The following is a 72,089-nucleotide window of genomic DNA, read 5'->3' on the forward strand; positions in this document are numbered from 1 at the left end:
ACATTCTTCAACTTAAAAATAAAAGTGTGGTTGATTTACCTCTTCCTTCTTTTATTAATGAAAAGCCCCATAGGAAGGTCAAGATATGCCATAAAGATGAGAACAGATGAGAACATATTGACAATTTAGGAGGAAGATTTTCATCAATATATTAAAATAAAAGGTCTGGTCCCTTTTCTTTGAAATTCTCAGTGGCATTTCCGTACCCTGTCTTTCTGCTCTTATTTCCCATTGTGTCATGGTCAAAAACATTAAGGTGCTTTGAACCCTACCCTCCCTCACAGTGGAGGCTGGTGGCTCCAGTTTCAGAGGGGCGGTGATTTGGGGATGGAGTTCAGCACCTTGGATAGCACCTTTAGAGTCCTGGCTGGTTCTAACAAAGAATGGAATCGCCACTCATCTGAAACTGGAGCCACCAGCCTCCACTGATCCCTCAGTTTCTCTCCAAAGTCTCTACTGATCCTCCCTTACTGCCCCCATGCCTTGATTTTATTTACTTATTTCAGGCAAAATCCTATGCATGTTTAGACAAAAGAAGTCCTATAACTCCCAGTATCCCCCAGCCAGAATGGCTGGCTTGGGAATGCTAGGGGTTGTACGACTTTTTTTTCTGTCTAATCATACATACGATTGTGCCCTTAATACATTTCTTAGCTGCATTCCAAGACTGCAGTCTTCCTAAGGCCTCCCAAGATATCTCCAATGATGCTGCCTCCCTGTTGTCTTTCAAACCCCTCTTTAAAAATCATCTTTTCCATGAAGCCCTTGGCTTAACCCCATACTCATCCTAAGCTGTAACTGCATTTGCTCAGATTCATCCCTTGTTACTCTTGTGTCTAGTCTCCCCCCACCCCCACTCCTACCACTGCCCATTTTTTGCATCAATAAAGCTCTATTTGCACCAGTGGTGGTAAGAACAAGAAGGATAACCCAATGCACTTAAATATGCAGCTGGGGAGTTTGGGGTATAGAAGGAATGGATGGGGAAGCAATTTGTTTAACAATCTGAAAAGAAACCTGAACCAAGTTCAGTTACTACAATGTGCTCTACATGGGGCTCCCCTTGAAAACAGTTTGGAAGCTACAATAATAGAAGCTCAGCTAAAATGTATCCCACAGGTTAGGAAAGGCAGCACCAAGTCCATGAGGTCACTGGCATGGTTAATGAGCAGCGTCAAGGAAGCTATTAGGGAAAAGAAGGCTTCTTTCAGAAAATGGAAGTCTTGCCCAAGTGAGGAAAAAAAAATGGAGCACAAGCTTGCACAAAGGCAATGCAAGCAGACTATGAGATGCAAAAAAGCATTTTGAGGAGCATATTGCTAACAACATCAAGCCCCACCATGAAGAATTCGTTAAATATATCAGAAGCAGGAAACAAGCTAGGGAGGCTGTTGGACCATTGGATGACAATGGAGTTAACGGAGTACTAAAGGAGGATAAGGAAGCTGAGAAGCTGAATGAATTCATTGCAGAAGATATAGGACAGACACCTGTGCCTGAACTGATGTTTTCAGGAAGGGAGTCTGAACAACTGAGGCAAATAGTGGTGACAAAAATGAAGTTCTCAACCTTATTGACAAATTGAAACCTTATTGACAAATTGAAAGTTAATAAATCGCCAGGCCTAAGTGGTATCCATCCTAGAGTTCTTAAAGAACTCAAATATGAAGTTACCGATCCTAACACTTCCAAGTTCCTCCTCCAAGGGAAGTTTGGAGGATGACAACAAGGGGGAGGGCCTTCTTGGTGGTGGCTCCCAATTGTGGAACGGTCTCCCCATTGAGGTCCACCTGGCACCAACATTGTCATCCTTTTGGCACCACGTTAAGACTTTCCTCTATTCCCAGGCATTTGAAAGCATATGAAAAGGTTTCAACTGGTCCTGGGATTTTTATTGTTGAGTGTTTTGTACATGGTTTTTATATTGTGCTTTATATTGTATTTTTAAGGTTCTAATCTTTTGTAATTTTGGCTTAAATTGAAGAACGTAGGGAAAACCACTAAACCATTCAGGTATGACCTAAATCATATCCCTTATGAATATACAGTGGAGGTGACGAATAGATTTAAGGGATCAGACCTGATAGACAGAGTGCCTGAGGAACTATGGACGGAGGTCCGTAACATTGTTCAGGAGGCAGCAACTCAATCCATGCCAAAGAAAAAGAAATGCAAGAAAGCAAAGTGGCTGTCTGATGAGGCTTTACAAGTAGCTGAGAAAAGAACGGAAGTGAAAAGCAAGGGAAAAAGGGGAGGATATATCCAATTGAATGCAGAGTTCCAGAGAATAGCAAGGAGAGACAAGAAGGCCTTCTTAAATGAACAATGCAAAGAAATCGAGGAAAACAACAGAATGGGAAAGACTAGAGATCTCTTCAAGAAAATCGGAGATCTCAAGGGAACATTTTGTGCAAAGACGTTCATGATAAAGGACAAAGAAGGCAGGGACCTAACAGAAGCAGATGAGATTAAGAAGAGGTGGAAAGAATACACAGAAGAACTATACAGGAAAGATCTTAATGTCCCTGATAGCCATGATAGTGCGGTTACTGAACTTGAGCTGGACATCATCGAGAGTGAAGGCAAATGGGCCTTAGGAAGCATTACTAACAACAAAGCTAGCAGAGATGACAGTCTTCCAGCTGAGCTATTTAAAATCCTAAAAGATGATGCTGTTAAAGTGCTGCACTCAATATGCCAACAAATTTGGAACACTCAACAGTGGCCACAAGACTGGAAAAGTTCAGTTTACATTCCAATTCCAAAGAAGGGCAATGCCAAAGAGTGTTCAAACTATCGTACAATTGCGCTCATTTCATATGCCAGCAAGGTGATGCTCAAAATCCTACAAGCTAGGCTTCAGCAGTATGTGAACCAAGAAATACCGGAAGTACAAGCTGGGTTTCGAAGAGGCAGAGGAACTAAAGATCAAATCGCCAACATTCACTGGATCATGGAGAAAGCAAGAGAATTCCAGAAAAACATCTATTTCTGCTTCATTGACTACACTAAAGCCTTTGATTGTGTGGATCACAACAAACTGTGGCAAATTCTTAAAGAGATGGGAGTACGAGACCACCTTACTATCTCCTAGGGATGTCAGAGAATTCTGCCATGGATCTCAGTGAGGCCGAATGTCAGTGCATTCGGGCCCCCGAAATCTGTGGCGGAACGGCCTGCCACCCCCCCGCCCCCCTGCAGATCCCCCCTGGGACAAGACTCACCTGGGGCAGATCTTCCGGGCGGTGGTGGCTCCGGCGGCGGCAGCGGCTGGTCTTCCGACCGGCTGCCACCGCCGCCATTTCCAGGCTTGCCTTGTGTAAAAAAAAAAGACATGATAGGCTACGTAAAGATTTACGTAGCCTATCATGGCTAGGTTTAAAAAAAAAAAAAAACGTGATAGGCTACGTAAATCTTTACGTAGCCTATCACGGCTGGGTGGGTAAAAAAACCTCAAAACAACTGCGTACACAAATGGCGGCGGCTACGGCCGCTGCCATTTGCGTTCCTTCTTTTTACCGTCTAAATCTACGTAAATATTTACGTAGACTATGACGGCGAAAATAAAGGGGAACGCAATTAGCGTAGCAGGTGCTATTTGCATCACCTTTTGATTCACCGTTTTAGCCTACGTAAAGATTTATGTAGGCTAAAACGGGGAATCAAAAAGGGATGCAAATAGTGCCCGCTATGCTATTTGCGTTCCCCTTTATTTTCGCCGTCATAGTCTATGTAAATATTTACGTAGATTAAGACGGCCAAAACGAAGGAACGCAAATGGCTGCGGCCATAGCCGCCGCCATTTGCGTATGCGGTTTTGTTTTTGTTTTTTTACCCAGAGCCCTCCACGGCCGGAAATCCAGCTGCGGACGGCTCTGGCCTGGCCGGGCCTGGCCGGCTGCTTCGCGGAACTGCCACGGAGCACAGCTGGCCGTTTGAGGATTCCGGGGGGAGGAATGGAGCGCTTCCCCCCCGGCCAGGATTCTGGGGGGAGGGACAGAATGCCTCCCCCCCACCATCAACATAATCCGCGAAAGGTAAGTCACTTTCGTACATCCCTACTATCTCCTGAGAAACCTGTACGAGGGTCAAGAAGCAACAGTAAGAACCGGACACGGAACAACCAATTGGTTCAAAATTGGGAAAGGAGTACGACAAGGCTGCATATTGTCACCCTGCTTATTTAACTTATATGCAGAGTACATCATGAGAAATGCTGGGTTGGATGAATCAGAGGTCGGAATTAAGATTGCTGGGAGAATTATCAACAACCTCCAATATGCAGACGATACCACCCTAATGGCAGAAAGCGAAGAGGATCTCAAGAGCCTCTTGTTGAGGGTGAAAGTGGAGAGTGCAAAAGCTGGTTTGAAACTCAACATTAAAAAAACGAAGATCATGGCATCTGGCCCCATCACTTCCAGGCATATAGATGGGGACGAAACGGAAGCAATGACAGATTTTATTTTCTTGGGCTCCAAGATCACCGCAGATGGTGACTGTAGCCATGAAATTAAAAGACGCTTGCTCCTTGGGAGGAAAGCTATGGCCAACCTAGACAGCATAGTAAGAAGCAGAGACATCACCTTGCCGACAAAGTTCCGTCTAATCAAAGCTATGGTTTTCCTAGTAGCAACATACGGCTGTGAGAGCTGGACTATAAGGAAGGCTGAGCACCGAAGAATTGATGCTTTCGAACTGTGGTGCTGGAGAAGACTCTTATGAGTCCCCTGGACTGCAAGGACGTCAAATCAGGCAATCCTAAAGGAAATCAACCCTGACTGCTCATTGGAAGGACAGATACTGAAGCTGAAGCTCAACTATTTTGGCCACCTAATGCGAAGAGAAAACCCACTGGAAAAGACCCTGATGCTGGGAAAGATTGAAGGCAAAAGGAGAAGGGGACGGCAGAGGATGAGATGGCTAGATAGCATCACCGATGCAATAAATATGGACTTGAGCACACTCGGGGAGACAGCGCAGGACAGGAAGGCCTGGCGTGCTATGGTCCATGGGGTCACAAAGAGTCGGACATGACTTAATGACTGAACAACAACAACAATATTTTGTAAACTGCCCAGAGAGTCTTGTCTACTGGTTGGTGTAGAAATGTAATCAACAACAACAACAACAGCTTAGTTCTTGTGCTTCTATTACTCCGTTATTTTCTCAAAGCCATATACTGATTTTTAGAAATCTGGAATCAATTTCTCATCCAATTAAAATTGGCCTGGAGTATGATCATCCATTTGTATAGTTTTATAGCAGAATATGCATTGTGCTTTGTGGAACTGATGAGAATTTATTGTATTTTGTAGATCTGACTAGTTCTGTGTGTGTGTGTGTGTGTGTGTGTGTGTGTGTGGTGAGATAATTGTGGGTATTGTAATGTATTCCTGGAAATGAAGGAAGGCTGCACAAGTGGGTCGGTCAGGTACTGGAAGCAGCCAGCTGCTTAGTTTAGTAGGGGTACCTTCATCTAGGTGTTACTGGTGTCAATGGCAGACCTCCTGGTTACATTGAGAACAATGGGAATGGTGGTGTGACCAGGTTTGAAACCAAAGATGAGGTCATCGAAACTATGGGAATTATAAAATACCATTTGATTTGATTTGATTTGTTTGGGAGAGAGATCCTGGGAGAATGAGAAAGCTACCATACATGCTTAGGCTGGCTTTGCCCACCATGTCTTCCAATTAGGTAAATATGAAACTTTGATATTGACGGTTAGATTGAGAGGAACCTAGAGTGCAGGACAGGAAGGTCTGGCGTGCTATGGTCCATGGGGTCACGAAGAGTCGGACACGACTGAACGACTGAACAACAACAACAAGACCATACTATGTTAACAATATGCTTGCTAGTATTTTCATTATACTTTTTGTGATGATAAGTTTTGTGTATTTAGAGATGTTTCTAATCTGCCTCATTTTAGCTAAAGCTTGTTATTCTCTTAGACTGAGCAAAAAAAGAAAATTATTTAATACCATATTTGTCTGGCTTGAGAGACGTTTCAGGGACCACTACCCATACATTAATTCTTGAAGCCCTAAACCAAATATTTGGTTAAAAAGATTTGCAAATCTATCACTGATTGGGGTCTGTCCTTAAAGCCGTTGCATTCTCTCTTGATCTGGTGAATCTCAGATGCACCCATTCAAGTTTGGGAAACAAGCTAGTCGGGCAGAGAGAGGTTACTCGTCTCAGTTTAATTTTCCATTTAAGTAAAATTCAGCTCTATGGTGTTTGATGTATCTCAAAAACTTCACCATGTGTAGAATTAAGAAGTGCTAAGGACAAAACAACATCTGGAGGTAAAGTATTTTATTTGCAAGGGCTATTGGGAAGCTTATATGGGTGACTGATTGATTTGAGCAAGTGTTGTGTCCTGTTTGATGGTTCCAAACAGGACACAACACATACTTTCTAATTTGGATCCTTTTGTGGAATGAGAAAGAAAGTGCTATTTATAATAAGACTCAGAGCAGAGATAGTGCAAGGGATAGTGCATCTGAAATGAGTTTGCTCTGCAAACTTCAAAGTAAACAAAAGGGTTATTACAACAGACACACACACACACACACCCCAGCTCACTGTATGTCTTCAGTAAATTCAGGATGCAGTAAAGTGCTATGGGGTGAAGGGGAAATACATACACACAAAGGATCTTGTTTCTAAGTGCAAAACCTTGACCAAATCATCTGGAATAGGGGTCTAGATTTATACTGACATGAATGTATTTTTGCCCATACTTTTTTTTTTAGTCTATGCCTCTGAATATGGATGATGCAGTATAGGGATGGGTAAATGAGCAATGTTCGACTCACAAAGATTCTCCCAACAACAGCTTGCAATTTCACTCTCCCTGATTTGTGCTTGTTTGCCTAATGGGAAAATTGCACAAAAAGAACAGCTATCGAATGTGAAAGTTCTGCAAACAATTCCCAAATCTGAGCCATTTTCCAAAATGGCACAAATTTCCCCCATAGACTAAAGTGTGGGTGATTTAAAATGTGCACATTTCAAGAAAGTCATGCATTTTAAGAAAGTCGCGCATTTTGAGAAACTTGTGCATTTTTCAAGTACCCACTTTGTGAATGTGAAGACAACCTAGGGAATTTGTGAACATTTTAAGAGAAAATGCCCTCCGTTCATGTTTGAGGTTGCAAATGAGGCATTTTTGAGTGATTTGCAAACTGAAACAAAGTTCTCATACATCCCTAGTGCAATATATAGCAGGAATTTGAAAGGCAGTTCCTTGACATGTGTGACAAGTTGCCTTCACTGTTCCTGTGAACAGACGTGATCCTGAAGATGTGTGCTGTAAGTTGCCATTTTCCCAAGTCTAGAAAATCGTGGAAGTGGTATTGTCTGGCTCCTGTTTCTGAGATTAGTTTGTCTGCATGTAGACAAGCGAAGTTAGAAATGGCACACTCAGTTGACTGCAGCCCCTGAAGTAATCATTGGGCATTTGTTTGGGCCTTAAAGGAAAGAGCACATCATTGCATGCTTCTCAGAGCTTGTGCCAAAGATCCAGGAAGCAAGGAGAAGTAACCTTGGGCATCAGATCCCAAACACTAAAAAGGATTGAGGAAAAACCAGACAATTGGGAAGGCTGTGTTGGTAGCCAATCAAGCCTTGAGGAATCGTCAAAGGAGCAGGGAATGGTGGAGATGTTGTACTGCTTAGGCCTTTGATGATGCCTGTGTAGTGGAGGCTTCAGCCCCTTAATCCAAATGAACTAGAGTTTGATCATGCAGTTATGTTGGGACCTGAACTTGCTATTGGCTATTCTGTGGACAGCTGATGAAACATCTGCTGTCCTGCATCCAGTTTAACAAAATAAACTACACTGGATGCTTGTTTGTATTCACATGTTTATTTTTGGCATAGATTTATTCATATATTTGGTGGGAACAGTCAAACTCCAACTGTGCATGGCCTGTTAGCCATTTGCAGACTCTATTGGCTGTGTTCTGAAGCAAAGAAGAAACCTATTCCTTGGGTCTTTCTCTCTAGAGATTCTCTAATTACCCTACTGATTGCTGAAGCAAGAAAAAAATGTCGTTTGGCAAAATGGCCTTTCTGGGCTTCCTCAGTCCTATTTCATTTTTATGACTTCCAGTTCCAAGTCCTGTTTGCTGAGTTTTCAAGGCAAACACATTGTTTACTCGCTATCAAGGCAGCTGTTTGTTTATCATGGCACCTTCTGCTTCCATCCCTCAGTTCAGGAAAGACGTGAACTAATAAGAGTTTGCTGCACTTTCATTTCTGTTTACGTTGCTTATTTGCTACCAGCCAGGGCTAGGGTTGGGGGAGAAAATGGTTTGCTTCACATTTTAATATGAATTGACCCAATTTGCACTTCCCAAATTAATACACAAACCGGAACACAATTGTGCTACAGTTTTTACACTTCCCCAGATTTTGTGACGCAGTTATCAGATAAAAAAATGCAGACAAACATACCTACACTAGGGGAAATAGCATACAAATTGAATATATTAGGATAAAGTGTTTGTGAAAAATGTGTATATTAAGGGAAATTGTGTATACAAATGAGTACACATCTTCATATAGACAAGAATGCATACACATTTTTATGTGGACTTAAAAAAAAGTTCACAAACTAATGGAGAAACAAGATGGAAGAAGCTTGCTCTTGAACAAATGCAAACATTACAGAAAGTGGAAGAGACAAATTTGTGCATCCCTACCCAAGGCAAGAATGCTATTTAGAGAGAGTAGTGGCATCCCTCCCCTCTTCCCCAGCTTTGAAACATGTGTTGATTCCTCAGGAGGAACCATCAACCATGTGTTGATTCCATGTGTTGATTCAACCATGTGTTGATTCCTCAGGAGCACATGTATGTCTGGTGAATGCACCATATCTACATCAACTGCCCCAACCTGGTGCCCTCCAGATGTTTTGGAGTACAGGTCCCAGCTTTCCTGATCATTGACCATGCTGGCTGGGGCTCATAGAAATTCATGTCCAAAACATTTGGAAGGCACCAGTTTGGAGAAGGTTGTTCTACATTCATGACTTCTGTTCTAAACAATTAAAATAGCCAATTAATGCCTGTCACTTTGCTTATGGGTGACATCTTCTTTTTACCTCTGTTGATAGCATTGATATAGTTGCTGATAGGGATGTTGGGTTTCTGCCAATGTGATGAGTATGAAATTCGGCAGCATCACTACTTCTAAGGGCCATTGAGGTTGACCACTGCGGGGAAATCTGGACCTTTGGGGGCCCAACGGATCCACACAGCACCCCTGACTCAGCTTGCATTTATGAGCTACGAGTTGTCCAAAATTTCAACCTTAAGCAGCACAATTTGCACAAAATTGCAGGTGTAAATGGTCTAATTTGAGCAAATTAGACCATTTACGACCATAATTTTGTGCAAACTATACTATTTAGGGCCACATTTTGCGCAAATCACAATTTGCACAAATAAAAAAAAAGCACCCTGAAATCTGTAAGCTGCCTGACTTGTCTTGCACCAACTCAGGCCAGCTAAAAGATGAGCAAGTTGGAGTCTGGAGAGCAAGCCAGCAAAAACTCACCGAGCTCCACTCCACTCCCCCAAATGGATTTCTCTGACATCTCTAATTGAAACCAATGGAAGAAGTTTACGTGACTGACATAAATTCCATTGCTTTTAATCTTGACTTTTGCAGTTTAATCTTGACTTTTTATCCATGAAAGGGTCTTTGATCCTTGCTGAGAATCACCCCCACTCCTACTGAAATCTTCCACTCCCCCATACAATCTGAAATGGCATCCCTGAGGTTCAGAAAATCCAAATGGTGACTTCTATAATTATCTTTTCAAGAAGTAAGAGAACATGGCTTCAATGGGAAAAGTTCATTGGGCTTTGGCATTGTGCCCTTAGACTTAATAAATAGTACATAAGAAAAAAACAGCATGAACACTACAGTGACTAAATGCCTTCAGCAAACACAGCTTTCAGTCCCTGGACAGTTTGTGCTTGCAGCATGGGGTGGGAGAGAGCAGGAGAGAAAGAACCAAGGACAAGCTGACTGGGGTGAACCACTTTGATTTGGCATGGCATGATGGGGCAGCGACAAAGGCTTCCTGAAAGTCCATAACGTGACAGAAATACTCTTAGCCTGTCTGCTGGGGGAGATGTTGTGGAGAGGAAGACTAGTTTAGAACAACCCTGTGGCTCAGGCCACTGTCATGATTGCCACTACCAAGCTGTGATATGGCTGATTGGTCTGCCCCTAAATTGGGCTGACAAAGCCGCTTAGCTTCCCCCAGTGGGGATCCCATTCTTGCTCACCCCAGTGTATGGATCCCCACCTGACGCCCCCAGTACGCATTGTGTCAAAAGCAAAACAAACAGTGCGAATGAAGCAGCCTGACAGGATAGGTCTTATGGGGAAGTTGCAAGTCACAGGAACAGATAGCCAATCAGGAATGCAGGTAAATGTCTGTCTACCGATAACTATTGTTTGTCTATAGCAAGGCAGCAGAAGAATGACAGAAGGTACAGGGTGGAAAGATGGGCAGGCAAGAAGGCACTAGATGGGTGCAGACCACAGTGGAGAGAGTCCAACTATTCTCTGTTCCTAGGTGCTACTTCTGAAAGCTGTCCAGCCCACACTGATTGGTTGGAGTCCCACGTGCACTGCATCACAGCTGCAGGCAAGCGTCACAGCTATAGTTTTGCTAAAGGGCATTATTCTACCACCATTTTGTGTGTCCCCTCATAAGCACCTTGGCTTAAAAGGCTACGATTTTCCTGAGATGGTGAGCTAGGAAAGATGTAGCAAACTAGGACAAAATGCACTTGAAAGTTCCCACTGAAACCTTCTGTTGAAATGGACAAGGGAATGTCCACCCCCAATATACACTATTATTTTATGTCCCTAAACCAGGGGTGACCAGAAGGTGGATCTCCACATGTCAAGGATGCTCTGACTTAGATTCCTGCATTGAGCAGGGGGTTGGACTCGATGGCCTTGTAGGCCCCCTCCAACCCTACTCTTCTATGATTCTATGTTTTGGACATCAACTCCCAGAAGCCCCTGTCAGCATGGTCAATGATCAGGAATGCTGGGAGTTGAAGTCCAAAACATCTGGGGATCCACTTTCTTCCCACCCCTTCCAAAATAATGCTTGATTGCCTTCCATTCCTAATCTAATCAAAGTAACGCTGTATTTATTTATTTATGCTTCTTTAATTAATTTGTATCCTGCATTTCTGCCAAAAGATGGCACTCAAGGTGGCTAACAATAAAATCCAGATTAAAACATCATAATAATTAAAACACAGCATAAACATAATTACATTAAAAAACACAATTAAAAATACAACAGTAAAGGAAAGAAACAGCAACCCTCTATATACCAAAGGCCTGCCTGAATAAAAACGTGTGTGCTTGCTGGCAGAAGGTCAACAAAGAGGGGGCCAACTTAGCCTTCCTCGGCAGGGAGTTCCAGAGCCTGGGAGCAGCCACAGAGAGGGCCCTCTCTTGTGTCCCCCATTAGGGGTGGGTGAACTTACAGTTGTGCTCGCCACTCACTAATTGCTGCTCACTGAACTCCTGCTGGCTGCTTGACCATGTTCGCGCATGTGGTGAGCCGCCAGGTGGTCTATGGGCACCTGGCATGCGGCGGCACCCAGCATAAATAAATAAATAAATAAATAAATAAATAAAATGTCACACACACCCATGCAAAGAGGGAGGTATCAGCAGGGTGGGGGGCACCCCAAGGTTTGCAGAAATACAATTCTGGGTGGGGAAACACTATGTGGGGTGGGGAAAAATTAAGACAGCACAATGAGGACTAAGCATGCTCAGTAGCTATGTAACACTGACAGGGGGAATGGAATGGAAGGGTCAGTGGAGGCTGATAAATGGAGGCAAATAAATGACTTGGTGTGTGCCAAATCGGGTAAGTGCGGCAGTCCGCAGACTCCAGTTTGGATGGCTGAGATGACAATAACCCGCCAAGCTCAAGCCCCCAACCAGGCTCTGCCATCATCCCTAGTTCCCACCAAACACACTTGTGATGGCAGTGGTACTGAGAGAGTGGCCTCCCCCAAGGGTCATAAAACCTGGGCAGACTTGTATGGGAGAAGATGGTCTTTCAGCTGGCCTGGTCCCAAGCCATATAGTGTCATAAACAGCACCTTGAATTTTGCCCAGAAGCAGACCAGTGACAAGGGAGTCACATGCTCCAGTAACTGGACCCAGTCAGCCATCTGGATACAGCAGTCTGAGCCAGCTGAAGCTTCCAAACGTTTTCAAAGGTGGCCCCACGTAAAGTGCATTATAGTGATCCAAATGAAGGTGTCAGAGGAAGCTGTTTGGCAGGTGGGGCTCACCAAGCTTTCATCAACTTTGGCTGATCTCCCCTCCAGCTGGCCCGACCTGAACTGCATCGAGTCAGGCCAGCTTGCAGATGTTCTCAGTTTTTTTAATCTATGTAAATGGAAATGCACACAAATTGTAGGCGGGATTTTTGTAATTTACACAAATACCGGCCGTAATTTGCGGCTGAAATTTGCATAAATTATGCATATTGTGGCCAGGATTTGCATACATTATGCAAATTGCTCTCTGGAATTTGCTCACATTTTTATTTATGTATTTTATTTTATTTTTTAAGAGAAACATTCCCGGATTTCAGGAAGAGCCCCACGGCTCAGCCTGCAAATGTGAACTGAGTCAGGTGCTCTCCAGGAGTCCATCAAGCCCAAAAAGGGCCAGATTCCACAGCGACAGCATCCCTAGATGTGAGTAAGGCATGTGTGACCATGACCAGAACAGACATATCTACAAACGGGTGTAATGTGTCAGCTATTGATTGGCTACAGCCCCGAGATTTCAAGTGCCCATTCCTACTTTAAACTTCACCTAAAGCCTAGATCCCTTCCTGTGTTTAGCAGGAGCAAAATGATAGCTTTCTTTTGTGCACCTGGAAATCGCCCTTCCGAGACCACCCTACCCTTTTATGAGTCTCCCTAATCAAAAGCTATAATGCAGCCTTTCCCAATCAGGGCACCCGGTTGGGACAGGCAGCTATAAATTGGCTTATACCCCAATGAGATTCCTCAAGAGAAACACCCTATGAGGTCACATAAGTGGTGCGATTTCTGAAGCAGCCCCACACTCTGACAAAATTCCAAATTAAAAATGAAATCGCAAGACATGTTTTCACAACCCCCACTCCCCTTCAGTGGCTTTATGTTGCATCTCTTTTCAAAATGGTTTTATAACTGCAGACCTCATTGATAGAGGGCAGGTCTTGCAGTAATATAGATTGCTTTCATATTGGCAATACCTATATAAAGAGACATATCTGTAAGAGTTCCTTTAACAACTTCTGTTTAAAGCTCATGAGAACAAACCTCTCCATTCATACTCATACAGACACACATACATGTTTACCCCAAATCCTTCCAGTCAGATAACAAAGAAGATTTTTCACTCAAAGGACAAAATACACCATAGCTATTTACACATGAGACCTTCCATTTATCAACGTTTCTTTTTTTCTCCTCCTTGGGTTGATATGAACTAAGCTGCATTCAGTCCAGTTCCTACCTAAAACTGTACATAGTCCTATTGAATAATAGGGCAGTTTCAGCATAACTACAACCTTATAAATCCTGAGAGGTTTTACTTACTACTACATTGCCAAATACTTCTATTCCATGACAATGTCTGCCCTCAAACATTCTGGTTGCTGGTCTACAGAAAATTTCACACAGAAATATGTAGAAACAGAAAGAACCCAGCTCATGTGGTGTAAGTAGATGTTAGCCAAGATGGCTAAATCCTTTGTTCCTACCAATTGCATCTGTCCCAGGTCATAGTCTGAAGGCACATGAGGCAGCCACCTTGCTGAAGCTAAGCAGGTCTGGGTCTGGTCAGTGCTTGGAGAGGGGAGACCACCTGGGAGCCACATGTAGCTACCTTGAGTTCCAAAATGGAAGAAAAATGGAATATAAATGTAATCAAAAAATCACTACCCTTGGCATCATTATATCTGATAGCAATGTCTTGAAAAAGGTGTCCAACTGAACCTTCTTTCCAAAAATGGTGATGCCACCTTATGCTTGCTTTGGTTACTCAACATGCAAATACCACCACCCTTCAAAAAAACCCAGGAGCATTCCATTTTGAGTTGGACCCAGATCTGCTAAGTCTTCTCAGGACCTCTGGATATGTGTGCATCCCTCCCATATGGTGAATAATTGAACTGCAGGTGACAGAAGGGTGGCCATGGGTCCCCCTTTACAGAGGGCAGTCCTCTGAGGGGTTGCCAAAGGATTGTTCTCTATTTTGAATGCTTCCTCTACTTGAGGGGCTGCCAGAGGATTGTTCTCTATTTTGAATGCTTCCTCTCTTTGAAGGGCTACTCAGTCCAAGTCTGGTTTAAAGATAAAGAACCACCAGAAGGAAGAGCTGGGCCTCGAAATTGCCCATCAGCAACAGCACCGGAACAGAGGACTGAGCAAGACACACAGGTCACCTGACTGCAGTCTCCCACACTATGGTGAGATGGACTTTATTTCTATTTAAATTATAATAATCATTTCAAAATTTGCATCTGTTGTATTACAAGAATCCCAAGACACCAGAGACCACTACTTAAATGCTTCTTTATTCTAGGCCTTCACTTAGGCCTTTCTTAAAAGGCCTAGCGAAGGCCATTTCCTGCACTGAGCGGGGGTTGGACTCGATGGTCTTGTAGGCCCCTTCCAACCCTACTATTCTATGAGTCTATGATTCTAAAACTGAAATTCAAGCAGTCTCACTCTCCAATCCTCCTGACAACTCCCTTTCACTTCCTCTTCCTCCCCACTTCTTTCCATGCCTAAACTACAATTCCCAACATGCAGTTCACTTACCACAATACCACAGCATCTATACATATGTATATGTATATACATATGTATATGTATATACATATACATATATGTATATATATATACATATATATATGTATATATATATATATATGTATATATATACATATATATATATACATATATATATATATACATGCAAATTTTGTGCAAAAGGTGTCCTCTTTTGTCCTCTGTTTGGCGATGCATGGTCTCTTTTTTTGCAATTCACAACTGCCCACCCTAGCTGATAGCTTCTCAGTGAACTACCCACAGGGCTTGGGCTGACTGCTTGCTCAAGCTGGCCATTAGATCGTGGACAGGAAGGAGTATAGGAGGTACCCTGTTCCAGCTGAACCTTGCTTGAGCAACAAGGACTTCCAGAGCTCTGGTGTGTTCTTGTATTTGTGGTTATTCCTCAGCCCTGCTGTCCCCCTGGTTTGTCCTCCAGTTCTAATTGCTTTTTAGTCCTGACTCCTGGCTTGCTTCTCAGCCATGTCTCCTGGTTTGCCCTGTGGTTCTGACTAGGCAGAAAATTGATGGCAGAAAATTCCGCCATGGATCTCGGTGAGGCTGAATGCCAGTGCATTCGGGCCCCCGAAATCTGTGGCGGAACGGCCTGCCCCCCCGCCCCCCTGCGGATCCCCCCCGGGACGAGACTTACCTAGGGCGGATCTTCCGGGTGGCAGCGGCTGTGGCAGTGGCGGTGGCGGCGGCAGCTACGGCGGCTGGTCTTCCGACTGGCTGCCACTGCCGCCATTTGCTTTTTTTTTTTTTTTACAGAGACATGATAGGCTACATAAGTTTTTACGTAGCCTAAAACGTCTGGGTAAAAAAAAAAAAAGCGTATGCAAATGGCGGCGGCTACAGCAGCCGCCATTTGCGTTCCTTATTTGGGGCCATCTTAGTCTACATAAATATTTACGTAGACTAAGACGGCGAAAATAAGTGGAACACAAATAGCGTCCGCTACGCTATTTGCGTTCCCCTTCTTTTCGCCGTCTTAGTCTACGTAACTATTTACGTAGATTAAGACAGCAAAAATAAGGAATGCAAATGGCGGCGGCCGTAGCCGCCACCATTTGCGTACGTGGGTTTGTTTGTTTTTTTCCCCAGACTCCTCCGTGGCCAGAAATCTGGCTGCGGACGGCTCTGGCCTGGATGGGCCTGGCCGGCTGCTCCGCGGAGCTGCCCCGGAGCACAGCCGGCTGCGGAGGATTCCGGGGGGGAGGAACGGAGCGCCTCCCCCCCGTCGAGGATTCCGGGGGGAGGGACAGAATGCCTCCCCCCCTCACCATCAACATAATCCGCGAAAGGTAAGTGACTTTCGTACATCCCTAGTTCTGACTTACTCTTTGGTTCCAACTACGGTTTGATAAGCTCTTGGCTTATCTCAGAGTGCTGCACACAGCCCAGACCTGACAAAGTCTGAAGCCAATTTGAAATGGGGTTTATCTCTGCCACTAGACCTTCCTGCAGGTCTCTCTCTGTCTCTCTGTCTCTGCCTCTCTCTGAATCTCACACGCATGGACACGCACACACCCCTTGGCAAGCAAAAACTCCTTACTCATGTGATGGGGAAGGAGTAACTGGCAGTAGAAAGGACTTAGATAAGTATGTCTGACTCTGTCCTAAGTTTGCAATAATGGTCCTAAGCATTCTGAGGTGCATAGTTTCTTGCTGGGATCATGGAGCAGGAGGTGACTAACAGAAAAGCAACCTTGGAGCTGTGGTGGATATGTCGATGAAAACGTTGACGCAGTGTGAAACTAGTGAGTTTCATGTTGGCATTCATTCGGAAAGGCATCAAAAATAAAACTGCCAACATCATAATGCCTCTATAAAAATCTGTGATCCAACCACACATAGAAATCTACATACAGTTCTGGTCACCACTCCTCAAAAGGGATATTGTTGAGCTGCAGAAGATTCAGAAAAGGGCAATCAAAAAGATCATGGGGCTGGAGCAACTCCCTTATGAGGAACGGTTACAACATTTGAGGTTCCTTAGTTTAGAAATGGTAAAGATATATAAAATTATATAGTATATAGGCATGATAGAAGTATATAACTTTATGCATGGCGTGGAGAAAGTGGATAGGGAGATTTTTTTCTCCCTCTTTCATCATAATACTAGAACCCGGGGTCATCGAATAAAGCATAATGGTGGGAGATTCAGGATAGATAAAAGGAAGGACTTATTCACACAGCACATAGTGAAACTGTTGATTTTGCTACGACAAGATATAGGAGTGGCCACCAACTTGGACAGATTTAAAAAGGGGTTAGTCAAATTCATGACTGCTTCTCATGATGGCTACATATTACCATAGTGCATCTGAACACCAGTTGCTGTGGAACACCATCAGCAGAGTGCTGTTGTGCTCATGTCTTGCTTGTGGCCTTCCTAGAGGCATCTGGTTAGCCACTGTGGGCAACAAGATGCTAGACTTCAAAGGCCTTTGATCCGATCAGGAATGGCTCTTACATTTGTAATTTTTGACTTTCTATGGAAGAGGTGCCTTTTCAGGCTGCTTCAGTGTCGTTTTATTTTTGCTTAAAAGGGTTTCTTCACCCTGTGATCCTAGTCAATCAGGGATCAAATACTGAACCTGGTGACATCATAACACCACATAGGGATGGGATTTGACTACATATCAATATCACTGGGAAGCCTCTGGTTCCAATGTCATTGGTATCGGTCTGAAGGGTTTGGGAATACATCTCTGTCTAAGCAATCAAGTTGATGCCCCTGTCTTGTTGCATTGTGTTGGGCCTGATCCATTTCTAGTTGCACAAAACTATGCATGAAGGGTGCACCTTCAGATCTGAATCCCATTGAAAATAGAACAGTGCCAATAGAGGACATCCGCACTCAGATGAGCACCTGGATGCAGATGTCTGTTCACACTGCGTTACTTCAACCAGGGTATACATTCATTTGTTTTAGTTGGGTTTTATCTTATTGTTAAATTATTTCATAGCATGATTGTATCTGCTACCCTGGGAATATCTTATTTATTTATTATTTATTGTTACATTTATATCCTGCCTTTTTCCCTCTTGCAAGGAACCCAAGGCAGCTCACATGGCCCTCCTCCTCCTCTCCATTTTATCCCCACAACAGCCCTGTGAGGTAGGTTAGGCTGAGAGTCAGTGACTGGCCCAAAGTCACCCAGTGAGTTGGGCACCTTGGTGGGCACCAAGAAAGCTGCTTGGGGATGCATTGGTGCCCACAGGCACCATGTTGCCCACCCCTGGTCTAACCACTACACCACACTGGCTCTCTTATGCTGAAGGAAAGGGTTATAAATACTATGACTGAATGAATCCACCTTCTTTTATTTTGGTGGATGTTGCTTGAAAGGGAAATCTATCTAAAATTTGCTTCCAGTCTTCTTCCTCTATCTCCTCATCAATATCTCTTTCCCATATCTGCTTTATTGTTACATTCCCCCCATCTCCTGCTTTATCAAAATTTTATATATTTAGGTTATTATACCTTTTTCTCCTAACTGATAATTATCTACAATTTTTCCCATTCTGTTAAATCTCTTGTACTTTGTCTTCTTCTTCTTTTAATGCTTATAAATTTACTGGTTTGCATACTAGCCATGGCATCCCCATACTTTGTACATGATTCTTCCATATTTACTATGACTGAATGAATGATCAAAGTAAATACATTCAAGTGGGACTCCAAATGCTCATATTCATCCTTATTCCACCCCCGCTGGTCAACTATTTGTAACCAAAGCAAAGAACTTCATCTCAGTTGGCTCAGTGATGGGGGTTCAATGCCCCTTTGCAAAGAGTTTTGCATGCTCACTCACTCACTCACTCACTCATTCAAATGTAATTCTCTGTACACAAAAGCTATTGGTAAACAGTAAACACTTGAAAAATGCTAATATGTCACTGAAGTGATATATACTGAGAATGCAAGGACACAGACAGTAGGGCCTCCATGTAAAGATACTAGGAATACCAACCTTTAACTCCATGTTTCACCTGCCAATTGTTATGCCATTGCTTGCATCTTCAGCCATTACTTATCTCTGCACAGACAAACTCATCAAGCAGTGATCTTGTTCGTGTCCTTCCTTAGTCAACAGGAATGTGTGTGTTTATGGAGATGGAGAAATTTGTTCACTGTCAAAATGTGCATAATTCTTTTCCCCAAATACTGCACATGCTAATCAGTTTTGTAACCTTCGGCAGTAATTGACAATAATTCAACGAGTACTTCCTTTGACTTTAATGACTACAATAGCTTCTGTAATTATTTTGCTGGTATGCTTGAGCAAGTAAAATTTATTGTATGCAGGGACCTCTGCCTCTCTGGTTGGATGTTTTGGAAAGTCTTTCCCTCTAGGTGAGTAGAAAAAGTATTTTCCTTGTAACCATCTCAGGAAGGCTAAAGCTGAGAACAAGCTGAGGTTAGCGAGGCATGCTAAAAGCAACAAAAAGGCTTTCTTCAGCTACGTGCATAGTAAAAGACAGAGGAAAGAAATGGTGGTTCAGCTATTAAATAAGGATGGCAAAATGATAGCAGGTGACAAAGAAAAGGCAGAGGTGCTCAATTCCTACTTTGGCTCAGTCTTCTCCCAAAAGAGGGTCTATGACCCCCCTGGCAAAGGCGAAGTACAGGCTGAAGGGGCAGGATTGCAGCTTGAGATCAATAGGCATATGGTCAAGGAACACCTAATTACTTTGAATGAGTTCAAATCTCCAGGGCCAGATGAACTGCATCCTAGAGTAATAAAGGAACTGGCAGAAGAACTCTCAGAACCACTGTCTATTCTGTTTGAGAAATTATGGAGGATGGGTGAAGTGCCAGATGACTGGAGGAGGGCTAATGTTGTCCCTGTCTTCAAAAAGGGCAAAAAGGAGGAACCTAGGAACTACAGACCAGTCAGTCTGACATCAATCCCTGGGAAAATTCTGGAGCAGATGATAAAGCAATCCATCTGTAAGCACCTTGAAAACAATGCAGTGATTACTCAAAGCCAACATGGAATTGGGAAGAACAAATCCTGCCAGATGAATCTGATCTCATTTTTTGATCAAGTAACCTGCCCTTGTGGACTGTGGGAATGCTGTGGACAGAATATACCTCGACTTCAGCAAGGCTTTTGACAAAGTGCCCCATGATATCCTGATGAGCAAACTAGCTCAAAGTGGGCTAGATGAAACAATGATCCGGTGGCTACACAGTTGGCTACAGAATTGGACTCAAAGAGTGCTTATCAATGGGATCTTCTCCAACTGGGGAGAGGTAATGAGCGGGGTACCGCAGGGCTCAGTCCTGGGCCCAGTGCTCTTCACAGAATCATAGAATAGAATAGTAGTAGGGTTGGAAGGGGCCTACAAGGCCATTGAGTCCAACCCCCTGCTGGATTAGACCAAGGATCAATCTGTTCCAGAATTTTGTTTCAAGCCGTGGTGAGCTAGTTATCTATGGCCAGTCTGCCCCTGTTTTCTGTTTTGGTTCATTTCATTTCATTATTATATTTCTATACTGCCCCATAGCCGAAGCTCTCTGGGCGGTTCACAAAATTTAAAAACCATTAAAATACATTATATAAAATATAAAAACTATTCACATAATGATATAAAACAAATAATACACAACAACAACATATATCTAAAACACTTTAAAACAATCAGCCAGAGACAATCAAGAGACTCATTATACACTGCCAAATCCCTGAGAAAAGAGGGCAGTTTTAACCTGGCACCAAAAAGATTACAATGTTAGTGCCAGGCGGGCCTCGTCAGGGAGATTATTCCATAAATTGGGAGACACCACTGAAAAGGCCCTCTCCCTTGTTGCTGCCCTCTGAGCCTCCCTCGGAGAAGGCTCCCGGAAGAGGGCCTTAGATGTAGAGCATAGTGTATGGGTCAGTTCATGCTGGGAGAGGCATTCTGTCAGGTACTGTGGTCCCAAGCCAAGTAGGGCTTTATAGGTCAAAACCAGCACTTTGATTTGGGCTCGGAAGTATATAGGCAGTCAGCGCAAGCAGGCCAGAATCAATCTTATGTGTTCAGACCTTCTGGTCCCCGTTATCATTCTGGCTGCTGCATTTTGCACAAGCTGTTCCCATCATCTGGGTATCATGCAGCACAACACCCATTTTCATGGAGGTTCCATTTAGCAAGTATTTATTTATTTATTTATTTATTTCATTTCTATACCGCCCAATAGCCGAAGCTCTCTGTATGGCTAAGTATGTGATAAGTATGGCTACTAATCACTGTCCTGTCCTCCATGACTCTGCCTAAGCCACTTCTAAACCTATCAGACCCACCACAAGCAAATTCTGCAAGACAACTACATACTCACCTAGTTCATCCATAATGACAACCCATGGGTTATTTAAGCCCTGGGTTGTTAGGAGTGAGTGAGCATGCTGCTTCCCACCCTCTCATCACTTCTGCTTCGTTTCTGCTATTATAAACAACCCAGGAATTCCCTCTTCCTGGGTCGTTTGTTGTTATGTGCAAACACAGAACTCTGGGTTGTTGAGGGGGAAACAACCCAGAGTTTCAACCCAGAGTTTGTTGTTGAGTTGATATTCTGAGCTCTTTCTTCCTCAACCCAGACGTCTGGATTTGCACATCACAATGAACAATGCAGGAATGGGGCATCCCTGGGGTGTTTACAAAAGCAGAAATGATGCGGAAGCAGCAAGTGGGCTTGAGGCCACACGCTCACTAGCTCTTGGGTGGCCCCAACTAACTATGGGTTATTTAATCCATAGTTGGTTGTGATGTGCAAACCAGGGGCAGTAACCTACTGTGTCATTCTGTTAGTGCAAATGACCATGCACTAGTGGAAACTAGGTTCCAAACTATGCGCAAAGGGAGAATCCAACTACAGCTATGTTTGCACAAACGTGGTTGCACAGTTGTGCATTACACTTGTGCAGCCTGTTGTGCAACCTGTTCCTCATAACTCTTGTGCAACCTGTTGTGCAACCTGTTGCTCATTCCACTCATGCAACCCATTGCACAACTGCTTGCACAACTGGGTTTGTAAGCATAATGGGCAACCGCTTGTGTGACAGAAAGATCTGGTGGAGCTTCACTAGTGCTATTTGAGTTTCGGGAATGACACCATTGGATACTGTCCCAGGTCACTATGTGATGAAGTATTTCCTTGTGTCAGTCCTGAAGATAACTTGGTTTCATTGCATTGTAGTATTATGAATGTGAGAAGAAAAAATCATCTTTATTCACCTTCTCAATGCTAATCATAATTTTGTAATCCTCTAGCATTCTCCCTTCTATCCATGATCTCTTTTTTTCTAAACCAAAAAAAACCCAGCTGAGCCAAATGCGACAATCTGTTATCCCTGGTGTATGACATCCCTGCCTGGCAGCAAAAACAATGGTGCTTATTGAACCCTGAGAGGGTCCCCATACCTGGCTGTTGGATCACATGTTATTGAGGCTTGGTTTAAGCTAACTGGCAACAGAACGTTTAGATGTGTTTTGTGAATCAGGAATCCATCCACATCCATCTGCTTCACTTACCCACCCACCTTCCCATTTATAACACATAGTAAATCCTCTTTTTATGAGCTCCCCTGCCCGCCCAATGTCCCTGTTTTGCATCCTTTGCCCACCACATGTCCGGGTTACAGTCTATCAGCCAGACTTCTTGCATCACACAGCTTTTCCTGTCCTTAAGCCGTCTATGAGTTTTCTCCCAGCCAAGTGGACCTCTCACTTCACTCACAAGGGCAGCAACATTTGTCAGCATTATATGGCTGGCTGTTCCATAATATCAGTACTGTTAGTCAGGTTTTGTTGTTGTTGTTGTTCAGTCGTTCAGTCGTGTCCGACTCTTCGTGACCCCATGGACCATAGCACGCCAGGCCTTCCTGTCCTGCGCTCTCTCCCGGAGCGTGCTCAAGTTCATATTCATTGCATCGGTGATGCTATCTAGCCATCTCATCCTCTGCCGTCCCCTTCTCCTTTTGCCTTCAGTCTTTCCCAGCATCAGGGTCTTTTCCAGGGAATTTTCTCTTCGCATTAGGAGGCCAAAATATTGGAGCTTCAGCTTCATTATCTGTCCTTCCAATGAGCACTCAGGGTTGATTTCCTTTAGGATGGACTGATTGGACCTCCTTGCAGTCCAGGGGACTCGTAAGAGTCTTCTCCAGCACCACAGTTCGAAAGCATCAATTCTTCGGCGCTCAGCCTTCCTTATAGTCCAGCTCTCACAGCCATACATTACTACTGGGAAAACCATAGCTTTGATTAGACGGACCTTTGTCGGCAAGGTGATGTCTCTGCTTCTTACTATGCTGTCTAGGTTGGCCATAGCTTTCCTCCCAAGGAGCAAGCGCCTTTTAATTTCATGGCTACAGTCACCGTCTGCGGTGATCTTGGAGCCCAAGAAAGTAAAATCTGTCACTGCTTCCATTTCTTCCCCTTCAGGTGACAAACAATTATTAACTTATTATTTAAAAAGTTTGTCTGGAGGCGCATGACAACAAAGGGGGAAGAATCTCACTTTGTTCTTGTAGTGCTGTTATTAAACTTGGGGATCTTGCAAAATGGCACTTTGACAGAACATGACCAAATACCTGAACTTGCAGCATAAAAACATTTGCTCAGTTAAATGACATTTGGATGCAGAAAGTCAAATTTGCATACTAATTAAACCTTTCCATTAAAATGTCTAGACTTTTAGCCTTTTTGCTAACCCACAGTGATGGAGATTAGAGGGTTTAAAAAATTCTTATGGCCTGTCAAACAAAACACACTTTAGTGTGGCAGTATATTCTCTCCCCGACACACACAACCCCCCACCTCAACCTCAACTTTCACACTCTTAGGGAAAAAATAAGCAGCTTGGGCTCATACCACGTTTCTAACCTTGGGGAAAATAAATATTAGAAAAGACTTTGAGGGGATTCCTGATTTACCTTCCCTTGCTAGATTAAACTTCCATGTTCAAAAGCAGTATATCTTTGAGTATCAGATGCTGGAGACAAACATGGAGAGCCCTGCTGCTTTCATGCCTTACATGAAGTGGCTAACTTACATTGAAAGCTGACTGATGGACACGGTGGTCCAGTGTTCCCAACCTTGTGCCCGCCAGATGTTTTAAACTACAACTCCTATCAGCCCCAACCAGCACACCAACAGCTTGAGGTGATAGGCATTGTAGTCAAAAACATCTGGAGGGCATCAGGTTGGGGTAGGTTGTAGAAACCCTTTGTCTGAATCCAGTGAGGCTATTTTTATATTCTCTGTAGCGCACAAACAATTTGCAAGCCATGGGACGTTATTATACCTGGAATACTGAGATCAGTGCAAAGTTTTGGGATGCTCACTTCCCGTGATGCATAAGTGTTCAAATACACCTGTAAATAGGGATGGGCAGATCCAGTCTGGGTCAATTTAGCATGTGTTTATTGATACATTAGTCCTGTCCCATTTCCACATTTATCTGAATTTTGTTTTAAAATCTTCATGGACATTTGTATTTATATAAGTAGAACCTATTTTATCACAAAATACACATTTATAAATGCATTTTATCTCAAAGTATGCTTTTCCAAATGTATTTTATCCTAAAATACGCATTCTGAAACACATTTGGGAACATTTTGTGGGCTGACAGTGCCATTGCAAAATTTGGTAGATGTGTGAAATTTGAAGAAAAATTGACACATTTGTTCAAGAGAAGCCGATCAGGTCATTTCACACCAGAATGTGCAAATGCTGAATTCTTGAATCATTTCTACCTGTAGGAACAGGAAAAAAATGCTAGATCTGTTGAAGAGAGATTCCAAAACTTTCTGAACCTCAATAGTTCTCACTGTAGCAAGCAGAGAAACCGTTACAAGTGTAGACAACCTGGATAAAGACTATAACCTACATCCCCTTTCTTTCTTTTTGTTTCGAGAGCCAAATTAACTTTACCTGCTCTTCTCTGTCCTTGCTTCACCAATAGAAATATTGATGATGATGAGATGATCAAACCTAATATTGTATATACTGCTGCCTCTCTCTTTCTGTCTGTGAGCTTTTCCACATGAGGCTGTTAATCGGCTGTTAATCCACTGTATCTACTTTCACTTTCATCACAGAACTGAGATCCACGGTCTACACAAAGAGCTTTTCCTTTCCTGCTTTTCTGCCACATAGCCTCTAGGTGGCGCTGTGGTATAGTGGAATAACACAATTGCACAAGTAGGAAAATGCATTTTCTTTTGCTTTCAGAAATAATACTCCATTTTCCCCAGTCTAAAATAAACTGGGAAAGAGCTCTTAAAAACAGAAGGGAAACTGGAGGGTCACAACATCGTCTAAAGAACTCATGAACAACCATGAGTAAGGATGCCCAAGCACACAATAAATGCCTCATGTAGAAAAGCGCTCTCTCTCTCTCTCGCTCTCTCTCTTCCTCTGAACACTTGCCTGCCCTATTTCTCCATTAAATGTTTGGCCCTGGGGAAATATGCCAACTTTCCAATAAGTAGGTCAGTGTAGAGGCAACTTCCTAAGGAAAAGGGAGATGCAAACTGCATTGGCTCCAGCTCAATAGTGTGTATGTGTGTGTATTGATAGGTAAGCAGATGTGTTTCTTCTTCTTCTTCTTCTTCTTCTTCTTCTTCTTCTTCTTCTTCTTCTTCTTCATAGTAGTAGTAGTAGTAGTAATAGTAGTATTTCTATACCGCCCCATAGCCAAAGCTCTCCGGGCAGTTTACAAAGGATAAAAACATTACAAATACAATATGAAAAATTTAAAAACATAAAAAACACACAAACAGGCAGTATACACAGAGACAACATATATATAAAAACAACTTTCAGCAATCAGCCAAACCATAAAACAAATCCAAGATAAATTAAAACTCATCACATGCTGCCAAATGCCTGGGAAAAGAGAAAAGTCTTGACCTGGTCCTGAAAAGAAAACAGTGTTGGTGCCAGATGAGCCTCACTGGGGAGATCAATATTGGCGGGGGCACCACCGAGAAGGCCCTTTCCCTTTTTGCTGTCTTCTGAGCCTCCCTCAGACTAGGCACCTGGAGGAGGACCTTAGATGCTGAGTGGAGTGTACAGGTGTCTTCGAGCTGGGAGTGGCGCTCCATCAGATTTTGCAGTCCCGAGCCATGTTAAGCACATAGTGACACGGTAAGGAAGAGCAGCAGGATAATCTCTTTTTCCTTCCACTGGAGCCATCCCATGGCAACAGGATACAACTGAGCAGCAATCAGCAGAGGTTGTCTTTGTTATTGTGTTAGATATGGCACAGAAGTAGACCTAAGACAGCTTAGCTTCATAAACATTAGCTATTGTATATGAGAACTTTGCTCACAGCAGTGCATCATGAAGCTTGTAGTTATGAAGCCCAATATGCTGCATGTTTACTCAGGAATACTTTTCTCTCTGTTCATTGTGGCGTACATAGTGTGCATGGGACTGGAGCCCTACTTCTGCATAACCATAGTTCTGTAGGCATGCTCATCACCAGGGAAGCTGGCCCTTTGGGGGCTCATTGGATGTCCATGCCATGCTTGATTTGGCATGCATTTGCAAGCCAAGCCACACATTGTCCCTACAAATTCCAGGGACCTTTTACTTTTTTTCAGAAATAGACATTTGTGCAAATTACAACTGCAATTTCTGTGATTTGCACAAATTTTCAGTAGCAATTTGTTTAATTTTCACAAATTGCTGCCACAATTTGCATAAATCATGCAAATTGCAGGTGCAATTTGTGCAGATGTCTATTTCCGCAGGTATGGAAAAAGAAAAGAAAAAACAGAAAATCTGCCAGCTGGTCTGACTCACTGTGGACCAAGTTGGGCCAGGTGGGGGAAGACGAAACAACACCAGACAGGTTGCTCAACAAGATCAGCCTTGGATGGCCTTCTCTCTGTCCCATCAGCCAGAACAGCTAGGCTGGTGAGGATGAGGGAGAGGGCCTTCTCTGTGGTGGCCCCCACTCTGTGGAACTCCCTCCCTAGGAAACTCCGCCATGCCCCCTCTTTAATGAGCTTCTGCCACGCATTAAAAATGTGGTTGTTCAGGCAGGCATTTGAGGTGGTTTAGGGTATTTTTAGAAATATGATGTTTTAATGTAGAATTTTATTGTTTTAAAACTGTTGTATTGTTGTACATCGCCCAGAGTGGCCGGGGACTGGCCAGATGGGCGATTAAGAAATTTAATAAATAAACAAACAAACAAACAAACAGAGTCCAAGGGGCCGAGCTGATGAAAACCCGTTGAGCTCCACCCCCCAACCATATTCCTCCGATATCCCTATAGTCTTTTCCCTTGTGTGTATGTCTTGGATTAATACAGAGAAATGATATTCTGAACACAGTATGGATTATAAGTGCAGTTTGGGGGAGCTATTCCACCTTAACACAATCCTAAATTTCACACCAAATTCAATTTTTTCCAGATGTTTCCCTCCCTTTTACATCTCGGGCAAGTTTAAATATTTTCATTTAAATATTTTCAACATAGATCCTTGGGGCCAGCCTTGTCATGCAAGGAAATAGAACAACTCTGTTTAATTTAAACCCCTGAGGGGAGAATATATATATATTCACATACACACACACACACACACATATATATACATACACATACACACGCACGCACACACGTACACACACACTGTGATTTTTATGGGAAGTGCTGACACATACTTGGCTACTGAGTGACCCTGAGCAACATGAGGAAACATAATGGAGGACTATTTTTTTTCATCTTTCAACAAGAAAGATTTTTGCCTTCCTAAAAAGGAAGAATAAAAAAATACCCATTGCCAATTCTTTTAACACATTGGCACATTATTTCAACCTAGTGCAAGATGGGTACATTTGCTGTCTCCCGGGGGATCTCAAACATTAAGAACTCCGCAATGAAGAATGTCAACAGCAGCTAGGCGTACACAACCCCTGGGCCTCAGATCTTAATTATATCTGCTACTGTTTACAGCTTATAATTATTGATGTTAATTTACTGAGTGATGTTACAGTTTCTAGCCCGAAGTCATCTGCTTGGCACATTAATCCACCGATGCCCAGACCGTCGCGTTTGATTGTATGGGTTATATTAAAGGAGATTTTTCACTTTCGCTTCATTTCATCACCATGTCATACATAATTTGGAAGAGAGAGAGAGAGAGAAAGATTGTGTGATTTGAATATTTGTGCTAATGCAGTAAATACAGCTTGAATTATGCAGTAGGCCTTGACACAGCTTCCCGAGCAAAATGTTTACCCAGTGGCGTAATATGACATGACATTGCATTTCTCATCAAGTGTGTCATGTGCAAGATAGGTGCCCTGCGTGTTCTGATGTGCATGCACACTCTTATGGGCATCCATGGGTCCCCTCCTATGTTGCTGGGTTCCCCCTGTCTGCAGACCTACCTGGTGGCAGCATGAGACACTATTTTGATTTTCCCACAAGGCCCTGGCATGCATGACATATCATTGATCCAGGACATTGTGGGACATTTAAACTATAGTTTGATGCCACCTGGCACAGCAGGAGGCCCATGGGAAGTACTGGTGTTGGTGGACCCTGCCAGTGCACTGGAGACCTGGCATCTACCCAGTGATGACACTGGGCCGGCACCTAGTTGCACGAGGGAGAAAGATTTACCACAGTTGTGCTAGTTCACTGCATGTAGGGTAGGGATGCTGGAGAAATCTGCAGTACATTCAAATGAGTTTGGATTTCTATGAATCTGATCTGTGGATTCCACAGCAAACCAGCTTTTTCCAAGTCATGTGGATTCTGCGAACCAGTTTTTCACTTTGGGGGAGGATTTGCACTAATGCACACTTGTGCAAATGTGCTAATGCTCATTAGTTAATGCTAATGCATATTAACTAGCATTTGCCCAAATGTGCAGTCGCACTAACGTGAGCTAGAGCAAGTAGAACAAAATTCTGGTAAAAGAATTTCAATTCCATCAATGAATGGATGACAGAATGAAAGATGCCTGACAATCGGCAAAACACAGATGCAACTGATTTCTGTACTTCCCTAACTTAAGGGGATGTGTGTGTGTGTTTTTAACGTGGGGGAACAAACTTCATACCTCCACCCAAAGGTCCTACAGTACAGAGACCTACCTCAGTGTGCTGCTGCCATTTTGCATAATGTACACATCAGTTCTCTTTGGATTCTTAGCAACCCCAAATGTTCTCAGAGATCAGAATAAGAGCAAAGGGCAACTCAAATTTCTGGACCAAGAATGGCATTCTAAAATACATTCTTGTGTCTGAGAGACACACAGACATGGGTGACAGTTCTCTCCCAAAGCCCCAACAGCTTTCCCAATGCCCCTGGCATTGGCAAGTCACTACTATCTCACAGGATGTTTCTCATCCATAAATTGCAAGCAGTTATTATTAATGAAGGGAACGGCAGAATTGCTGATCCTGGCAGCAGTTATGCATTCCATAATAAATGTTTGTAGGACAAGAACTTCTGAGAATTTGCTTTAGTACAGACAAGCTCCTTTATGCTTAAGTGTTTGGAATGGAAAGAGAAGTAGGTGTCATCTTTAGTAGGGCTGTGCACGGACCCCCCGCTTTGCTTTGGATGCTGCTTCGGACCTTCTGAAGCAGTCCCGCTTTGCTTCGGACTGATTTGGACCCCATCTGCTTCGCTCCAGAAATTTGGTTATCCAAATCATTCTGATATGATGTTTTCCCATGTCTTGCAATGGAAAATAGAAAATAGAAATGGCCATAGCTTTTTCAGTTTTCAAGATAAATTAGGGATGTTGGAGAAATCCTCCACGGACCCCAATGAGGCCAGATTGAGTCTGGCCCCCCGAAGTCCATGGAGGATTGGATCTCCTACCTGCACCTCCAGGAGGAATCCTCGCCGGATGGATCCTCCCCATTGGCCGGCTCCAGAGCACCAGCAATACAGCCGCCATTGCCGTATTGCTGGCTGGGCAGATTGACTGAGGATGCAAATGGCATCCAGAATGCCATTTGCGGCCATAAAAGTCTTAGTTTAAGGTAAATGCAGCTGTAAATGGCTGCATTTACCTTAAACTAAGGCCTTTATGGCTGCAAATGGCGTCCTGGATGCCATTTGCATCCGTGCTTTTGATTAACACGATAGGCTACGCAAATATTTGCATAGCCTATCACATAAAAGCAGGGACCCTGCATGGCAGCCATATCGCTGGCACTTCGAAGCTGGCCAGTGGCTCTGCAAAATTGCTGCAGAGTGGAGCCAGCCAAAGAGGATTCTGGGGGGGGGGAGGAACGGATCGCCTTCCCCCCTGCGGACCCCCCCCCCGGAACGGCAGGTAAGCGTTCCGCCCATCCCTAAGATAAATGCATGAAATGTGGGGCCCTAGCAGCCCCCATGGAGGGGATTCCATCTGCCAATATTCAGACAGTTTGTCCCAGTGGTTTTTGTGCTAGCCACAGATAAAATGTGCTGTTCTAAGAGGCTCAAACCAAGTTCATAAAGGGATAATCAGAGAAATCCAGTGTTTAGGCAGTGATTAGGAGGAGGTCACTATCCCTAATCTCTGGTGTAGGTTTCTCTGAAGTGCAAATAAGCCCTCTCCCCTAAATTTGGTAATCTGGGGGCCAGATGAAGTTGGCATCCAGGCTGCGGACTGCCAATTTGCCATTTGGACTTAAGAGATGGCTGATTCATGCAACTGCACTGTGGTAAAAATTTGCTGGATTTCTAAAGTCTGGGCAACTTAATGTGCTCTATCTTTTCTAAATGCGTATAACTTCCTTCTCTCTCAAGTACTCTGTTCAATTGTAACAGAAGGGATGCTGGAGAAATCTGCAACAGATTTAAGACCCTGAAGATGCCTTATATTGGGCTTGCCAGTGCCACACAGTGGAGTATTTAAATAATAGATGTAGTGCTTTGCCCACTGTATTTTGAAATGTGGACATGTGTAGTGCCTTGCTCGAGCACAACACAAGCGCACACACAATGACACAGACACACAAGAGCAAAAGAAAAGCAAATACAGGACTACCTACAAGCAAAGGAAAGGGTTTATATTTAATTCTTTTTAGGGAAAAGATATAGAGTTCAAAAATGGGAAGGGAAGGAATACAGGAACTGAGATGGGTGGGCGGAGGAAAGCCAAGAACAAGGAAAGGGAACTATTTTTAAAATATTTTTTTGTGTTTTTTAAAAGGATCTAGCTGGAAAACCATGAAGAAAGAGTGGGAAGGTGTCCAACAGACACACACACACACACACACACACACACCACAGATCTATCCATATAACTTCAGAGCTCTCTCCAGTAACACCACCAGATCTCTCTCTCCTCTCGCAATGAACAAAAGCAGGCTTTTTTCTCCAGTATATCCAGTATCCCCACCACCACCACTACTGGCACTGATTGGAGACTGCTGGGTTATGTTCAGCCCTTGTTAGTCACCTAGGGTTGTCATTCGCCAAAGCTCACTCCTTCCTCCTCCTCCTCCTCCCCCCCCTCCCTGATCTTTCTCAAGTTGATACATTTTGGAGACAGGCTGTCTGGGCTTCAGAAGGCATCAGAAGAGCTCCAAATCTCTGAGATGGACTGAGGTGCTTCATCAGTGACCCGCTACACTTCAGAGTGCCTCGGTGCTGGTCTGATTTGCTTTGGATCGCACCGAGGCACCCCTGAAACACCCCAATTCACTTAGGGATGGCGGAGAATTCCGCCACGGATTTCAGTGAGGCCAAATGCACTGGCATTCGGCCCCCCGAAGTCTATGGTGGAACAGCCTGCCCCCCCGCCCCCTCCCATGGATTCCCCCCGGGACGAGCCTTACCTGGGGCAGATGTTCTGGATGGCGGCGGGTCCGGCGGCGGCGGCTGGTCTTTCAACCGGCTGCTGCGGCCGCCATTTCAATCCTGATCTTTGCCATGATAGGCTATGTAAGTATTTACGTAGCCTATCACGGCAAGCCAATCAAAAAAACCAAAAACAATGGTGTACGCAAATGGCGGCAGCTACGGCAGCCGCCATTTGCATTCCCTATTTTTCGCCATTTTATCCTACGTAAATATTTACATAGGCTATTATGGCGAAAAAAGGGGGAACGCAAATAGCATAGTGGGCGCTATTTGCATTCCTTTTTTTTCGCCATTTTACGTAGCCTATCATGGCAGCCTGGCTGGACACAAATGGCGGCCACTACAGCGGCCGCCATTTGTATCTGCACCAGCCAGTCCGCGGCCAGAACTCCAGGTGTGGATGGCCCTGGCTGGCTGCTTTGCAGAGCCGCTGCGGAGCGGAGCCGGCCGGGCAGGATTCCGGGGGGGGGGGAGGACCAGATTGCCTCCCCCCCATCGAGGATTCCAGGGGGAGGGACGGAGTGCCCCCCCCACCGTGAACAGAATTCGCGAAAAGGTAAGTGACTTTCGTATTTCTCTAAATTCACTTCAGGATTTGGATTTGGCACCAAAGCGATGCACAGCCCTAAACTTTAGCCTTTTCTTCATAATTAAAATATGGTAATTATATTTAATATCATCCAGGACATCAAGCTCTCCCTTCACCCCCCCAAAAGAACAGTTAATATAGTCTGTTGTTGTTGTTGTGTGTGTGTGTGTGTGAACTTTCCACCATTTGACTTCCTGAGCACTTTCCAAAGTGTTCTTTCTTAACAAAGAGAAAGAAGATTGACTGATTGATTTAAAGCATTTTATTGTATTCTGCTCCTCAGCCAGATAGGCTCCCGGAGAGGCTTAAGTTCCAATACAAATAAAAACATGGCAGTCCCTGGCCTCAGATTTACAGTGTATTTAAAAAAATGCAATAGATATTTTTGAGATGAAACATTTGCTCCTCCCGCACCCCCTCTTCCTGATATTATTCCTTGGGCTTTTTGCTACTGCACATTAAACTGGTCCCTACATATTTTCCCACCAGACACATGGATGTTGGCATGGGGTATGTGTGTTGTATTCAGACTTTGTTTTAAATGGGGAATTAAGACCCATTTGCTTTACAGATGGGGGCATGGTGATGGGGACAACCATATTGAGCACCTGCACTTCAAAATTTACCACTACACCACCGACAGCAACTCCCATCATCTCTTACCATTAGTTAAACTGGCTGGGGTTGTCGACCAGCAAGATGCAGGGGGCGACAAGTTGCTCACCCCTGAAATAACGTGATGCATTTAGAACTAGAACAAGCTCTTTATGGGACAAAATATCTTAAACTTAAGAATATCTACTAAAAGGTTTACCAGAAGGCATATTACAAACATGTAAATAACTACATAATAAAGTCTTATAAATATCGTATAAAGTCTTTAGAACTCACACAGAGAGGAGAAGTGTATCAAGAAGTGTATCATTAAAACCGTATCTCTCTAGCCGTTTGTCGGTCTCCGTTTTATTGATTCCTTAATAGCCTGTACATCCAAATGAAAATTACTAATAAAATAAAATGAAATAGTTTGAGCAAGAGAATTATGTCCTCCTACAAATTAATACATTGTGTTAATGAAAAATCAACATAATCTCGTATACCGCATCTGTTCATAGCACACTTATTATATAATCTCATGCAAAAGCAATAATGCTTATTTTCTCAGTGCAAAGATACACATTCTTGTGAAGAGAGTGACTGTGGGGAAAGGTACAAAATGAATGACAGTTTCATGGAAATCTAAGGTGCCAGCTACCTGTGACACTTACTATGTAGCCTGCAGCTACGCCTCCACTTTTTCTTTAACTAATTATTAGAAGCATGCCCTCACCCTCAATTCGTATCAAGATTGCAGCATGTGTGTGTGTGTGGGGAGGCAGGGTAGGTTTATCCCTTCTCTCTAAAGCTGTGACCCTCTCAAACCTCTTCCCTCCCACCTTGCACAGCCAGGAACATTAGAAAAATATATCCCACTGGTATCAATGGGAGATTGTCCTCATGATTCTAGCCGCTGGGATGGGAAGCAATTTTCTGTATATAGCGTATCATAGAATAATAGAAGGGGTATCATAGAATCATAGGGTTGGAAGGGGCCTACAAGACCATCGAGTCCAACCCCCTGCTCAGTGCAAGAAGCCTGATTCCCAAGCAGTCTCCCATCCAAGTATGAACCAGGGCTGACCCTGCTTAGTTTCCGAGATCAGACGAAATCAGGTGTCCAGCAAGTGCAGTGCTGTCTACTAGGAATGTACGAAAATTCTGCCACAGATCTCTGGGAGAAATCGGTGGCGGAACGGCCGGCCCCCCTGCCCCCCCCATGACGAGACTTACCTTGGGCGGATCTTCCTGGCGGTGGCAGCTCCAGCGGTGGCTGCAGCGGCGGTTTGGCGGCAGCAGCTGCGGCGGCTGGTCTTCCGACCGGCTGCCGCCACCACCATTTCCAGTTAAAAAAAAACAAAAACGTGATAGGCTATGTAAAGATTTATGTAGCCTATCACGGCTAGTTTTTTTTAAAAAAACTGTGATAGGCTACGTAAATGTTTATGTAGCCTATCATGTCTGACTTTAAAAAAAAACAAAAAAACACACGCGTACGCAAATGGCCGCCACCATTTGTGTTCCTTATTTCGGCACGTCTTAGTCTATGTAAACATTTACGTAGACTAAGACAGCGAAAATAAGGGGAACGCAAATAGCGTAGCAGATATTTACACAGCCTATCACGGCTGACTGCAGGGATGCAAACGGCGGCCGCTATGGCCGCCGCCATTTGCGTCCCTGCTAGCCAGTGGCTGGATGTCCGGCTGCTGGCGGAGCTGGCTGGCGGCTCCGCAGAATCCCTACAGAGCACAGCCGGCCGGCCAGGATTCCGGGGGGGGGGGGGGAGGAACGGAACGCCTCCCCCCCCCCAACCATAAACAGAATCCGCGAAAGGTAAGTGACTTTCGTACATCCCTACTGTCTACTTTGGCTGAAATCTCATGAAGAGCAGTGCTTAAGGCCTCTTGAGGAGCAATGCTATGAGTCGAACCTGGGACCCCCTGCGTGCAAAGCAGCCTTCCCCAACCCTCCAGGTGTTTTGAACTTCAGCTCCCAGCAGCCCTTGCCAGCATGGCCAATGGTCAGAAATTCTGGGAGTTTTAGTTCAAAACATCTGGAGGGCACCAGGCTGTGGAAGGCTGATGTCATTCGTCTTCCATACCAAATTGAGCTGTGTGCCCCACTCCCCTTAACTTCAGTGTGTGGCTACTGTGAAAAAGGCTAGTTCCATGTTAAGTATAATTAGGGGGAAAATTAGAATAAAACTGCCAATATCATACTGCCCTTGTACAAATCTATGGTGTGACCACACTTGGAATACTCTGTATGGTTCTGGTCACCTCACCTAAAAAAAGATATTATAGAGTTGGAGAAAGGGCAGAAAAGGGCAACTAAAATGATCAAGGGGCTGGAGCATCTCCCCTGTGAGGGAAGGTTACAACAGCTGGGATTGTTTAGCTTAGAGAAAAGGCGAGTAAGGGGAGACATGATAGAGGTGGACAAAATTATGCATGGTGTGGAGAATGCGGATAGGGAGACATTTTTCTCCCTCTCTCACAATACTAGATCCCAACATTAAACTCATGTGCTCTGGTTTAAAAGTCAATGGCTTAAATTATTATACTATGGCTCCAGATTTTCTGTGGCTTAACTTGATATTTAGGAAAGATGGGAATGGATGGATCAGTCTATTTCCAGTCCATGCTAGTTTCACATGTATCCAGTCACAAGTCCATTCCATCCAATTTCTGCATCAGTCTGCAAATTAAAGCACACACACACAATTATTTTTTACACAGTCTGCCCTAGCACACACATTTTTCTGTGCAACTTTCCTTAATATACACATATTTGTGTGCATGGAGGGGGGGGGGTTGAGAACCACATTGCAAAATTCAGAGAAATGAGCAATCCAAAGGACACCCAGGTTCCAATCTACATATTAGTCTTGGGAGTGCTAAAAAATGCAGACCAAACAAAATTCTCCTCTATCTCTTGTAATAATAGATGCCCCATCCTTTTTGAGATGAAAGTCAAAATGGAATTACTACAGACGCACGATTTCTTCATTTCCAAGGAGGGAAAAAGAATGAAATTGCCTCCCCACACCCCTAACTTGGGAGGAGGGGGAGGAGGAGGAGGGGGAGGAGGAGAAGAGGGGGAGGAAATGCTAATATTTACATCTGGATTTAAACAGTTCTGAACTCTAGTAACACCAAGTTGACATTTTATGTAGGTTGGTTCTAATGAAAACACAAACGTCCTTTCTCAGAACGTGACTGCTCTATACTGTTCGTATGCTGTGGCTTTTTTGATCCTTATTCCCAAGTTCAAATTGTCACTGAGGATCCCAGAGTCTGAATGGATCCCTCCTCTTTCTGAAAGCAGTATTCACTCTGTCTGGGACGGCAGACAGTTTTCAAAGCTCCAAGCCTGTTGCTTGTCCCTCTGCTGCTTCCTGTGAAAGCAGCACTCGAGAGGGGAGCAAAAGGCCTTCTAATCCAGAAGTGTTGCTCTGTACACACAACTCCTGACTGCCCGAGCCATGATAAATTCCAGGGGCAGATCCTACTGGTCTTTTTTCTTGAGCGTAGAGAGCACTGAAGGCTTACATCATTTTTGTTATATCTGTTGATTACAAATATACAAGTTGAGCATGCAAAAAGCCAGGCAGACAATGCCAAGTCATTAAAGCAGCATCGAGTTCCCAAAGCAAAATGTGCCTTTAGGATCTGCAGTGCCAGGATTCCTATCTGGGAGCCCGCTACAAATCTCAGACTTCTCTCTCCTCTGCCACCTTCACCCGAACTGCTTTTTCTCAAGCTCCTGCTGAAACCTGTGGGGAATATTCCTAGCTCAATAACCACCAGCCGTCAATGGTCATTTCAGAAGCGATCTTCTAGCCCTCAAAAGCCAGTAAATTATCACCTTCGTCCAGGGGTAGACAACCTTTTGGGCCGATGGGGACATAGGCACATTGGGAAACTTGATAAACTGTCCCAGGCACAACCATAAAATGGCTGCCATGGGTGGGCATGGCTAATCACAAAGGACAATGTGCCCAGAGGCATTCATTGGAGATCAAGATGGCAGCAGCTGGAGGTTCTCATTGCTTTGAAGCAATCCATATATATATATATATATATATACACACACACACACTTAAGATAAAAAATGGGCAGAGCAGGATGTCTCAGTGGGCACCAAAGAATGTGCCCAAGTGCACATTGGTGCACATGGGCACCACATTGCCTACCCCTGATCTAGACAACTGACCAACACTGTCCATTAACAAGCAATCAAGTAATATATGGTGACCATTTCTTCACTTGACACTGCACAATAGCATTAGGAGATTTTTGCAGCAAACAGCATTCATCAAAGATTCTGAAGCTTCCCTAAATTTAAAAAATAAAATAAAACTTCATAGATTGCATGCACTATCCATTGTGTCACCACATTTCCTTGATTGTCCCAGTATTTATCAAATACAGCATACTATGTGCCGAATTAGTAACGTGAATTGGCAAGTAGTACAAAATGATTAGCTATATACCTAGTCATTTGTTAAACAGAGCGTTTGTTAAACAGGCCAATAGTACCAACCATACACACACACACACACACACACATATATATATATATATACGCACACACACACATATACATACACACACACACAGTATATGTCTTGTGTCAAGATGACCTTAGTCCTGGTTTCTTCCTTCTTTTTTCATCATCCTGCTCCCAGGCTGAGAGTGAGAGTGGAGGGGGGACCAAACAAGCCAATGATGGCAAATTTTGAAAACCTCATTGGATAATCTGTGTTGCACATTGCTGAGCCACTGGACATGGGAAAAGGTAATCAGTACCATAATGTTGGCACCATGATTTTGCACTAGGGTAGCCACTTACACATTGCCAAAGAGGGCACCGATTTGGATAAAACATGAATATGCAAATATAGAAAGAGTTGCTATAATTTAAATAGAAATAAGATGCATCTCACCATAGTGGGGAAGACTGACCAGCTGACCTGTGTATCTGCTCGGTGTGATGCCCAACTGTTGACTGTGGAACAGCAATTTCTAGGCCCCTGCTCTCCCTTCTTAGGGGTCTTTATCTTTAAACTGGACTTGGACTGGACAGCCGTTCAAATAAAGATACTGTCAAAAGGACTATCCTCTGACAGCTGTTCAAATAGAGGACTGTCCTTTGTAAAGTAGGACACCTGGCCACCCTACTTTGCACTGGGATTATCGATTCGTTCAGACCGCAGGAAAAATTTAAGATTACATTCAGATATACCACGTCAGGTTATGTTTCACATAAATTGTGAAATCTGCCTGACAGCATCTCATCCCTGTGTAACTATGCTCTCTCCCCTCACTTGCTTTTGTGATTGCATCTCCTTTGGCCCGTTCCTGACCTGGGCACTAGTGCACATTCAACAGCCGCATGATGTCTGCCATAATCAGCCCTGGCCGTCCTCTACATTTGTCAGCATCTGGAAGTACCTGTCAAGAAGGCAATCTGCCCTTTCTGCCTTATTTGTTGTGCACTGCACAGAACACCCCCCCCCCCCGATCCACTACCACGGCAGGTTTTTGCAGGTACATGTACAGAATGGTATTGCTGAACATCGCTTGTCTATAGTCGTCGGGGGGTTGTGCATAGTAGCATAGAATTACTTTGGTTTAGGATTTAGATTTTTGTTCCACATTATTCATAGGCCTGATTTTATTTCATTCTAGGACTCTGCTGACAACCGTTCTGAGGATCAAAGAATGGCTTCCCATCACCAGTGTTCAATAACTTTGAACCTTTTATGTACTGGCTGATTTGTTTTCCATTCCATTTCATTGTCTACTTGTTGTTGTTGTGTAAAAAAATTAGCATTGTTTTGCTTTGAGATTACTGTCTTTTGTATAGTCTGTAAATGTTTGATTATTATCTTACGATGTCGTGGCTAGCTGCTGACACTGAGTAGATCATCCAGTCATTCCTGTGGCCAGAGGTTTGCAGGAGGACAGATATATCATATCAGCAGCCATTTCTTGTGACCTTAAAAATCTATCAATTGGTTTGAAGACCTCAATGAGTTTTAAGTCTCATCCCACAACAATGCTCAGTTCTCTGGTCACTAATGCTGCTGCATAATGTATATTTATGCTGATCCTATGGGCAAATCTGTTTATTTCACATCAGTAACTTTCATATTTTTTATCCATAATTGCATTTCTGGTTCTGAAGTAATCTGCAATAACAATAACAATAACAATAATTTCCCTACCTTAGTCTGGGAGGTGCAGATCAGGTAGGAATTTGCAGGTTGAATTCCTAATATTTACCATATCATACAGCTACAGCTGTATACAGCAAATTCCACAGTAAAAAGGTGAAAACAGTAAAAAAAAAAAAAAAAGGAGGGGAGAGAGGTATTGGGTTCATCTTCATACAGTTCTTTTTGCAAAGTCTTGTTGATAAAATAATAATAATCATCATCATCATCATCATCATCAAAATCAAACCCATTTAAAATGAATAAAACTAGGGATCTGAGAACACATCCCAGCTCAGGTTCTCTGGGTGCCCCCGAGCTTTCCGCCCGCTCCCTGGCCCTTTTTGCGCTGTGAATTGCCTATAGACTCTAGTTTACAGAGCTATTTTGCGTATAACTCTATCAGCAAGTGCTGCTGATCGCCTTTTTTTTTTAAATGTAGCGATCAGCACAGAGACAAACAGGCCTGGTTAAGTTGCAAGCTGCTCATCAAGCATGGAGGGGGTGCTCGACTGCAGCCCGGAGGACCAGCAAGTAATGGGGAACTCGGCAGGCACAGCTCGGCAGGCGTGGGTGCCAGCTGTCCATCAAATTTGCAGACCAAAACGAGCGCCCGGGACATCCCTAAATAGAACATCCTAGTATACAAATTAAAACAACACTCATATATACACTAAAATACAAATACAATGCAGCAGAAGATCAATAAGATCATCCAACATAGCAAGCAAAAATGCCTCCATGATCTTCCAAACCACAAAAAGGAATTGGCCAGGTGGGCCTCCCTTAGTAGGCAATTCTACAGTGAAGGCGCCACCATCAAGAAGACCCTAGTTTAGGTAGCCTCTTGCAATGGATAAAATGGCTACTCTACACACAGGGGCAGTGAGGGTGAGGGAGACAATAAGTCCTGGGTAGCAAGTATTCCAGAGGAGCAGCTCCTTCAGATACCCTGCTCCAAGGCCATTTAGGACTTTAATGCTTAAACAAACACAGCCTTTAGTTAGGAATGGCATGGGAGTCTGAGCAGGGGGTGAAGTCCAACAGACTGCCTCCCCCACTGGGCCACCCAGCCCTGCTTGCTGGGCTAGGGGGGCTTGCTTGCCCGCTCAACTACTGGCGGGAAACGCTACGAGGCCAGCCATCCTCTTAGCAAGCTGCAATTGTGTGCACAATCACAGCTCATTTACTTCCACATATCTAAAATTATGCCTGTAACCTTGAGTCATTACCCCTTTAGGGCAGCCAGAGATGCAACTTTAGCTATGGGCTTACAATTGCAGCTCGGTAAGGGGACGGCTGGCCTCACAGCACTTCTCGGGTGGTTGCCGAGCTGTCCTTTAGCTCCCACAGCACAGCTTGCATGGGCAAGCAGCGACAGCAACTCAGCGATCACCCAAAGGGGCTGGACAGAGGGGAGTCCGTCCATCCCTAACCTTGATTGAGCTTGGAAACCAACTGGTAAGCAGTGGTGGCAATGCTTTAAGGACCCTACAGCAGACACAGAGCCATAGAATCATAGAGTTGGAAGGGGCCATTTTGGCATTCCGTCCAACCCCTTGCTCAGTACAGGGATCTAGTTTAAAGCATCCCTGACAGATGGTTGTCCAGTTTCTGCTTGAATACCTCCAGCGATGAAGAGCCCGCCCACCACCCAAGGTAGTTGGTTCCATTATCTGACTGCTCTGACCATTAGGAAGTTTTTCCTGATGTTCAGCCGAAATCTGCCTTCCTGTACTTAAGCCTGTTATTTCATGTCTTACAGTCTTAGATGACAGTGACACAGAACAAGTTGCAGCCCTCTTCTGTGTGACAACCCTTTAGGTACCTGAAAAGTGCCATCATTTCCCCCTGCAGTCTTCTCTTCTCAAAGCTAAACACACCCAGTTCCTTCACTATTTCTTCGCAGGACTTAGTTTCTAGCCCTCTGATCATCTTTGCTGCCCAGCCCTCCTCTGAATTCATTAGTAAACACCAGTTAATAGCCTGGCTCCAACCTTCCCCAACCTGGTACCCTCCATATGTGTTGGACTATAGTTTCCATAATCCCCATTGGCTATGTGGGCAAGGGCTGATGGGAGTTGTAATGTAATACAACTAGGGATGTACGGACTGTGTAAAATCTACTCCATCTGTGTTTTGGGGATTCTGAGGTGCCTTTTTTCCATCATCTGCCCACAAACAGATGCAAACTTTTTTTTTCTGTCATGTGGAAAAATACACAAATAATTACGTAAGAGGTTTCGTAGCAATTTACATAATTTACCTTAGTACGTAACATTTAGCATATTGTCCCCCATTCCATTCAGCTTTTCCTCAGCAGAAACTTGTGTATTTTCCTATGAATTAATATGCATAAATTTCAGGAAAGTAAAAAAAAAAACCATCCAAAAGTCCACAGACTCTTTGCGGCTTGAGGGGGTCACTCCACAGTGGATTTCGCAGGTCAGATTCTTAGAAATTCAAGCTCATTTTTGTCCATCTCAAATTTCTCCAGTATCTCTAAATACAACCACAACCAAAATCCAATATACACACACACAATTATTTTTATTCTCAGTATTTTAAGACATCCTATGTAACAATTCAGATATATCCCTGTACTATGGAGTACCCGTGGAATACTGTTCCGACTACGTGAAGTCTTTTTCAAGTCCATGTGTGATAAGATTCTCAGACCTTGGGGAAATCCTTTTTGTTGAGCTTTGTATTAATTGTTGCCAAGCCAAACTATTCCTGTTCACTCAGTGAGAACAAGAATTCTTCCAATCACCAAAGCACCTCTACAAAAAATATACATATTTACATGACATATTCCCCTTAATTACAAGCTAACCTGTTTTGAAAATATACAGCTCTTACCAACCAAATGCCAAGCATTTTGTTTTCATCACGCCCAGGCTGTCTTTAGTTCAACTCCTCCTTCTCAACCCAAAGACAAAATGAATGCGGCTACAAACTATGGCTTGATGTTGTAATCCAGCACATCTGGAGGGTACCAGGTTGGGGAATGCCAGCTTGATTGATGCATTTTGGACCAGCTGTTGTTGCTGGATGCTCTTCAAAGGCAACCCCTCACAGAGAACATTTCAGTAACCCAATCTCAAGTGTCAGCAGGGCATATATCTACTAGCCAAATCCTTGCTGTCTGACTACAAATGCTGCAGTGGACACTCCAAGCAAAATTGGGAGAAGGCTGCTCCTGGCCACAGATGCCATCTTAAAGCTGAGAAAGGATGCACTAGACCATTCTGATCAGGATTTGGTGCATTTTCTGTCTCTCCTCCAGCTCAAGCCTGGCTTTGTGTCACCTTTGCAGTGCAGTTGACAGATGGAATGGCCAGCAAATGGAATACTGATTCCGTTATGTCTCTTCGTGCCCCACTGCAGCCCCCTGCATGCTTTAGAGGGCTGTCCATCTCTTTTTATTTTTAAAGCATGCACATGTAGATTTATTCAATTAAATTCACATTTGTCCCTTAAAAATAAGCAGATGCAGTTTAAAAAGAAACTTGAAAAACTGCTGTGGACAGGAGGGGGTTAATTACATCAGCAGTTTCCAGTGCTGAGCAGAGCAGTTCCTGTTACCATGAATTTGATCTGAAACGAAAATTGTACATCTACCTAAAACACAGTGAGTGGACAAGTTCACCATTCAAATCATTTTCCTTTGTATATGTTCTAAAACTTGTATTATTTATTAATTCAATACACTTATGAGTTGGACCCTCTGCCAGGGTTTGTATATCACCCAGGTACCCAGGGTGATATACAATAAAATATACCATTTAGAACGTCATATCATAAAACAATAAACATAAGTCAAATAAAACTTGAGAGCTACAATTAATATTAGAGAGCAGCATGAAAAGCCTGACAGAACAAAACAGATCTTTAATGCCTGTATAAAGCATGGTAATGAGGGCGCCAACTTCCCTTCCCTTGGGAGGGAGTTTTGCATGCAGGGGGCAGGCAGCCGCTCAAAAGGCCAAGTACCCATTAATCTAGCTTCTCTAGGTGATGAGACATATATAATTATGGGCAGTCTCCTATGGGAGGAGGCGGTCCTTCAGATATTCTGGCTCCAAACGACTTAGGACTTTGTAGGTCAAATCCAGCAGCTTGAATTGTTCCTGGAAACAAAGCCAGGGAAGTTGATCCAGGATTGGGGTGTGATGTGGCCTCCAAAGTGTGCTCCTGACAAGAGTCCACCCACCTCGTTTTGTGCTAACTGAAGTTTCCAACCACTTTTCAAGGGCAGCCCCAAGTAGAGCGTAATCTGAACAGACAGGGATTAGGGCATAGGTCACAGAACTATCTGTTGAAGGACAAATCTACATATTAGACACCACATGTTAGCTACATGTGCAAGGCTATAGAATGTACACACAGGGTTTAAAATATATACCCCAGTTAACTTGCCATATGGATGTGTTGTTTGGGGGGGAAAATATTTATAAAATGGTTTTTCCAAATGTTTAATCTACAGCAGATGCATCTTGCATTCATCTGTTTGAGTTGGCATTGACTGCAGGAGATTTGATTAATCATACAGACCTCCTGTAGCAGAGGAAACAAAGGCTATTATAGGATTCATCTGTTTATGACTAAACAGTAAAAAAAAAAAAAAATTAAAAAGCCTGAATTAAAAAAGCCCTCTCTGAAAGTTCTGTGAAATGGAGAAGGCTGTGAGTAAGCCTCATGTCATTTTTCATCTTGCTGTTCTGGATGCTTGCCCTTCTTTCTTCTGTTCAAATGAGAGAGCAAACGTCTCTGCATATCATACACACACACATGGAATCTGTTGGGTAGTTCGCTTTCAGGTTAACTGCAGAAGTTGCAGCTGTCTCTTCTTTACCTTCCTTACTGCTCAAAAAATTTGAGGATATTTTTCATCCAGGCCGGTGCTTCAGTTCCACTGAACCGCTTGTTCCATGTGGATTTGTCATTATGTACATAATTCCTCTAGTGCGGGGTTAGGCAACCTCCAGATGTTTTTCAATTCACCTCCCATCAGCCCCAGACAGCATGGCCAGTGGTCAGGAACACTGGGAGTTGTAGTCCAAAACATCTGGATGGCATGAGATTGGTAGGGTGGCCACTTGCACATCGCCAAAAACCAGAAAATGCATCACTAAAAAAGGGGCAAAAGAGGACACCGTTGCATATGTATATGTATTTATATGTATAGACACAAATTTAGAAAGAATATAATTGAAATAGAGATATATCCATCCCCCCATAGAGGGGAAAACTGAGACGAGATGACCAGTGTGCCTGCTCAGACTACTGTCTAGGTGCTGCAAATTGTTGATGGAAACTTCAGGGCTCCTGGGCTCACCCTTCTTACAGGTCTTTATCTTTCAGCTGGACTTGGACTGGACAGCCCCTCAAACAGGGGACACAATCAAATAGAGAACAGTCCTCTGTTAAAAAAAGGACACCTGGCCATCCTATCAGCAAGGGGAAAGGCAGAACCAGAGGTGGCCCCAGAGTTTGAGGTGGGCCTGGCAACATGATCTCTGTTGGGACCCCTCCAATCTTTGGGCCCCTTCCTATGTCAGTCCCCGCTCCTACATCAGTGGGCCAAAAAAGAAGACAAGAGGCACCAATTTGCAGAAGCCAATTTAGATGCATAGATGCACATTGAGAAATGATTATTATAACCTAAAAAGAAATTCAGCACATCTCACCATAGCCTGGAAGACCATGACCAGGTGACTTGTGTGCCTCTCTGTTCAGTCTGCTGTCCAGGTGCTAACTGGTAGTGATGGGGAACAGTTCTGATGATTCATTAGAAAGATAAACTGAGATTGGACAGGGCAGCTCTTCAAACAGAGGACTGTCCTCTGTATAAGAGGGCTCATGGCCATTCTAGGTGGTAGCTCCTGCCAGGATGCTTTGGGCTTGACAAGCGCCCAAGGGTGCTACAGGCTAATGCTGGACCTGGGTGAGACAGGATGTGCCACTCCACTGGCTCAGCTGGGACCAGCAGCCATTTGGCCTTCCCGAATGGTCTCCCTAAGCGGCCATTCCACCCAGCCATTCCACGTTCATATATATTTTCATGAAGAAGCCGTGCCTGAATTTGGTTGTTTTTTAGTTCCTTCCTCATCACTTTTTTCCCCTTTCGGATTGCATCTATTAGATTGTAAGCCTGCAGGCAGGGGCTGTGTTGGTGTTTTTAATTACTGTACGATGCTCAGAAAATGTTTGGGGCTAGATCATTAAATAACTAACTCCTATGCCCAAGGCAGACATGTTGCTGCTGAAATTCCCAAGTTCTCACTGCTGATTTCTATTCAAAACTTGTTGTGCAAAAATCCTACAGGCTACTTCTGTCCAATCAGCAGCTGGGCCAAAGTCACATGATGATGATTTTCTCATGTATCAAATAACCAAATATGCCTGTGCATGTTTAGGCAGAAAAAGGTCCTAAAACTCCCAGCATTCCCCAGCCAGTCATGGAGTGTGCCTTTCCCGTATTAAGATTCTGGAGAGGGTTAGACAGAACAGAAGCCGCAATTGTACCACTCTGCTTGGCTAGCTGCTCACACTAAGCCTCCAAGCATGCCAGAGTCTAGCTTTTCATCTACTATTCCAAAAACAGGCCTAATTGTTCCATACTGGAAACAATACTGGAAACACATCATTATTTTAATAATTGTCCATATTACTGGAAACACATCATTATTTTAATAATTGTCCATATATTTAATGAGTTGTTATAGACTTTATGCTCCTGTCCAAGTTCTGTCAAGGGCTAGTGTACCTACCTCCCCATTTTAGATAGTGATAAGGCATCACATTTTTAATGCTCTGATACATTAAAAAGAACGAACGAAAGAAAGAAGAATATTACCATGCAGGAAGTGAGGCTGAAGTGCTAGTTGTTGTTTTTTACTTGCATGGCTTTCTTTTCTTGAGGGAGCATTTGAAGTGGGCAATCCCAATCTGCTCTCTCAAGTGGTACAGTCCACTCTGCCATGCCTGGATTCTTCCACCCCATGTTCTTGTATGGGTAGTTCAAGCCTAAATCTGTAAACATACCTCCTTCTACGTTCTTACAAAGCTCTCAAAAGGAGTGAAAAAGGTATCCACATTTAAAGTGGTCACTGCAACCTGATTATCAGTCTACAGTTTCATCCCTCTCTGAAACCAAAATGTGTGATTCACGGGATATTTCACTTGCGTTCTTCCTCTTTCTATTAGAACCTCATTCAACTCCCCTATTGGTCATTACAGCTGAGTAAATATTTGTGATGGACCATTTATTCTGTGGCTTTCTCTTTCTTTTGACAGGACAAGCAGATGGACTTGGCAATATTAATCAACGTATCCACCGCTCTAAACATTTCCATGAGGCAATGTTTATGATTTCTGATTTACATTGTGGCTTTTGGGATGGAACAGATTTTGTCTACGATGTGATTGGCCACCCAAGTCATATGGTGCTGCATCTGTCTCTTGATGTTAACTCCAAAAGATCCTGGCACTTAAAAAATGTGATGAAAATTATTCCGATTCAGGTCAGCTTCTCTGAGGCATATGCTTCTATTCTGCTGAAGTGGAAAAATGGAGGTTATGCATTGCTCAATACAAATGCATTTGAAATGCTTGTTCTTAAATTTGAGCCAGAGCATAAGGATGTTTCTCATTCAGGAGTTGAATTTGAGCCCTGGATCACTAGGACATAGCCCCAGAATTAATTTTCATTGTGAGGGCTAAGCTCAGGAAAACAGGAGTAATCGTGAAGAAAATCGAGCTTCTGAGCATGCAACAGAGTTGCTGCCATTTCGTAACAGAACAGTAGTGACCAGCTCCCAGACACCTTGGATTGGGCTTAAAGGCTTCCAAACCAACAGGATTTTATTCCAAGGAGGCTTTAGCCACTTTCGTGTGTTATCAGTAACCCTATGCAAGTGTTCAGCCTATTCATGTGCGTGAATGCTAAAAGTGTGGTGTAGTGGTGAGAGTGTTGGACTGGGAGCCAGGAGATCCGGGTTCTAGTCCCCACTCAGCCATGGAAGCTCACTGGGTGACTTTGGGCCCGTCACAGACTCTCAGCCCCACCTACCTCACAGGGTTGTTGTTGTGAGGATAAAATGGAGAGAAGGAGGATAATGTCAGCCACCTTGGGTTCCTTGTATGAGGAAAAAAGGCAGGATATAAAAGCAATAGATAGATAGATAGATAGATAGATAGATAGATAGATAGATAGATGTAGGAGCAAGGGCATATATACAAGCCATGCCTCCAGCTACTGGTATCTAGAGGCACACTGCTTCTGATACTGGAGCTAAGATACAGCCTTCATGACTAGCAGCCATTGATAGCCTTATCCTCCATGATTCGAATGGATGTAAGTTGCCTTGAAAAAGCCTGGAGTTGTAAGGTGAGATATACGCGCACATACACACACATCATGGGGAAAAGGTTCTGTGGGTTGCAGTTTTCCACACAAATCTATGGGTTGTATCCAGTGTTAGTTCTACTTTAGTAGATTCATTGAAATGAATGGAACTTAAGTTAGAATAACATTGGATGCAACCTATTGACAACAAATAGTTGACAGGTTTATTATTTTACTTTCATCATCATCACTGAAACAACCACATCCAAAACAGAAGTAGTCTGTAAGAAACCAAGTTTGCTAGCAGCCACGCATGGTTGGTTGGTTAATTTATATATAATGGGGATACCTGGCTCAACAACACTACAAGAGAGAAGGATCTTGGCATTATTGTCGATCACAAGCTGAATATGAGCCAACAATGTGATGTGGCTGCAAAAAAGGCAAATGCTCTTTTGGGCTGCATTAATAGAAGCATAGCTTCCAAATCCCGGGAAGTACTAGTTCCCCTCTACTCAGCACTGGTTAGGCCTCATCTGGAGTACTGTGTCCAGGTCTGGGCACCACACTTTAAGAAGGATGCAGACAAACTGGAGAAAGTTTGAAAGTTCAGAGGAGGGCAATGTCAGGGTGGACACTGAGCCCATAGAATCCCAGAGTAGTTCTGATTCTGAGGAAGAGCAGTCGCTCTTGGGAGAGGAGCGTGCTCCTTTTTCCCAGGACCAACAGCTGATGGAGATTCCTCCCACCAGCATTCCTAGTTCAGTTAGCAGTCCAGGGAGTGACCAAGCACAGATAGCAGACTTGGTGGATGCGCGACACAGACGCAGAGAGCGGCGCCAGATGGAGGGCGCGGAAAGGAGGTGAAGTGCCAGGTTGGCGCGCAAACAACGGCTGCGCCCAGAGGCTCCAAGGGAAAAGGGGAGGGACTCTCCCTAGTCCTTAAGTTCAGGGGTCTGCCAGTAATTCCTTTTCAAACGGGGACCAACTGTTCCAACTTAGGGCATAGGTACTGTGCTGCTCAGATCTAGTTGCAATCGGTATAGTTGTTAAGTTGTAAAAGAAGAATAAAGCTTTGAAAGGAATTCCTTTGTCTGTGTCTGGACTTGGCTACTGGTTTAGACAGAGAGAGACCTCCAAGGAGCCCTTGACAGGCAACAAAGATGATCAGAGGACTGGAAACAAAGCCCTATGAGGAGATACTGAAAGAACTGGGCATATTTAGCCTTGAGAAGAGAAGACTGAGGAGAGATATGATAGCGCTCTTCAAGTACTTGAAAAGTTGTCACAGAGAGGAAGGCTGGCATCTCTTCTCGATCATCCCAGAGTGCAGGACACGGAATCATGTCATTAAGTGACAGGAAGCCAGATTCCGGCTGAACATCAGGAGAAACTTCCGGACTGTTAGAGAATACGATAATAGAACCAATTACCTAGGGAGGTAGTGGGCTCTCCCACACTGGAGGCGTTCAAGGCGAGGCTGGATAGCCATCTGTCGGGGATACGCTGACTTGGATTCCTGCATTGAGCAGGGAGTTGGACTCAATGGCCTTGTAGGCCCCTTCCAACCCTACCATTCTAGATTCTATGATCCTGACTTTCCTCCAAAGAACTCAAGGTGGCTCACCTGTCCCTCCTCCTCTCCATTTAGCCTCACAATAATCCTGTGAGGTAGGTTAGTCTGAAAGTCAGTGACTGGCCCAAAGTCACCCAGTGAGCTTCATGGCCAAGCGGGGACTAGAGGCTAGAGCCTGATTCTCCTAGGTCCCAGTCCAGCACTCTAACCACTACTCCACACTGGCTGTCAGTGTGACATAGGACATTAGCATGGCAAGGAATGATCAGTGCAACCTCATGGGGTTTGGGAATTCCTAAACTATAGAGGGGCAGTTTTTTCTGCAGAGACTATATTTCAGTAACATTACAAGGTGCTTGGGACCCCCTCCTTCATGCCATTCTTTTATGTAAGATGAACAGGTAAATCTAATTAATTAATTAATTAAACTTGAGGAGAGACCTAAAAATGCAACGAGAGCAATCTAAGAACACAGGAAGCTGCCTTAGACCAGGTCAGACCACGCATCCATCTAGTCCAGTTTTGTCTATTCTGACCACCAGCAGCTTCCCCGAGTACCTGCCAGAACTCTCTTTCCCATCGTTTGCTTTCTGATCTAGGAACGGGCCAATTTGTCCATTTCACTTTCTCCCGCATTTGCTTTTTTTAAAAAAAAAACAAACAAACACACCTCAAGTTCTTTCTCTCCTGAATTTGAAGAACTTAGTGAATTCTTTGTGACTTCTTATCAAAACTGAACCAAAACAAAATTCTCACTCATCTGCACCAGCCAAATTCAATCGGTACAGCTATTCGTAAGAATGTAAGGAGAGCCCTGCTGGATCCAACCAAGGGTCCATCTAGCCCAGCATTCTGTTCACACTGTGGCCAACCAGGAACCCACAAGCAGGACATGAGTGCAACAGCACCCTCCCGCCCATGTCCCCCAGCAACTGGTGTATGTAGGCTCCCTGCCTCTAGTACCGGAGGTAGCACATGCATGGAGAGGGCTGCGATGTACCTGCCTGCCATGCGGTTATTATTAAAGATGAGGAGCCTGTTGGAAAAAAGAGCTGGCAGCCCTAATTCAGCAACACAAACATAACTGAATACACAGGGATTCAAACACAGGGTTTTAAGAGGTAAGTGCTCAAAACCCTGAGCTTGGAAGGATGAGTCTGTCCATTTCAGTTTCTCCCACATCCAGGTTTTTTTTTTTTTTAAGTCTCATATTCTTTTTGCCTCGAATATGGAGAACTTTGCAAATTTGGGCAAATTTTTATCAAAACCAAACTGAAACTATCCTTGAGCAGGGCATAGATTTAAAAGAGAAGTGTGTGATCTCTCCAAGCTCAAGTCCAGTGCCTGGAAGCTGGGTTCTATCACTATCATGCCAGGAACCAGAACACTTCGCAGATCAACAAGGCTGTAGCTTTGGGTGGCCATCTTTACCATCAGCCAGACCCTGAATACTTCTGCCACACCTGCTCTCTCCATCTGAAGAGAAGATCCTGGACCCTGCTGGACTGTATTACTAATTGCCAGGGGCCAGAATAGGCTGTCCCCCAATATATTTCTGATTATACTCCCCCTGTATGTGCTCTGTGAGCTGTTTTGAAACAAACACTGGGTTGGATCCAGGATCTGCCTTGTGTGAGAGGAAGGAACCTTCTGCAACTGGAGGAGCCAGTGTGGTGTAGTGGCAAGAGTGTTGGACTAGGAGCTGGGAGATCCGGGTTCTAGTCCCCACTCGGCCATGGAAGCTCACTGGGTGACTTTGGGCCAGTCACAGACTCTCAGCCCAACCCACTTCACAGGGTTGTTGTTGTGAGGATAAAATGGAGAGGAGGAGGATAATGTAAGCCGCCTTGGGTTCCTTGCAAGAGGAAAAAAGGCGGGATATAAATGCAATAAATGAATGAATAAATAGATAGATAAAAATAAGGGCTCCACTCGTGGAAGGTCTTTCCATCTGATTTTTGGGGAATCCCCTTTGCCTCCATACTGCAGCTCACCCCATTTGGTTGTTTTTGTTGTTTCCACAAAGGTCAAAAATGAGGGACAAAATGGAAACCATTGGGTCAGTCCATCAGATAGTAAGTACCCCTCCATCCCAAACTTTCTCCCACTTGAACATCCACCTTCACCCCTACGATGCTCCTGAAGATCGGGAAATTCTGCAGAGTTGGTCATTCGGATCAGCCCTAATGTGTGTGTGCGTGCATGCATGAAAGCGTGCATGACAGTTGTAAGAGGGATAGCCTAGAAGACTTTAATGTGAATAACTTATCTCTTTGGATATTGTATGCATGTTCTGGCTGCACCTGAGCCCATGTGCTCCATATTTGTGAAACCTTTTACTGTCAGATGGTGCCCATTATTTTATAGATACTGACCACGCAGTGATTAGACTGTGTGGCAAAACATGCTTCCAAAACTGTGGATCGCTGTTGGGGGAAATGAATTGCCCTCATGAATACAGTAGTCAGCCACCCCATTTTAGAGTTAATCAGACAAACTTTCAAGAGATGAAATAAAGCAATACGACAATGGAACCAATGACCTAGGGAGGTGGTGTGCTCTCCCACAGTGGAGGCATTCAAGATTAAGCTGGACAGCCATCTGTCGGGGATGCTTTGACTTGGATTCCTGCATTGAGCAGGGGGATGGACTCAATGGTCTTCTAGGCCCCTTCCAACCCTACTATTATATGATTCTATGAAATCTATTTGCAAGCTCTGTGGTGCAAAATTATTCTCCACTCAGAGTAAAAGTTACCTACCACCACCCCCTTAGGGAAGCACCCCCCACCTGTTAAGAAGAATGAGGATGTCTATGTCAAACAAACCTGCCTGATGCTGGTAATGTCTGATGTGGATAGTGACAGGTAGATGTCACTTCCAGTACTTCATTTATTTAAGTGTACATGTATCTCAGATTCTTGTCAAGGGTGAACTACAAGTTTGCCCGCATCCATCATGAATGTGAGGGAAACGTCTAATGAGGATCTAGGAACAAGAACGCACCAAGTGAAATTGTCATCAGCTGTGACTCCATGAGAGGATGCCCAATACGTGAAATTAAGCCATTTGCGAAACAGTTGAGTCAGTGTAATTGTACTGGTCATGCATTGAAATATTTGATTTGGATTGTCCTCACAACAAAGTTTTAGGTTATCCCTTCTCTCTCCAGAGGGAATGTTATTTGCCAAGGCCTCAGAATGAAGATCAGTTTATAAATTCAGTAAAATCAAGTGATAAAGCTTTTCTTCCAAGTACCACTTCAAGCTACAGGTGGGGAATCACATGCTGGACTGTATCAGCAGCAGCAGCAGCAGCAGCATATCTGCATGTTCAAAACCAGCATGTTTGGGAGAAGGATTCAGTCTAAGGGCTCCTTCACACTGAGCTTTTATCCTGCGATTGAGATTGCTCCTTCACGGAAGTTTGAGGGCACTTTACATGACGCCGTGATCATTCAAGGCGTCTCCTGCACTAAATGCTCTTTGTTCCATTTTTAAAAAGATCACAGATAATGAGCTATCAAGTTACCCCATTGTGTTCTGCTTCAGTTTCCTCAGTGAAAAGAGTAAAAGCGACAAGAAGAGGAGCTAGATCAATGAAAGATAATGGAAGACTCAGATATGGGGAGAAGGAGGGGGAAGCGGGTGAGGGAAAAAGAAACATGTAAAAAAGGGAATTGTTGTGATCCTGCATTTAAAATGGAAGCAGAAAGCCCTGTTTTAAATGCAGGGTTTTAGGCTGGTGTACAGATGCCCGTAGTGTCTCCCAGAAAAGCTGTTTTGTTTTTCTCTATGAGTGGGGAGTTCCTCCCGCTCCCCAAGAGGAGGGTATTCTATTCAAACATGCAATGAATATATATATTCACATGTTAACATTGACAAACCCAGGCAAATATTGTGTGAAAACTAAGAGATACAGCAGCAATGAATGCTGACAGTCACTTCCAAGGACTCGTTAGCATTCTGTTGTGTATGTCCAAAAAGTGGAGAAACGCATAACTATTGGGGGACTTCACTAAATTCATCTAGGATGTTGAACATTTACTGTAAAGTGTGTGTGTGCGCATGCGCATGCGTGTGCGCATGCATGCTTGCTTGCTTGCATTTATAATGCCTTTCAAACTGCAAGAAGAAGCCCATCATTTTTCACCTCTGTTTTTCCTGGTGCAGACATGTCTGAAATATAATGAGAGTTGGGATTTGCCTGCCCTGATTTAATTACTACAATCCAGATAACTCTGTCAATCAATTTTTTCTCCTTGTGACTCCTGACAGGGTGAAAAATGCCTTCATTACCAGGACTGATCGTTAGTAGATGTGAAGTTGCAAAGATGATGATGAAGATGAGTTGTTTGCTTTGGCAGAGAATTGACCCATCAGTGTCACTAAGTGAACTCCAGCAAACCCCACGATTCCCAGAGGGGTGGAGTTCGTTGGATGGCTCGGCGGCAGGCAAAGGTCTGGATCTGTCTATAGCGCAGAACTCTGAAATTGACAGTAATTTGATGGATAACGAAACAATTATACAGGCAAGAGCTGATTCATTTGGCCTTTTCCAAAAAAGCAACAACTTTTAAGGTGCCATGTTTAACTCTTCCTTTAAAAAAAGAGAGATGTGTGACAGATTGAATAACATTCCATTTTGCCTATTGCCCTTCTGGAAGTGTATCCAAAGAATTCCTTTTCGCAATTCCCAACGAGCAAATGATCTTTATTAATAATGTAGATGGCAATCCTTACTCATCATCCCAAAATGCCAAAGGACAAGTGTGAGTCATTCCAAGCAACACATTAACTTTGGATTGTTTCTTTTAATCAGTGTTGCTTTGCCTGTCCTCCGGTGCTAGCAATATAATAATAAAAAAGTAGCTCGTAGTAGTTTGGACTTACATGCAGCTTAATGATGAATGTGAGCTATCGCCTCAATCATTCCAAGCAAATTATGCTTTTAATTGCAAAAGGTAATTTTGTTGCAGTGACTAATCAATCTTCAGGAAAAATAATAATAATAACAATAATAATGACAGCCATTATGAATCCAGAGAAAGCCCACAAGAGCTGTTTGCACAGAGAGAACTGTGCCAAAAGAAGGATGGGACTCGAGAGGTCCTAGAAAAGCTTCATAGTCAGAATAGACTAGAAGGTGTTAGCAAAGGCATGCTGCCAGAAGAAAATAAGTACACTTGTGTTATGTTAAGTATATTATGTGGGGACTGCCAGATGGCAGTGAACGTGTCAAACGAAATTTGTGGAAGGGGGTTGCTAAGTTTCAGTCTAACCTACCTGACAGGGTTGTTGTCAGCTGAAAGGACTGCTCTGAACACCATAGAGGATCAGTAGGAGGCAATTGGAAGAAGTAAATACATACATGCATGAATAACTACATGAGTAAATAACACCAGTGGGATTTCTAATCTTATTTATCTATTGCATTTATACCCTGCTTTTCAGTCAAGGGGTTCAATCCAGATTTATGCTGGATCAGCTGCGCTGAAGGGACTTCCCTGCCCCCTGCTTCCCACAGCAGCCCCTCTAGCCCCCCAAAATACTACAAAGGGAGTCAGGAGACCCTACCAAATGGGGTGAGCTGTGGTAGAGAGGAAAAGGGGCTTCCCCCAAAATTGTTTAGAACGACCTTGCACAGATGGAGCCTTTCCATCTGCAGAAGGTCCCTCCCTCTCACACAAGGCAGATCCTGGATCCAACCCAATGTTTGTTTCAAAACAGCTCACAGTTAATATACAGAGCACATACAGGGAGAATATAATCAGAAATATATTGGGGGACAGTCTATCCTGGGCTCTGGCAGTTGGTGATTCAGTCCAGGTTCCAGGATCTTCTCTTCAGATGGAGAGGGCAGGAGTGGCAGAAGGATTCAAGGTCTGGCTGATGGTAAAGATGGCCACCCAAAGCTACAGCCTTGTTGTTGATCTGCAAAGTGTTCTGGTTCCTGGCATGATAGTGATAGAGCCCAGCTCCCAGGCACCGGGCCCGAAGTGGATAAATCATGCCATTCCCCTTTTTTACATCTGTGGCCTGCTCAATAATTTTTTGAAGTGCTACATTCAAGATAAACATTTCTGAAGGTGCTTGTTTCATATTTAGATATTGGTGCCATATCTTATTCTTGATCCATTACCCCTTTCAGATATTCAAATTTCCGTATACACAAGCAAAAGTGGTGAGATCCAGTTGCCATAAGTCAAACAGCAGAGTAATGTGCCAGCCAAATAGCTCCATATCAGAACATGTCAGCAATCTGCATATACCTAGCAAGAAAACAGCCACACTTTCCACTCTCAGAGGGCCAGGATTTGCAGGTCAAACTGTCAGGGTGGCACGGCATTGACTGCCACATGTCCTCGGCATTCCTGTTTCAAAGACGTTAATATGCAATTGTGGAGAAGGGGGAGACTAGGAACAGAATGGAATGGAACTCCCTGGCTCTCTCTGCATAGAGAAAAGCAAAATGATGGTTTTAAGTGTTGTGAACTGCCCAGAGAGCTTTGGCTATTGGGTGGTATAGAAATGTAATAAATAAATAAATAAATAAATAATAAGGGGGAAGGATTATGTCAAGGAGGGGCATGGCTTTGGAGTCCCCACCCCGTGACATAATCCAGCTCACCAGATTGGGAGGAAATCCAGCCCCCAGACCAAAAAAGGTTCTCCACCCTTACAAAATCCTCCTCTGGCTATATATTCAATAAATAAATAAATTAGAGCTGTGCCGAAATGGCCTATCAAAAGTCTCCACCATATATGTGGGCAGAGAAATTGGGGGGACAATTTCACTGAATTTCTCCAGGAGGAGGAGAAATCCTCCAATAATTTCTCGGAAATGGAGCTCACTATTAGCAGTGCTTGTAGCACAACTTCTTTCTTTTTTCCCTCAGGGTTTTTGTTTTTTGCTGCCACTGCAAGTGACAACAGCAGCAAATGTGTGGGCAGCTTGGTTGCCATTTTGCATCCTTCACCATGGCCCATACCTAGTGTCATTCAAAAGCATTGTGAGGAGGAGAAAGGGGGGCACCACAAAAATGGTGGAGAAAATTTGGCAGTGGCCACAACTACAGTGTGTGCATTTTCTTTCTATTATACATATATCCATTGCTTTGCAGCCTCCCAGGCTGCCAGCACTTCCTGATCCAAAAAAGCCCAAAGGGAGGATTTACCTCCTGATGTCTTCCCCTGAGCATTAACTGAACTGTAGGAAGCCAAGGAGGCTACAGGCTGCCAGAAAGATGAATGTACAGTGAGAGGAGACTCACACATACAAGTAAGGTAAGCACAAGAACATTGAACCTCATCCATGAGAATTTCTATGAAATTTTCTTCCCTTTGAATCTCTTTTCAAAAGCAATTTATTTTCTATCAAATGGAATGAGAATTTTTTTAAAAATGTGGAATAAATTTTCAGAACATCACTAAAATGAATCCAGTCTGGTAAAGATGCAGACCTACATGTAGAGGAATTGACACAGCGTTGAACAGAGCCCTCTTATGCCCTCTCCGGATTATCTGGATGGGGATGTGGAGGTACATATGAACCTTGCATTCCAATAATGACCTGAGTGCTATGATGCCTGAGTGTGTGATGTGAAGTTCTGAGTGGGGTGAGGGGTGGGTAACATGGTTGTACTGGATGGATGCTGCATATGGATGCAATGCAGCTCTTGATCTGAGACTCAGTTGCTGGAGCCCTGCATGCAGCTTGGCAGAGCCCTCAAGATGAACTTCAAACCAGGAGGTCTGTGCCTACAGGCTTCCAGTTGCTTTTTGGGTGAACCCAGCTTGAACATGCAGATTCTGACTCTCTAGGGCTGGAAAATACTCACTTATTGGCGTGTGCCAGTGGGGGGAAGCAGGACTTCATGGCCACTGGGAAACAGAAGGCTCTGCTATATACCAGGTCAAACTATTTATCCATCTGGCCCAGTATTGTCTGTGCTGACTGGCAGCAGTGACCCAGAGACCCAGGCAGAGGTCTTTCATGTCCCCTGCTGCTTTCTCCTTTTTGCCAAGTATTGACCCTCCAACTAGGGATGTCCAATGCTGGGAAGTCTATTTTGTTTTTGGCTTGACAGAGTTCTCCAGCGTGCCCAACTTGGCTCACATTTGTGGGCCATACTGTGGATTTTTCCTGAAATCCAAGAACTTTTCCCATATTTTTTATTTGCGCAAATAGAGATTTGCACAAATGGCAGCTGCAATTTGTGTAATTTGCACAAATCACAGCTTTAATTTGCGCAAATCTCTATTTGCACAAATAAAAAAATACGGAAAACCCGCGAACTGGCCCGACTCAATGCAGATCGAGTCAGGCCAGTTCACAGAAAATGGACTGAAGTCTAGGGCGCTGAATAAAGGGAAGCTCGTTGAGCTCTACCCCAAACCGATTGCAAAGCATGTCATCTATCACTGAGCAATGGTCTTATGTCAATCCCTCTGTGTGCTCGCTACACTAGGATGGACCATGGCCTGAAATTTTTCAAGACTATAGCCCTACTTCTTCTTGTCTAGGTTTTCCGACAGAGTTTGAGTGTTGCAAGGTACCAACCCTAAACTCATCCGAGCCTGGCTAACCTTCAAAGCCACAGATTTTTGTTGCTGCTTTGTTGAATAAATGTATGGCCGAGCCTGTTTTGCTGCACATTTATTTTGCTTTGGAACAACCAAGAAGGGAATATGTCATTTGAACCGGGTGGGTGGTAGAGACCGAAATCAAACTGATTCACCGCTGTGGTGGGGTTGGTGCCAGCAATGACTTGCTGAATGCTTTGTATGAATCAACAGAACCCAAGGTGTGGGGCATCATCACAGCTGCAACTTTGAGATTCCTCCCGCTGCTGACGAATCTCTGAAACATTCTTTTCGCCTTTGATCAGTTGCATGCGTCTAACCACAAAGGCAGTCATCTCAGTTTCAGTCATCATAGGACGGATCTGACTTTCTTGCCAGCTACCCTAAGAATAACTCACTCAGCCACTTGCCCCAATATCATTTCCTGGATAATAGCATTTTTAAAACATTTTTTTTTCCTTTGCATTGCAGAGCAGTGATTCACATCTGGCTATTTCAGGTGAGCACAAGGACAGTTGCAAGACTTCTTATATGGGGTTAGAGGGGAGGAGCTCCAGATAGTCACCTTGATGTGGACTTCCCAAACCCAAAACATATCCAGTACCACTGACATACTGTTGCTTGCAGAAAACTGCTCTTAGGGATGGAATTTTTGCCCAATATACACATTTGTTGCAAGCAATTTTCGAAATATAATGCATTTTTAATATTATTTTCCCTAATATGTGCATTTTTGTACAGTTTTTGTTTAGAGAACTCTTTTGCAAAATTGGGAGAAATTCAAATTTTGAAGGATAAATGAATTTTGGTTCACATAGTGGTTTGAAATGACAAACTATGCAAGTTAAAATGTGAACTGAACAAATTTCTCCCCCTTCCCTACTGCTCATAAACACATGTTCACACTATTGAACAAAACAGAGTGTCATCTTCCTTCATAGAGTTGAAGCAGCATTACAATTCTTAGACTTTTGAGGTCATTTTTCTCCTCTTTTGTGGGGCAAGAGAGACAATTGCCCATAGGAAATGATGGAGATATCCAGGGCTTTAGAACAGCTGTGGTTAGACAGCAATCTGCTCCCCCTCCTCCCAGAAAGACAGAAGCAAAGATAGTAGTTCATGTACTTTCTAAGTCAGGTGTTATTTCTTGTGATTTTCCCCCCAGGCAGCATAAAAATGGAACTTCCAAAGTCCTATTCAGGTGTTCACCTAATAAGTCAGGGTTCCTGATTGAACAGAGGTCTGAAGAGGAACCCACATATGTGGGGCTATTGGGGTAGGGGGCTTGTGTGCCTGTGCATGCCCCATTACACACTTTCAGCCCTTGTATGTCCAGGCAAATGTTTGAACTGGGCTCAAGTCATTCTGGGATCCCAGCAGCATCTAGCCCAACTCAATGTCTATCCTATTCAGCAGCTTCCTCTAGTCCTGCCTGCTGTAAGAGATTCCTTCTCTTAAAGTGACAAACACACCTTCTAGAATATATATCTTACACAGAATACTGTGAGTTGGATCCAAAGGTTCCCTTCCTCTGACTAAAGGAGCTTCCTCAGACAGAAAGAACCTTTTTTTTATAGGAAGAACTCTTTGGATCCAACTTGGTCAAGAACACTGGAAATGCACCCCTGCTCACCAAAATGAGGGAACTCCAAAGGGAGCTCCATGGTGGTCCAGTGGATAGAGCTTTGAACCAAAGTCTGGGTGAACTCACTGTTCAAGGAAAGATTTAAAATTACTTTAAAATTAAAATTAAGAGTGCATGCAAATACCTGTGTTTGCACATACACACATTCCATCTGCTTTCTTCTGTTCTGCTTCACTTGAACAGAATGGGAGCCTGAAAGAGGAGAGGCACCCCTGGAAAACCCAAAAGAAGAAGAGGATAGGCTAGATTTGGAGGAATCATTTTGGCAGATGCCATAATGATGACGATGATGACAATGCTGCTGCTGCTGCTAAGTAATAATTAATACTAACAATTAATACTAATAAATTAATGACAATTAAGAATAATATACAAGATGAACTTAAAATAGGGGTCATTGCGCCAGGGTTCCTATCCCCCTTTTCTTGTCTCCTCCAGTCCAGACCAGAAGCAAAACCCAGCTTCGATTAGCATGCATTGCTTCACCTGCAGATTCAGGGTCATTTAGTGTGAGCAAGCTTGTGTGCCTCCAAATGGAAAAATAAACAAACTGCTTCAGTCTGAATGCTGACAGGATTGACTTGGAAAACTTGCAAATTGAAAGAAGCAAATTACTCTGGCTAGACACACACGTCATTAAGAATTATGGGCATAGGGGTTCCAGCAACACTGAATGCCCGAATGAGAGATTTCTCAGGCTTAAAGCAGATGAATTTAAAAGCCTTCGAAATAAACCAAATGGAGCTGCCGTTTGCTTTATTCAGCTGTCCCATGTGTGATGGAAGCTTAATATGTACAGAATAAAGGATAAGTAATTGAAACTGACTTTATCGAAGCATTGAGGCTGGGGGCTTGGTCAGATTTCCAAGAAAGCCCTTGAAGAAAGAAGCACTCAAACAGGCAGTGTTGTTATGTCAACCAAGGGATCATCTTCTTAAAAGGGATGAAGCGCCAAGTGTCAACATCTCACCAGCTGTCCTAACTTTGTCATGGCCATCCTGAAAATCACTCATGTCGTAGGAAGCTGCCTCATACAGGTCAAGTTATTTGTCCATCTAGCCTGGGATGGCCATTTATGCATCGCCAAAGAAGAGGAATATAGTGTCAAAAAGGAGAGAAGACACCGATTTGCATGAAATTGTTCTAATTTATATGTATAGATCTAAATGTAGAAATCATAACTACAGTTTAAATAGAACTACAGTGCATTCCATCAGTTAAAGATAAAGAACCATAAGAAGGGAGAGCAGGAGCTGTTGAGTTGCCCATCAGCAGTTAGCCCCTGGACAGCAGACTGAGCAGGCACACAGGTCACCTGGTCACAGACTTCCCGGTGGGATCTATTGTATTTCTAATTAATTTCTAGTTATTATTTCTAAATGTGCACCTATGCATATAAATAAGCACATGAAAACGTTAGCCAAATCGGTGTCGTCTTTTGTCCTCTTTTGGGGGTGGAAGGCCTAGCCCCAGTGAGGGTGTACAAACATGGCTCTTGTCTCTAGGTGACCAGAGGGGGATTCTTGAACAGAGGGGAGACCCTGTAGCTGAACCCCAATAAAAGACTGAAGGCAGACATCATGCCCCTGCTATCTTTGCCTGACAGCAACTGGTTTTCTTAATCTGTTGTTACCATTGATCTTTTGTGGCTAATCACCAAAAGCAGCTGATAGTTTAGTTTAGGATTGTTTGTAGAATTCAGTCTTTGCAAATGCCCATATGAATTGACCTGACCTGCACCTCCTGGACTTGTGAGTGGATTAGAATCTACCCATCCACTGGAGTTCACACTTCTCTACTTCTCAGATTTTTTTTTTTAAAAGTAACAAATTGTGTTTTAAAATGCATATTTTGAGATAAAATACATTTGGAAAATTATTTCAATATGTATTTAAATGCACATTTTTGTGCGTGTTTTTTTTTTAATTGCAGATCAATGCAGAAAAGGAATTGAACACACTTTATATGAGTGAACACATGCAAAAGTGGCATGGACTGGAAATACACTGTTTCATCCATCTAGGGATGTACGAAAGTCACTTACCTTTTCGCAGGGGTGATTCGCGGTGGGGGGGAGGCACTCCGCACCTCCCCCCGAAATCCTAACCCAGCCAGCTCCGCTCCGCGGCAACTCCGCAGAGCCACCAGCCGGGTGCATTCGCAGGTGTCTGGAGCCTGCGGACGCAAATGGTGGCGGCTACGTCGGCCGCCATTTGCGTTCATGTTTTTTGCCAATATTTACGTAGCCTATCACGGCGAGAAAAACAGGAACGCAAATGGCGGCAGCTATGGCGGCCGCCATTTGCATTCCCTTTTTTTGCCATCATAGGCTTTGTAAATACTTACGTAGCCTATCACAGCCTCCGCAGGGATGCAAATGGCGTCCCTGCGTTAGCCATGATAGGCTACGTTTCTACATAGCCTATTACGGCCTAAATGGGGAAGCGAATGGCTGCTGCAGATGCAGATGCCATTCGCAAAGCAGCGCGAATGGCACCAGGTAAGTGCTCTGTTTCGCGCGCCTTTTGCGGGGTGGTGGGGCGGGGGTTTCGTTCTGCCACGGATTTCAGGGGGCCAAATGCACTGGCATTCAGCTTCACTGAGATCCGTGGCGGAATTCTCTGACATCCCTACATCCATCCCTAGTTTAGCCACAATCTAAATCGCCCCCACGCAAGCTACTGCTTGCCCTGGAACAAACAGCAGCAGGTGGGGTGGGGTGGGGGGAGTTGGAGCAGGAAGATGATGGGAGCAAGGAACACCAAGTACCACTGCTCCTATCTAATTCATGCTAATAAGTGAAAGAAAATATGTCAGAAGATGCCATTATTGATTTGCTATGTAAAATATAATTTGGCCCATAGTCACCACAGGTTCACTTTTCATCATTGACTATGTATTTGATTTTCCCTGAGTTGTCATTAACTATGACACTGCACTCTTCTACTGTTCTTGTTGTAGTGCTTTTAATGTATTTATCATTTTACATTGCTTTTACATCGGTTTTTTATTATAGTAATTTATTTTTTATGTAAACCCCTTACAGATCTTAAGAATATCAAATGGTACAGAAATAGTTGATAAATACATAAATTTTAGTTTTGATGTTATTTTTTGCCCCAGTCTGTGTCAGTTTATACAAACTTACATTGAACCTCATGCCTGCCATTTGGTGACCCATTTCAGGCAAGATGTTGGGTTATATAAAACTGCATCTATAACTATGCCTGTGGGGAAAGATCAATAGAATTTCCATCTTATTATCTTTCATTAGAGATGGGTAAATCCAAATTATACTGTAGAGCTGGTAAAAGTGCAGAAAAGGGGAACCAAAATGATCGAGGGGCTGAAGCAACACCCCTATGAGGAAAGGTTAGAACATTTCATAGAATCATGGAAGAGTGGGGTTGGAAGGGGCCTATAAGACCATCTAGGCCAACTCCTTGCTCAATGCAGGAATCCAAGTCAAAGCATCCCTGACAGATGGCTGTCCAGCCTCATCTTGAATGCCTCCAGTGAGAGCCCACTATCTCCCTAGGTAATTGGTTCCATTGTCGTATTGCTCTCACAGTCAGGACTTTTCTCCTGATGTTCAGCCGGAATCTGGTCTCCTGTAACTTGAGCCCATTATTCCATGTCCTGCACTCTGGGATGATTGAGAAGAAATCCTGGCCTTCCTCTCTGTGACAGCCCTTCATGTACTTGAAGAGTACGATCCTATCTCCCCTCAGTCTTCTTTTCTCAAGGCTAAACATGCCCAGTTCTTTCAGTCTCTCTTCGCTTTGTTTCCAGTCCCCTGATCATCCTCGTTGCCCTCCTCTGAACCCTCTCCAGTTGTCTGCATCCTTCTTAAACTGCAGTGCCCAGAACTGGACACAGTACTCCAGATGAGGCCTAACCAGTGCTGAGTAGAGGGGAACTAGTACTTCATGTGATTTGGAAGCTGTACTTCTATTAATGCAGCCCCAAATAGCATTTGCCTTTTTTGCAGCCACATCACTTTGTTGGCTCATATTCACCTTGTGATCAACAATAATTACAAGATCTTTCTCACTTGTAGTGTTGTTGAGCCAAGTCTCCCCCTTCTTGTAACTGTGCCTTTGGTTTCTTTTTCCTAGGTGCAGAACTTTGCATTTATCCCAATTAAATGTGATTCTGTTGTTTACTGCCCAGCACTCCAGCCTGTCAAGATCATCTTGGGGCTCTTTAGCTTAGAAAAAGGGTAAGGAGGAACATGACAAAGTTGTGGAAGAAGTAGATGGGTCTCTCTCATAATAACAGAATTCAGAGTCAGCCAGTAAACTGATTAACAGGAGATTCAGTACATAAAAAAGGAAGTACTTCTTACACAGTATATAATTATGTTACGGAATTCAGTGCCAAAAGGTGTTGTGATGGTCACCAACTTCTATGGCTTTTTTAAAATCTTTTTTTTAATTGTGAGTTTCAACAAAACAAACAAACGAAAGAACAACAGAAAAAAAATTGAAAAATCATTAATATAGCTACATACTTTAATATCTCAGTTTCAATTATTACAACATTCTAAAAAAAGAAAAAAGAATTGATTATACATAAACTGCAATAAAAGCGGACCAAATATCCATATATAGGTCCATTTGCAAGTGGCTCCAGTATACCACTCTTTCAAATGTTGCTAGTGTTGTTAGATCTTCAATCCATTTCATTACAAGAGGTGAGCAATTATCCTTCCAGTGTTGTAGTATCAGTCTTTTGGCGGTCAAAAGGGCACAGAAAATCCATTTACATTGACCATGTGTTAAATTCCGAGAAGTAGCTAGATAATTTAGAAGAACATGTACATCAGTAAATATTAAAGAGTATTCCAATACAAAGTTTATCTGTATGATAACTTCCTCTCCAAAGGAGTCAGCTATTGGACATTTCCAAAACAAATGATTAAGAGAAGCATTAGCTGTGTTACACTTCTAACAATTAGCCGAGCTAGACAAACCTTTATTAAAGAGACATTGTGGCATCTGATAGACCCGAAATAAGACTTTTTGCTGAATAAGATGGAACCCAAGATCCACAGGCACATCAGATACAAACACCAAAGCAGTGATCCATTGATCAGGCAAAATAGGATAATCCAGTTCCCTGTTCCATTCGTGCTTAACACCCTGTGTATTACATTTATTCACTGATAATAGGTATTTATATACATGAATCATAGGTCGATGTACCTGCTTAGCATCAATAAGTATTTCCAACAACAAAGGGGACTCTGAGGGTGTGAAAGCAGTGGGACACAATCTAGTTTCTAACAAATGTAGTTGTAAGTATTTCCATTCAGAGCAAATCAAATTTATCTCGCAAAGCCAAACACAGCAAAAACTCATCATTAGCATCCAATAATTGATCTAAAATTAAAATTATTGTATCCATCCAGGCCTGCCACAAAAACGTTTTCTTTCTGATTTTTAAATCGGGATTTCACCATAGAGTCAATTTGGCATGGGAAAATGGATTGAACTGTAATTGGCATGAAATTATGGCTTTAAAGGGGGATTAGACAAATTCATGGGAGAAAAGACAATCAGTAGCTAGCAACTACTGGTCATGATGGCTATATCCTACTTCCAGTATCAGAGGCACTATGTCTCAATACCAGTGGCTGGAGAACACGAGCAGGAGGGGGCTATTGCACTCATGTCCTGCTTTAGGCTTCCCATTTGGGCATCTGGTTGGCCACTGTGGAAAACGGGATGCTGGACTAGATAAGCCTTTGGTCTGATCAAGTACAGCTCTTCTTGTTGTTGTTTATTCGTTCAGTCACTTCTGACTCTTCGTGACTTCATGGACCAGCCCACGCCAGAGCTTCCTGTCAGCCATCGCCACCCCCAGCTCCCCCAACGTCGAGTCTGTCACCTCCAGAATATCATACATCCATCTTGCCCTTGGTTGGCCCCTCTTCCTTTGGCCTTCCACTTTCCCTAGCATCAGCATCTTCTCCAGGGTGTCCTGCCTTCTCATGATGTGGCCAAAGTACTTCAGTTTTGCCTTTAATATCATTCCCTCAAGTGAGCAGTCTGGCTCTATTTCCTGGAGGATGGCCTGGTTTGATCTTCTTGCAGTCCAAGGCACTCTCAGAATTTTCCTCCAGCACCACAGTTCAAAAGCATCTATCTTCCTTCGCTCAACCTTCTTTATGGTCCAGCTCCCACAGCCATAGGTTACTACGGGTTACTACTACCATTGCTACAGCTCTTCTTACATTCAAATAAAAGGGTTCAAATGATGAATGTCTGGATATCCTTGGATCCCTTTCATATTGGACCCATACTTTTAATATACTCCTGATGAGTCCTTTGTAAGGATATCAAGAGCACTTGGGAATATATTTTCCAAGGTTCCCAACTAGGGATGGACAAAAGTCCCTTACCTGATCCCGACGCTTGCTTCGCGGTGGGGGGGAGGCGCTTCGACCCTCCCCTCGAAATTCTGGCTGGGGGGGAGGCGCCCCGTCCCTCCCTGCCGAAATTCTGGCGGGGGGGAGGTGCCCCGTCCCTCCCCGCCGAAATTCTGGCTGAGGGGGAGGCGCCCCGTCTCTCCGGCTGCGAAACCACATCGTCTACCGGGACGCAAATGGCGGCGGCCGTAGCCACCGCCGTTTGCGTCCCTGAAGTCAGCCGTGATAGGCTACATAAATGTTTACGAAGCCTATCACGTCTGACTTTGAAAAAAAAAAAAAGCGCGTATGCAAATGGCGGCGCCCATGGGCGCCGCCATTTGCATTCCTTATTTTGGCACGTGTAGTCTATGTAAACATTTACATAGACTACGGCGAAATTATTTTCGCCGTAGTCTACGTAAATGTTTATGTAGACTACACGTGCCAAAATAAGGAACGCAAATGGCGGCGCCCATGGGCGTCGCCATTTGCGTACGGGCTTTTTTTTTTTTTCCCCAAAGTCAGCCGTGATAGGCTACGTAAACATTTATGTAGCCTATAATGGTGTTTTTTTAAAATCTAGCCGTGATATCTTTACATAGCCTATCACGTTTGTTTGTTTGTTTGTTTACTTGGAAATGGCGGCGGCAGCAGCCGGTCGAAAGACTGGCCGCCGCCGCCGCACCGCTGCCGAACCACTGCTGGAGCCGCCGCCGCCAGGGACATTTGAGCAAGGTAAGTCCCGTCCCGGGGGGGGGCGGGGGGCAGACCGTTTCTCCACCAATTTCGGGGGGCCAAATGCGCTGGCATTCAGCCTCCCTGAGATTCGTGGAGAAATTCTCTGACATCCCTATTCCCAACACTAAAAGCATGCTGCAGCCATTTTCTAGGGGATAGCAGAGGCTGCTTTGCAAGGCCTCCCTGTTGTGAAACTCATCCATGGCTGCCACCATGTAGATTTTAGGGAAAGGGACACAGGAAGGAACTGGACAGAGGTGGTTGGGCTCTGTCATGTTCCCAGCAATGTCATCAGGGCTGAATTTAGGGCCTGAAGTATGGGAAACATATTATTTTGCCCAATCCTATCTGGAATAGGAGATAGGGGAGGTGTTTACCTATCATTATTTCAGATGTTCAGTGGGTATCCTCCAACTTATTCTGATGTAATTGGATCCATCCCAAATCAGACCCCTGGCAGGGTAGTGGTGGTTCTGCCTCTCTTTTGAATTAGGGTGAATTACAAACAAAGGAAGAAATGCATCACCAAAAAAGAGGACAACAGTGACACTGATTTGCATAACATTTGCATGTTCTAATTTGTATGTATAAATGCAAATTTAGAAAGAATAGCTATCATTTAAATAGAGATACAATCCATCCCCCCATAGAGTAGAAGACTGTGACAGGGTGACCAGTGTGCACACCCAGATTACTATCTAGGTGCTGCTAAGTGTTGATGGGAATTTCAGGGCCCCTGGGCTCACCTTTCTTATGGTCCTTTACCTTTCAGTTGGACTTGGACTGGACAGCCTTCTAAACAGGGGACAGGGGACACCCTCAAATAGAGGACTGTCCTCTGGCAGCCCTTCAAATAGAGAACAGTCCTCTGAAAAAAAGGACACCAGGCCATTAGGGATGGAGAGACGCCCCCCAATTCAGGTCCTCTGGGCACCTGCGAAGCTGCTGACACCGCTCGTGCACCCTTGGACCCGTGCTTGAGTGCCTCCCCCACTCGCCAAGCCACCCACACTCACCCTGGACCCATCCACAAGAGCTGCGAGTGCCATTTTGTGGAAGAAAATGGTGATCGCAAATATGTGCACATCTAATCTTATGCAAAATGGAGCCATGAATGGCCGATATAAGCAAGATTACTGTAATCTTGCATATATTGACCATGCACAGCACCATTTTGCATAAGATTAGATGTGTGTATGTTTGCGATCGCCATTTTCTTTTCCAAAATGGCACCTGCAGCACTTGCAGATCGGTCCAGGGTGAGTGCAGGCAGCTTGGCAAGCTTGGGGGGGGGGACTCAAGAGGGGGCAGGGACTCAGCGGGAGCAGCTTGGAGCTGTGGGTGTGTGGGGGGGAGTTGACCAGACTCCAGGACACAATCAGGTGCCTGTGCCATCCCTACTGGCCATCCTATTCCTATCAGCAAATAGCAAAGGCAAAACCAGAGATGGCCCCAGGGTTTGGGGGGTGGGGCTGGCAAAGTGATTTCTGTTGGACCTCTTCCAATATTTGGGCCCCTTCCTATGTCTGTCCCTGCTCCAACATCAGTGGGCCAAAAGACACCAATTTGCATAAGCTAATTTAGATGTACAGATGCACACTGAGAAATAATTATTATACTCAAAATAGAAATACAGGACATCTCACCATAGTGTGGAAGACCAGGACTAGGTTAATTGTGTGCTTGCCTCACCTGTCTAGTCTGCTGTTCAGGTGCTAACTAGTGGTGATGGGCAACAGTCTATGGTTCTTTATCTTTAAACTGGGATTGGCCAGGACAACTCTTCAAATGGAGGTCGTCTTCAAAAGAGGACAGTTGTCTGGCAGCCCTTCAAATTGAGGACTGTTCTATGTAAAAAGGGATACATGACCACCTTATCTTTAATACTGCTGCAAGTTTTGCTTCATTTGGTTGGAGTACTTCACTCACAATTAAATCACTTTCCGTGTACAAGTTCCTCCCAGTCCCATCTTCAGTCACATTCCTCTGCCTCCATTTCACTGTACTTCTGAGAAAACATAGGATAAAAGAGTCCTTAGAAGAATTAGCCCTCTGCATTTGACTCAGTCCTCTGTTCCTTCCTTCTTCTGTTCCTTCCTTCCCATCAGACATCTTCCTCTGCCATCAGTCAAGAAACATGGCTGACAGCTTTGCTAAAGTCCTTATAGGATAAAAAATATTCTGTCAAAAATGCTTAGGACAAAATGCATATTGTCAAAACCCTTGATATATTCAATGTAGAATATTAATCCTGCCAGGAATTTTCAACAATCCTGCTGACACACTCCCAACTTCCCAGTGGCATAAACCATTTGCATTGCAGGGCTGATGCTGAAAATAACTTTCCTTAGGAATATCTGGCAGATCTGGAGGGGGAAAAAACTATAGTCCTTTTCTAGTTTTTAAATATACCAAAGCATCTCTAGCCATTAAAAAAAAAAAAAACTTTCCTCTTTTGACAATAGTAAGGCTTTGACCATACTCAAAACTCTTCATGTGATATGTGCTAAAAGATTTTATGGTGGTGATGGTGACACTTGTGACAGTGATTGGCTAAGCTTCCTGATGTCAGAGATCAGAAGGGCAAGCAGAAAAGTCTCTGCCATTGGCTGAGCTTCTCTCATAGCTCGAGCCCAACTTAAAGTGCTGGTTTTAACCTTTAATGCCTTAAAAGGTTTGGGCCCAAGTTACTTGAATGACTTCTCCTGTAGCAGCCTGTCCACACTTTGAGGTCACCAACAGAGGCTCTTCTCACTTGCCTGCTGCCAAGGATGGTTAGGCTGTTGGGCACAAGGAAGAGGGCCTTTTCAGTGGTGGCCCCACAGTTCTGGAATCAACTTCCATCAGAGGTTCATCAGGCCTCTTCTTTGCAGGTCTTCACAAGGGCTCGGAAGACCCTCCTGTTTTCACTGGCCTTCCCATAATCTGTAGGCTGCAGGTTTTATTAGTGTAATCTGTATTTATAGTGTTTTGTAGTATTTTATTGTACATTTATTTATTGGCTATTTGCAAACTTCTGTATGGTGTTTTTTTTTTTATCCTGTACATCACTTTGACAGGGTTAAAGGTGGCCTAAACATAATTTTAAATAAATACAAAAAATGGAGAGAATCAGAGCAGGTAGAAAGGGCTAGGAAAGGAGGGACAGAAGAAGCAGAAGCCAGGGCTCTGAAGAAGGCAGCAAAGGGGAAACTGGATGCTGGAGGTTGGAAGAGGAAGTGGTCCAGCGGACTGAGGAAAACAGAGTAATGTCTGGAGCTCGAGATGAGAAGGAAAACTGGAGAATAGCCAGAGTGGACAGGCACACATGGCCAGGAGGAGCTGCAGAGCTGAGAAACGACATATTGATTTGATATACCATGTCAAAACTTCATCTGTAAGCCTTCAGTATTTCAGTAAGTTTCATTATTTAGGGAGCAATCCTGTGGCCATTGGCCACTAGACAGTGCCTGGATAGTAAAAGGCTCCGAGCTCGGTTCCCAGAAACCACCCTCTCCCACTCCCCCGCTGCCTCATAGCTAGCACAGTTCTTCCCCGACTCCATGCTCATAACTGCAGTGCAGACAGGGCGAAAAGGGGACGTTCCTGGGGGCAGGAAGGGGAGGAGGCCGTGGAAATGTCGTTATGTAGATCAGCTGTCAAAATTGGCCATCTAGCCGCAAATGCAGGGAGGCTGTAGCGCAGAGGAGGGATCCCCTCTGTGCTCTAGCTGCCCTGCTTTGGATAGTCGGCCGCCTCCGAGTTCAGAGGCAGCCAACTATCCCAATAGGATTGTGCCCTCAAATGTATATAATGCCTAACTGGTGAATGCCCTCAGGGTGGTTTATAATAATAAACACACACGTACACACAACAATAAAATGTCAACCAAAATAATAAATGCAACACTGAAAATATTTAAATATTATAACACTGAAAATGTTTAAAGTATGAAAGAGCCATTTTAACAACCAGAGCACCAGATTAGAAATTAAATCCCTGCTGGAAGAAGAGGAAAATCTTATAATGGCATCTAAACATATGGAGTGAAGACGCCAGGAGGATCTCCCTGGGAAGGAGATTCCACAGAAAGGGGCCACTACAGAGAAGACTCTTTCCACGGATGCCACTCATGGCACCATTGTGTGCAGCAGCACCAGGAGAAGAGCCATAAGAACCTAAGAAGAGCCCTGCTGGTTCAGACCAAGGGCCCATCTAGTCCAGCATTATGTTCCCACAGTGGCTAGCCAGCTGTCGACCAGGAATCCACAAGCAGGCATGAGTGCAACAGCACCCTCCCGCCCATGTTCCCCAGCACCTGATGTACACAGGCTCACTGCCTCTGGCACTGGAGGTAGCACATAGCCACCAAGACCAGTAGCCATTGATAGCCTTCTCCTCCAGGAATTTGTCCAACCCCCTTTTAAAGCCATCCAAATTGGTGGCCATCACTTCATCCTGTGGCAGTGAATTCCATAGTTTAACTATGTGCTGCGTGAAGAAGTCCTTCCTTTTATCTGTCCTGAATCTCCCACCAATCAGCTTCATAGGATGACCCCAGGTTCTAGTATTATGAGAGAGGGAGAAAAATGTCTCCCTATCCACATTCTCTACACCATGCATAATTTGTAGACCTCTGTCGTATCTCTCCTTACCCTCTTTTTTCCAAGCTAAACAATCCCAGCTGTTGTTAACTTTCTCTCATAGGGGAGATGCTCCAGACCCTTGATCATTTTAGTTGCCCTTTTCTGCACTTTTTCCATCAGGAAGGAACATATGGGAGAAGGCCGTCCTTCAGGTAGACTGGTCCCAAGCCATTTAGGGCTTTAAAAGTCAGTACCTCTAATGCTTAAAATAGTTCTGTAAATAGGTCAGTATTATTGTCCCCATGTTATAAATGGGGGACCAAAGCTGAGAGACAGGTCTTGGTCAGACATAATGGGAAACAGTGGTTTCCTGCTTCACAAAAGGACTGCAGCAAACTTCAGATTCTCACACTCCCCTTCCCAATTAGGGTGGCCACTTGCACATTGCCAAAAAAAGAGGGCAAAAGAAGACACCAATTTGCAGAGCATTCGCATATACTAATTTATATGTATAGATGCAAATTTAGAAGCAATAACTATAATTTAAATAGAAATACAGCTCCTCACTGTGGGGGCATCTGTGACCAGGTGACCTGTGTGCCTGCTCAGGCTGCTTTCCATATGCTAACTGTGAATGGGCAACTTCAAGGCCCCCTGTTGCTGTCCCCTTGTTATGGTCCTTTATCTCTCAAGCAGATTTTGACAGGACTGCTTCATCAGACTGTCCTCTAACAGATCTTCAAATAGAGGGCAGTCTTCTGAAAAGTAGGACCACACCTGGCCACCCTATCCCCAGTCCTCCTCTTTTGTGTGCCTGTAAAAGAAATGGTGAGCCTTAACTTCTAATTTTAAATCAGCTATATGTCCCTTGATGTCCAAATTCAAGAAAGTGTAGTTTGTTTAAACCATGGTTAGGCCTGAACAAAGTAGGTTCTGAAACCATGGCTTGATCTGAAACCAGTCTAAACTAACTGCAGTGCCCTAAGTTTGATCATCACAGGGAACTTTCTCCCCCGCCCTGCCCCTTTGTGGCTAGTGCTTTTGATCCATTTGTGCCTGCAAAAGAGGAG

The sequence above is a fragment of the Heloderma suspectum genome, chromosome 4 (genome assembly GCF_057233095.1).
Source record: "Heloderma suspectum isolate Gila_16-S chromosome 4, 16-S_ref, whole genome shotgun sequence".
Taxonomy (NCBI): domain Eukaryota; kingdom Metazoa; phylum Chordata; class Lepidosauria; order Squamata; family Helodermatidae; genus Heloderma; species Heloderma suspectum.